General features: G+C 33.3%; 2 protein-coding genes across 3 annotated transcripts; one reads left to right on the top strand and one right to left on the bottom strand.

Annotated features, from left to right (window-relative positions):
* Positions 1–11,359: 11,359 nt before the first annotated feature.
* Positions 11,360–27,582, bottom strand: LOC132712993 (uncharacterized). 2 transcript variants are annotated; one of them, XM_060695429.1, is made up of 8 exons: positions 27,439–27,582; positions 24,074–24,344; positions 23,388–23,530; positions 22,576–22,701; positions 22,128–22,232; positions 19,106–19,238; positions 16,635–16,710; positions 11,360–12,917 (listed from the first exon to the last, which is right to left on the bottom strand). In XM_060695429.1, the coding sequence occupies exons 2-8, from the start codon at positions 24,334–24,336 to the stop codon at positions 12,102–12,104; spliced, it is 1,662 nt and encodes a 553-aa protein (XP_060551412.1). In that variant the 5' UTR covers positions 24,337–24,344; positions 27,439–27,582; the 3' UTR covers positions 11,360–12,101. The 2 variants fall into 2 exon arrangements, with proteins under 2 accessions (XP_060551412.1, XP_060551413.1); XM_060695430.1 differs by lacking the exon at positions 27,439–27,582 and adding an exon at positions 25,932–25,953.
* Positions 27,583–27,678: 96 nt separating this feature from the next.
* On the top strand, positions 27,679–52,694 carry LOC132712999 (uncharacterized protein DDB_G0287625-like). The gene is made up of 12 exons (XM_060695437.1): positions 27,679–27,845; positions 28,310–28,402; positions 29,992–30,044; positions 31,076–31,183; positions 33,590–33,617; positions 35,422–35,534; positions 36,668–36,800; positions 39,748–39,945; positions 40,341–40,385; positions 40,674–40,788; positions 41,700–41,825; positions 43,511–52,694. The coding sequence occupies exons 2-12, from the start codon at positions 28,342–28,344 to the stop codon at positions 44,919–44,921; spliced, it is 2,391 nt and encodes a 796-aa protein (XP_060551420.1). The 5' UTR covers positions 27,679–27,845; positions 28,310–28,341; the 3' UTR covers positions 44,922–52,694.
* Positions 52,695–61,858: the final 9,164 nt, after the last annotated feature.

Here is a 61,858-nt window from a genome sequence, read left to right as displayed (position 1 = left end):
AAAATAATGTGAAAGTGTCAAACATGAAAATATGGCAGATTTTAAATTACAATGTATAACTTTTGTATAAACCATTCTAATTATTCATAAAATTTGCATTATTTTTATAATAAATAAAAGTCATTCAATCACGATATGAATAGCCAAGTTATGTTATTTCTTGTAATTAAGAAATGATGTGAAAGTGTAAACATGAAAATATCCAATGACTCAAGTACAAATTGCTTGCGGGTCATGAAGAACACAATAATTTTGTTTTTCACAAAAATGCTCCACCTTCGTTTGTTGTCTATTTCTTAAACCTTTACAATCCGGAATTTGTCTAATATACTTGTTCTCTTTTGAATTTGGAGCAGTACGTTATTGAATATATAGGAATAGTCGAATTAATTTAAAGAGATCCTATTTATATTGCATAAACTTGCAAGACTGGCCAGGTTCTCCAACGCAGTAATCTCCCCTTATCAGTTCAGAGACAATATAATCTGCAAAGGGAGGTAATCACTGTGAGGAGTTTATCAATAAGACACGCTAAAAGTTGACGTGAAGTCTTAAAATGCAGAGAAAATATTCCTGTCTTTTGAATGGTTTACTCATTTTCTAGACTATCTTTCGTTGAAAGAAATGCATAAATTTGTTATTTGAACTTATGAAATAACCCAATAATTTTGTATTTCGTTGAAAGACATGCATAAATGTGTTCAGTGAAATTGTTAAATGAAATGGGATTTAGCTCAATACAGGATTGGAGCAGTACCTCTAGACGCGTGCAGAAATCATGGTCACAAAATAGACAAATATCGTTTTTTTTGCCGATTTTTACATTTTTCATTCATTATCATACATAAATCGGTGTGAAAAAATGAATTAGACCTATTAAAGTTCATTCCGTTTGGTAAAAAGGCAAGATTTAGCATTTTATGATTCAAGCGCCTTGTCCGGTATATACCGGAATACGGTATTTAGTGTGGTGCTCCAATCCTTTTTTCAGTCTCACTCAATGAAATGACCCAAAGACTTTCGCTCAAATTGAATTGGATTATTAGATGGTCAAATATTATTATCAGATACTGGTAAAATCGTGTTGATTTTCTTTTATATTTCTATAACAGCAAAGTGATTGGCATTTCTTTCAAAATCATGTCTTGTCATGCCATGAACGCTCTCGCGGGCGCTTCTTAATTTCAAATTAATAAAAATGTTAAGATCTACTAGAAGAAGTACAAAGGGTAGACTGGTGAACGGAAGCTTGCACCATGAACATTCTCAATCAAACCAAGCCAAGTTGAAGATTGAATTCCGCCAAAACCGGTGCTAGGGAGCCTTATGAGATGTTGCATTTTTCCATTATCATGCACAGACCACAATTTTTATGTAATTTTGTTGTTTGAAATGCTTCCGAGGGATCATCTTTTTTCCAGATTTTTGCATTTTGGGTAAAAAAAAGAAAAGTGTGAAAGCGTTTTGGGATTCCCTGTGATTCGAAACGTTCAAACCCACTGTATTTCCGGTCTACAATTTTCAAGAAAAGTAAAAAAAATTAAATCATTTCGAGCAATTTGCGTAAATTTTATCTGAGTGAGCAAGTTGTGTTAGTAACTTAATTAAATTAAATATGCCACTGTATGTTGATATTAAGAAATACATAGATAAATTAATGGCTACAGTCGGATGAAAAGTCAGCAAAAAAAATCTTTAGGAAAAAATGTCAAAATATTTCAAACAAAAGTAGTAATCTCTTGCGTCTCAAAACACAAGTATGTCTTTGACACTTCGGTTAAACCAGGGTCTTTCAAATATAATTTTGAAAGACCCTGGTTAAACCCAGAATTTTAAAGACTCTTAAAACCTGTAAGTGTTTGCAAAGCTTTATACAATGTTTTTATGAAACATGAAAGTGTAAAGAGTTTTATACGAAACGATATTTGAAATGTTTAACTTGATTGTTTTGGAGGACTGGAAAACTCGAAGAAACACTCGAGATGAAAATCTAAGTTGAAGTTTAATCTCTTGACGAAAACCCGAGTGTGTGTCAAAACTAGTATATAGTAATATCAAAAAAAGGTTGTTAAAATTGAATAAATAAATATTTAAGTTTCTCAATTGTGTTTAATATGTAACATATTTTTCTAGGACATTTTTATTCCTTGATAAATGACTCTTGTTTCTGTCGATGGTCCATCAACATAATTTAGTAAACACTCGAAGTGTAGACTTTTCGTTTCGTCATTTATTATGGTTCTTGTTCAAAAATTGAATGAGGTCAGACTTTCTGCTTATATGTACGTATTAATTAAACAATACTTTGGCAATACACTTGTAAGAGTATATGTGTATATTAAAGGAACCCCACTGAGGTCCACAAGCGTAAGAGGCCCATCATTCCCCAGAAATGCTTTTAATTTTTATTTTCACTAAAGCTTTTATTTTGAAGTCATACAATAGTTTTCAGGCGTATTTCCCGAACCATATTTTGCTTCCTTGCTTTTTAGCAATTAGTACAGCTAGAGTGATTTAGTATTTTGTATGGGAGTCAAAATACTACTCTGTTTACATTTTGCTACTTTTATTACTTTTAGTTTCAGTGCTACTTTCTTCAGGTCATAAATATCTAACATGTTTGCTTTTAAACCATCATTTAAGCAGTTTATTTTATGCTTTTCAGTGGATTACTGATTTATTCGTGAAAATTATATTTGATAATTTCACAGTGAAAATTATCAAAATGTAATTTCACACTTTCAATGACGAAACTATTTTCTTAAGATTTTCCCCATGTGGTACCTCAATTTTATTTTTGCTGACAATTCTGACAATGTCAGGCTGTTCAGAGAAAAGCAAAGCTGGAATTTATAAATAGCTTAAAAAGAAGAAAACTTACTTCTATTCATTCAAATTACCAATCACAAAATATCGTCTCTTTTTTTTTGTTTCATTTTTACAGTCTGAAAAATATATTCATTCCACATGCAAAACTGCTCTTGATGACATTTGGGCAAATATTAAAGTATCCTACGAGCAATAACTGCCGTATGCATGTATCAAGGAAATTTCGTTCTAACTTTTTTTTAAGCATAAGATAAAAAGAAAATTTGTTTGTTTGTTGTGTAAGATGTAATTTTACTTCATCTCGTGAACTTTAAAAACAGTATTCTCACTCATGGCTACGCCACTCGTGAGAATACTGTTTTAAATCCAACTCGATGAAATAAAATTTCATCTTACACACAAACAAACAAATATCCTATATATAATACGTACAGTGCAACCTTTTTACAAAAGAATTCCATTCCTTATTAACCATTTTGATTGAATGTACATTTAAAAACCTTTTAAAATTGGAAATGCACTAGAAATTTAAATTATGTTTATCCAATTTTTAACCTACAAAGGTCAAAGTTTTTATGACAAAAGAAACAACATACACCCTTTTAACAAAAGAAAAGGGTAAAACAGAACGAAATTTTATTTTAAGATTTCACATGGCTTTACCTTTCAATTTTTACAAATTTTAAAAATCTTTCAGTTAATACATTTATGTAATAAAAAAGCTATCGCCTTTCCCTCATCAAAAAACAGCAAAAAAAAAAACTGGGGAAAGTTATTTACATCTAAAAAATAAAAATGCCCGTTGAATTTTAAACGCGTCTGAAAAAAATTTATTCAAAAATAAAATAAAAAAACGGTTTTAGCTCAAACCCTTCAAATAATTACACTAAACCCTTTTTTTTAACAAGATTAAAGAAGACAAAATGTCAGACGAAAGTACAAAAATTAGTCATTTTTTGTGTTTGCATTTCGTGGCATAAGAAAACGCTTTGGTAGAAGGGACTTTTTTTATTTTAAAGGGAAAATGGGGCGGTTCAAGTATGTAAATTCAACGCCCCTGTAAATTGTAATGTAAGAGTTTAAAAAAGAATGAAATTGATTTTAAGCTATTTCGGCCCAAAAACCTTTGGTCCCCGGAAAATCGATCCCTTTTACCCAAATCGGGCCGATTTTTATTTTAAATTCAAGTAAATAAAAAAGTTTTGTCACATAAAAAAAGAACAGGTCTTAACGTGACACTCCCCTTTTTTGAAATTTGAATATTAAATTTTAAAGGGGTTTAAATTCTTTAGCTTTTTGAAACATTTATTTTTTCCTTTCTTTTTAAATTTTCACTACCGTCCGTTTTTTGAAAACTCCGAAAAAATAAAATGCACGGCCGTGCATATATTTTGACTGGACGCCATTTTCTTGCATAGCAGACTGGCGTTTTCGTGAGTTTTACCTATGCTGGAAATTTCATCTTGGCATGGGGTGGGGGGGGGGGGGCAGATGAGTCGCGTGCCAAACAACAACGTCATTTTAAAATAGCGCACTTTATGAATGAACCGCGTTAAAATGACGTCGTTTTTAGAAGGGAAATATGTGCTTAGGATGACGTCATTTCGCCGTTGCTATTAAAGTTGTAAGTTCATATTCTTTTGTAAGAAAATAGCTATGGAGGAAATGACTTTAATTTCCGATGAACATATATCATATTGAGGTTAAACCATTTTAAATATGAAATAATATGGCAAAATATGCAAGAAAAAATATCTGACATATGTTTGCGGTTCGGATCGTAATATCCGTCCCTCGGGAACCCGCCCATGGGCGGTAACTCGGCAAGCCTCGTTACCGCCTAATGGGCGGGTCCCCTCGGGACGGATATTCCGGTCCGAACCGCAACATATGACATATATTTAAGAAATAATATATCATAAACTGTGATTTTATTGCTTTATTAGAGTTCGGATGCGGGGAATTATATCACGAGGGCGTAGCCCGAGTGATATAATGATGCGCATCCGAACGACAAACAGTGAAGTTATCAAGCAATAAAATCACCGATTTTGGATATATTATTTCGATTCTAACACGACATCAACAAATAAATGCTGCCGTACACATAGGGACTAGGCACGTTGGGTGATAGTAAAACAAAAGTAAAAACTAAAAAAAAAAAAAAAAAAAAAAATTACCCCATATATAATATATAGACTATATATTTATATATGGGTAATTTTTTTTTTTTTTAGTTTTTTTACTTTTGTTTTATCACCCCAACGTGCCTAGTCCCTATGGCCGTACATGATAATTAGCTAAATTGCGCCTGATTTGTTTCCGTACTTATTGTCAGCGCGTCACATTTTTAGTGGTTACGTCACGTGTATAATAATTACGTCACATGTCTAAATATAGAACGTCAAACAGTGATTTTATGTATATGTTAGTGTTCATCCGTGCTGTTCTACGTATATGTTAGTGTTCATCCTTAGCTGTTCTACAAAAATTAGAAACATTCTCCTGTCGCTATCGCTCCCGTCGAAGTTTCTAATTTCTGTAGAACAGCACGGATGAACACTAACATATACATAACACACACTTTCGGTTCTTCTATGTTCAATAGGGAAAAATGCGGGTCGTGTTAGAATATTATTTTCATAGTTCTTTTTCACTTCAAACGATATTTATCACATACCCGTGCTGTTTATTCGACTCCGTAAATATGGTATTTCACGGCCGTGTAAATATTTGGCTGTGACTAAAAAAAGAATTGGAGCACCACACTAAATACCGTATTCCGGTATATACCGGACAAGGCACTTGAATGATAAAATGCTAAAATCTTGTCTTTTTACCCAACGGAATGAACTTTAACAGGTCTAATTCATCTTTTCACACCGAATCAAGTACGATAATCAAGGAAAAATGTAAAAATCGGCGAAAAAAACGATATTTGTCTATTTTGTGATCATGATTTCTGCAAGCGTCTAGAGGTACTGCTCCAATCCTGTATTGAGCTAAATCCTAAATATTTTGACGTGACGTCATTTGCGTTATATAAACACAGCGTTTCTAAGACGCGCAAAATATTAGCGTTACACTTTAGGCGCATCAATGAAAAAAGTTTTCTTTACTTCAAACAGTCTTTATTTTTGGTATATGATAAATATAATATATGATATTTTTTCTTTTACAATTTACAGTTCTTATTGTTGCGTCCCGTGCAAATATAAAAAAATATGCCTACTTTGAATAATGCTTGATAATCAGACACAAACAGACAGGATGCGATAATAAACAAATGCTTATTACTAAAGCACTTAAAATAAATAGGCATATGCAAGACTAATTTACTAGGTACCAATTATTTCGAGTCGTTCAGCTTTGATGCAACTCAGAAAAACGACGGACATCTGAGGACGCATTTTTGGACTCCACGGTAAATTAAATAACTTTTGCCGGTGTAACGTTGAAAACTGACCCCAATAAAATAATGACCCCCTGGTCAATATTTTATATAAAATAATGACCCCACCCGGTCATAATATTATGACCGGGGGTCATAATATTATGATTTCCATACACGTAGAAAAATGACCATCGAATAGAAAAGTGACCCCCATGTAGAATAATGACCCCCACTCCAACCCAAACTATAAAGCCCTTACTAGACTTTTTCAAAGAAACACTCTCAATATAATTATATCAGATGAGAAATATGATAATGTCAATTTTTCCGTGGGTGTGTCCACGCAACCGTGCAACAATTTGAGAAATTGTTTCAAACTACTATAGCTACTATAATCGAAGCCCTGCCTCAGTCTGCATTTTCTACAAATGACAACGGCCAGGGATATGTTATTCGACTGTAGTCATTGTTTGTTCTTATTAGCTCGGCTATACGAATTATACGGAGAGCTGTTCCACCCGCCTCGACGTCGGTTCAAGGTTCACAACTCTAGTTCCAATATTTTCAGATTTATTACCTCTTAACGACTTAGCTATCTCGTGGCCGTGACATAGTGTATCTCGTGGTCACAACTTTGTAACTCGTGGCCACGACATAGTATCTCGTGGCCACGACTTAGCTATCTCGTGGCCACGACTTAGTAACTCGTGGCCACGACATAGTATCTCGTGGTCACGACATAGTATCTCGTTGCCACGACTTTGTAACTCGTGGCCACGACATAGTATCTCGTGGCCACGACTTAGTTATCTCTAGACCACGACTTAGTAACTCGTGACGAGTTGAATAAAAATACACACATGTCACCTTTGTGCCACCATAGATAACAACTTTTTCTATCGGTGTATATAATGTGTCCCTTTCTTTAAGTTTACTTATTTTCTTAGGGCATTGATTGTGAAAACAACATTCGTGCGCACTTAACATAGAAATTAAAGTAACATGACTGTCTTGTATGGTGAAATATCATTATTTATGACGGACGTTAAATAACGGTGTTTCGTTTGGACAATCGTGATTTTTTTTATTTCATCCTAACCCGCGATGTACGATGGTACGCGGTATGGTATGCCATCGCGATTTCACCATCGTTCCATCTCGTTTTCACCATCGTACCATCGCGCCATCGTGTTTTCACCATCGTACCATCGCGTTTTCACCATCGTGCCATCGCGTTTTCACCATCGATCCATTCGCACTTACACCATCGTGCCATCGCGTTTTCACCATCGTACCAACACGATTTCACCATCGTACCATCGCGTTTTCACCATCGTACCATCGCACCATCGTGTTTTCATCATCGTGCCATCGCGTTTTCACTATCGTTCCATTGTGTTTTCACCATCGTACTATCGCGCCATCGCGATTTCACCATCGTACCATCGAGTATTCATCATCGTACCATCGTGTTTTCACCATCGTACCATCGCGTTTTCACCATCGTACCATCGTGCATCGGGGGTACAGACTAAATTAAAAGTCACAATTGTCCAAACGGAACACCGTATTAAATGATTTTAATAGTTCGAGATTCTTTTAAGTTTACAGAAGTACCATAGACGATTTTGTCGATGGAAAACTACAAATGACTTAAGCTGGTGTCTTTTTTTTTGTCGGTCATATTGTGTAATTGTTCAGCTTATAAGAACAGTATTTACATTTCGAACTTGCTTTTTAGTGCATTATTAATGTGAGTTTATTGACGAATCATTTTGAATAGTATGTAGTCATTTCCTCTTTTTTAACAATATTGATTCATTTTTTTCCGCTTGATGAAAATCACTGTTTGTCGCCCTCGTGAGATGTTTGCTTAATATGCATTGTGTTGCTAATAGTTCTAAGGTTAAGTGATAAAGAACTAATTTCTTTCAGTCAAAATACCTATTTACCTATAAAAAATGATGGCCTATATAGCTGAATGGCCTAAATGAAGAAAAAAGAAATTAAAAAGGTTGCTTTGCTCTGGGCTTTGAACTCATTCTTAACCGAAACTCTTCTCACTGAAAATGAACACTCTTTCAGAGAGAATTTTGCATTAAGCAATTATTAGTACTTTAAAATTCATTAAATTTTTTTGTTAGATATTCGCTTATTCTTAGCGGGACCTCTGAATTTTACTGTTGTTTTGTCAGCTGTTATCGCGGCAGTAGCAGCAGCAGTACCACAAGCAGCAACAACACGTATAAGCAAATGTAATATGATGTTGACTTTATATAATTATTATGTTAGGTGGGGGTCAATATTTAATAGATAATATAGGGGTCATTATTTTATATACAAGGGGGTCACTATTTTATAGAAGGGGGTCACTATTTTATATAAAATAATGACCGGGGGTCAATATTCTATGGGGGCCAATTTACAACGTTACACCGGCGTTCATATTATAGTTTACCTACATTTATATAGTTAACTAGATCTATGTATTGAAAGCTTGTAAGCGTAGCGTATCTTACTATTTTTACATATACTTTGTTCACTATATTGACAAATTTATTGTTGACTAATGATATTTGTTTATATACCAAAACTATTACTATGAGCTATAATGGCCTCGTCAATTGTGTATTGTGACGTTTGAATAAAACATATCTTCTTCTGTATTCTGGTCTTCATGAAAAAGTATTTTGTGAGTATTAAGTTTCTTAGAATTGCCTTAGCATTCTAGGTACTTAGCAACTATGAGGCTCTAGTGTCCTTATGTTTACGGAAGCCGATTTCTTGTTGCTAGGGGTTCGAATCCCAATAAGAACGTTGGTCTTTTTCTTGTGATTGAAGTTTTCCTGTTTGTTAATTTAAACGATGTATGTGTACTCTTTTCATACCAGAACCCCTCATACCAGAACCCCAAACATTCAATAAAGAACATTAGACTCTGGTAAGCCGAAAACAGGACGAGGGACCAGGACGAGGACCATGGGGTAAAATAGAATAACAAAATAAAATAACCTGAAAAACTTCGGCTTTAATCAATATGAAACAAGCTCATAAAAAATAACATTAAACAAAAGCCTCCCAAAATTATGAGTTAGTACTTCCTTCACAGATATATCAATTAATCATTCTGTACAACATCTTGTCTGTTTTTTTTAATTTTAACCCTAATCTGCAGAATTTCTTAAATAAACATTTCCAGTTCCCGATTTTGGAACCATCCATTATCAAGTTTGGGAATATCAAGATGAAAATTAAAAGTTTGTAGGCAACACAGTATGTCACCTGGCTCTGCGTAGACAGTAGGCTAGCTGGATGGCTTCCTCACATGGAAACATTTCAAGGTCCCTGGTGGAATTCGAATCCACAGTGGTGATATGAAAGTTAAAGTCAGCAGCCTTAACAACTGGGCCATGTAGAACCTGATCATTTGAGACTATGATATAACTCCATGTGGCTGGTCCGATTTTACATCACACCCACACAGTATAGGTCATATAGCAACGTTCTAGCTTTACTTGTGGATGAACACCTTAAGTGCCCTTACGTGGATAATTTCAGGCACAAACATGTATCTAAGAAGAACCACCAACGTTCCATAAGCTAGCTGGATAGCTTCCTCACATAAAGAATTCATAGTTCCTGGCAGTAATGGAACCCACAATGTTGAAATGCAAGTGATTTACAGACATTTTATTATAACTCCACAGATTAATAAACAAAAATATCTTAAACAAGAGGGCCATAATGGCCCTGAAATCGCTCACCCGTATATAGGCCCTTGGGGCGGGGCTAATTTTAACCCAGGTGCTTTCTTTTTTTACCAGCTTGGTAGACACTCATTAGAAGATGGTTTATGATAAATATCTAAGCTCTAGCTCTTTAAATTTTTTTAAAAGAAGATTTTTTAAGTTTTTTACTATAGACATATAAGGAAAATCAATGACCCCCCCCCCCCCCGGGGCAAAGCCAATTTTGACCCCAGAGCTTTCATTGGAACAAACTTGGTAGACACTCATCAGACAAATTTTCATGTCAAATATTTAAGCTCTAGCTCTTTCTGTTTTTTAAAGGAGATTTTGTAAGTTTTTACTATATACATATTAAGAAAAGCAATGACCCCCTGGGGCGGGGCCAATTTTGACCCCAGGGCTTTTATTTGAACAAACTTGATAGACACTCACTAAAAGATGTTTCACGCCAAATATGTAAGTTCTACCTCTTTGGGTTTTTTAAAAGAAGAAATTTTAAGTTTTTTCTTTCGGTTGCCATGGCAACCAGAGTTCTGCATGGAATAAAATTCTTTGAACAATTTTCAAGGTGACCACCAAAGGACTATTCCTGTGAAGTTTGGATGAAATTGGCTTAGCCATTTATGAGATGTTGTTTAAAGTAAAAGTTTACGGGCGATGGATCACAAAAGCTCAGGGTCATTAATTTACAGGGTGTATTGTCAATCTCAACAGTTTAATATTTTGGACTATTCATATTTCTTTATTGCCTTACATGTATTTCTGTTTTGAAATTTGAACATATAACATCATATTTATAACAATATATTAAACATATTTACAAATAGTTGCTGATTTGTTACATAGGTATTTACATTTCAATAACATTTTAGTCGTTCTAATAATACTGTAAAAGTCACATGGCAACTTTCTAGATTTACTATTGGATGATGACCTGGGGTGCCTCTATATTCATCACTGGCTTTTCAGGCATTAGTATATACATCAAGAATGACCAACTTCATGTAAGCAAGCTAGAAAGCTACCCCACATGAAAGAATCCTAAACACCCTGGTGGGGTTCAAACTTAAAGCAGTGTAGATCAATTTGTCATAAGTCAGCAAATCTTATCATTCAGCCACAGACAACTTTGATATTTTACACACTGTTACCTGATTTATAAATGAGCCGTGCCATGACAAAACCAACATAATGGGTTTGCGACCAGCATGGATCCAGACCAGCCTGCGCATCCGCGCAGTCTGATCAGGATCCATGCTGTTCGCTATCAGTTTCTCTACTTGTAATAGGGTAAGCATGGATCCTGATCAGACTGCGCTAATGCGCAAGCTGGTCTGGATCCATGCTTGTCGCAAAACGCACTATGTTGGTTTTGTCATGGCACGGCGTTCATCTATATATAAACATCACTCTATTTACATGTAATGTAACCTGCCTTTCTTTCTATTCCTATGTTAATTTTACTCATAAACGGAGGCAAAATCTTACATGAAAAGCTATACAATTATTTTTTCACATACTTTTCATTTGAAATGACACATAAAACTACATATTATTAAAATCTCGTAGTTTCCAACTGTACACTTTATCAAATGTGTTTTAGTCAAACATTTCAATACAGTCTGTTATTTTGTTGAACATAATATAGAAAATATATTTCTTTTTAACGTTCAATGCTATTTCAAAATATTTTGTACATAAATGAAAAAACATACGGTAGCAGTTACTTAAGACTCAGAAGTCATATTAATCACAGGTCCCAAACAGGTAACAATTTACAATGCTTAAATTTCTTAGTTTTCTAAAAATGCTGTTCATTTGTATAACTTAAAATTCACAATTTTTCATTTGTCAAGGCTCAGTTACACAAAAAAACAACTTGCTTTTATAACCTTCCCCAAAAAAAAAATCTGAACAGGCAGACAATGAACTGTAGTGAATGAAAGAAAATTTCAATTCAAGACATATGCAGCTGTAGATTATCCCGTTAACACTTAAGTTTCTAAAATACAAGTCATCTTGGTTTGGCATTCACAAATCTATAAAATGTTGCCTCTAAATCACATAGTGCTTCTGTAGGCAGATCGTTTTTATTGTCCCATCTATCCAACATCAATCCACGCATCTTGTCAATCATTTATGAAATCAAACCAGTCGACTAGTATTCCTACCGATAACTGAACAACATCGATATGAATATCGTCTCTACCTCGAGATTTCATAACTTCTATCAGTTTGTTGTACATTCCGTCAATCTGATGATTATTCATAAATATATCGTCATTCACGGCACTATTCATACAGGTCAGACGCACCAATTGCATTTTGGGAATTTCCGCACACGCCTTTGCCAGTTGGAGTTGACTTTCAAATTGCATAATATTACCCGAGATATCTAGCACTTTCAAATGTGCAAGATCTTTCGATAAAATCTCTGTAAATTCTCTAATACCGTCATCCGGAAGGTGGTTCTGCGAAAGGTTAAGCACGGTCATTTTCGGAAAATGTTTCATCGTTTTCAAAATACGCAGAGGAGCTATTCTATCACTTTCGTACATTGAGAAACTGCACAGTTTTGACATATTTAGTTCTCGCAGATGAGGCGCATGTTTTGATTTGGCTAAATTGTTGAGATCGGTCTCGTTAAGATCACAGCCGCGAACACTGAGGTAGTCTAATGGGTTTTGTAATGCGTCGAGCAACTCGCCTAGACAACCAATGAGAAAGTTAAAACTGATGTCCAGTCGATGTAAATGATGGAATGCTGAGAACATATTGCAAAGTCGTGACCGAGTAGCTGTGCGACTACGAGTTATTCCCTCCTGAAGGTAGAGATTACAGTCTTGGATATCCAAACTTTGAAGATTGGTGAATTTCATGATGTCCGGTGAGATGACGTGTAGAATTCCTTCTTCAAGCTGCCTCAATGACAATCCATCTAATAACTGAAATGATTTGATCAACAAGAGGGCCATGATGGCCCTGAGGTCGCTCACCTGTATATAGCCCCCCCCCCCCGGCCCAATTTTTACCCAAGGGCTTTTATTTGTTTATTTGAACAGACTTGGTAGACACCCATAAGAAGATGTTTCATGCAAAACATCTAAGTTCTAGCTCATTGGGTTTTTTAAAAGAAGATTTTTTAAGTTTTTACTATACACATATAGTTAAAAACAATGACACCCCTCGGGCAGGGCCAGTTTTGACCCCTGGGCTTTTATTTGAACAAACTTTGTAGATATTTACTTAAAGATGTTTCATGCTTAATATCTAAACTCTAGTTATTTGGGTTTTTTCAAAGAAGATTGTTAAGTTTTTGCTATGTATATAAGGAAAATCAATGACCCCGGGGCGGGGCCAGTTTTGACCCCAGGGCTTTTATTTGAACATACTTGGTAGACACCCATTAGAACTTGTCTCATGCTAAATATCTTAGCTCTTGCTCTTTGGGTTCTTTAAAAGAAGATTTTTTAAGTTTTTACTATATGCATATAAGGAAAATCAATGACCCCCTGGGGCGGGGCCAATTTTGACCCCAGGGCTTTTATTTGAAAAAACTTGGTAGACATTCACTAGAAGATGTTTCATGCCAAATATCTAAGCTCTAGCTCTTACGGTTCTTTAAAAAAAGATTTTTTAAGTTTTTACTATATGCATATAGGGAAAATCAATGACCCCCCGGGCGGGGCCAATTTTGACCCCAGGGCTTTTATTTGAACAAACTTGGTAGACATTCACTAGAAGATGTTTCATGCCAAATATCTATGCTCTAGCTCTTACTGTTCTTTAAAAGAAGATTTTTTAAGTTTTTACTTTATGCATATAGGGAAAATCAATGACCCCCTGGGGCGGGCCAATTTGGACCCCAAGGCTTTTATTTGAACGAACTTGGTAGACATTCACTAGAAGATGTTTCATGCCAAATATCTAAGCTCTAGCTCTTACTGTTCTTTAAAAGAAGATTTTTTAAGTTTTTACTATATGCATATAGGGAAAATCAATGACCCCCTGGGGCGGGGCCAATTTTGACCCCAGGGCTTTTATTTGAACAAACTTGGTAGACATTCACTAGAAGATGTTTTATGCCAAATATCTAAGCTCTAGCTCTTACGGTTCTTTAAAAGAAGATTTTTTAAGTTTTTACTATATGCATATAGGGAAAATCAATTACCCCCCAGGGCGGGGCCAATTTTGACCCAAGGGCTTTTATTTGAACAAACTTGGTAGACATTCACTAGAAGATGTTTCTTGCCAAATATCTTAGCTCTAGCTTTTTGGGTTCTTTAAAAGAAGATTTTTAAGTTTTTACTATATGCATATAGGGAAAATCAATGACCCCCAGGGGCGGGGCCAATTTTGACCCAAGGGCTTTTATTTGAACAAACTTGGTTGACATTCACTAGAAGATGTTTCATGCCAAATATCTATGCTCTAGCTCTTACTGTTCTTTAAAAGAAGACTTTTTAAGTTTTTACTATATGCATATAGGGAAAATCAATGACCCCCCGGGGCAGGGCCAATTTTGACCCCAGGGCTTTTATTTGAACATGCTTGGTAGACACTCACTAGAAGATGTTCCATGCCAAATATCTTAGCTCTAGCTCTTACAGTTCTTTAAAAGAAGATTTTTTAAGTTTTTACTATATGCATATAGGGAAAATCAATGACCCCTGGGGCGGGGCCAATTTTGACCCCAGGGCTTTTATTTGAACAAACTTGGTAGACACTCATTAGAAGATGTTTCATGCCAAATATCTAAGCTCTAGCTCTTAGGGTTGTTTAAAAGCAGATATTTAAAGATTTTTCTTTCGGTTGCCATGGCAACCAGAGTTCTGCATGGAATTAAATTCTTTGAACAATTTTTAAAGGTGACCACCAAAGGAACATTCCTGTGAAGTTTGGATGAAATTGGCTCAGTGGTTTATGAGGAGATGTCATTTAAAGCAAAAGTTTACGGACGGACGACGGACGGACGGACGGACGGACGCCGGACGAAAAGCGATCACAAAAGCTCACCCTGTCACTTTGTGACAGGTGAGCTAAAAACGCGTCAATTTTTTCAAACATCTAACATTCTTACTAAAATTCTGATATTTAATTTCTTGCATTTTATTTCTTTGTATTGTATATTTTTCCTGCAACATTAATATATCAAATTTTAACAAATTTTTTTTATAATGAAATGTTCCTCCAGATGCTTTCATCGGTGCTTTATGACAAATATCTAACCTCTTGACTGCGTAGTTTTAAAGAGCTAAAAATTTTAATTTATGTTTTAACTTTATTATACAGAACCCATTTTGTACACTAGGGTTTTGATTTATGTCATTTTTGTAGAGGTCCACTAATCAATACAACATGTTAAATACCAGGGCATTGTAATTTCACATAAAGACTTCCTGTATATGTCTACAATAACCAAATGAGCCAATATTGACAAAAGGGGATTCTTTTTTTTCTGATGTATAATAAAAATCAAACCAAGATGTTACAATACTATCTTTAACACTTTTCATGAGAATTTGGAAGTCTATAAGCAATATTTTCTTTCATTTCATGATGTTATAATGATTCATTAAAGGGAATAAATTTCTTTTAAAACAAGACCTGTAAGGACAGCATTCTCAGTGCTTTACAGTAAATCAAGAGCCTGAAAAATGTTGAACTTTCTAAGTTCAAAGGACCATAATTCTGTCAAAATCTTGTTAGAGTTATAGGCCTTAGAAAGTGACCTCCTTTTATGCTTTCAAATAAGTTTGCAAAGTTTAAACCCATTCCCTCCAGTAGTTTTAGAGAAAACCTCTTGCACACAAAAACTTAACCAAGGTGTGATGAAAACAGCTTGGTGGGTACCATAGCTCTCCCTATTCTTAGAATAGTCAAACTAAAAATGTAAGTGTGCCAAACTAAAAATGTAAGTGTGACCATGACCTTTAAGATAGGGATGTGGTTCTTGGACGTGACACATCATTTTGATGTGGTAGACATTTGTGTCAAGCCATTTCAAAATCCCTCAATGTATGACAAAGTTACAGTCCGGACAAAAATGAAGTGGGGGCGCATGGATGTCCAGCCAAAATGGAATAAGGGGCCATTTATTTTGTTATTTTCTATTGTTTAATAGAGGGAAAATGGCCCCTTACTCTATTCTTATGGAATGAACTCTATTGTTCTCTTTTGTTCTGTTTACAGTTAGATAGCCCCCTATCCCTATTCGGTACTGCAGACTGACAGACAGATGGAGAGATTTTAATATGCGCCCTGGGGGCATAAAAATGAACCAACTGGAATGAAAAAGGTACAAGAGCCATATTAAAGATAACCTGTCTTGTTTAGATTAGTTGATTAACTCTTAGCCTACTGGTGGCAACAGATTTTACCCATGTGACCAGTGCAGACCATGATCAGCCAGCACACCTGTGCCATCAATTTATGGTCTGTTCTGTTTGCTATTCAATCAGTACATATTCAAAAATTTTCCCTAAAAAAGAATGAATGGTTTCATCTAGATTTAAAGATGGACAAGTCCATTTAAGATATTTAGGGTGGAAAAAGTTAATGTCAATGCTTGACAACACAGGTGTGTCCATCATCCTTATCGATAGCTATTGATAAACCAATTTTGGTATCATGGTAAAATTGCACTTTCCCTATGACCTTACCTCTGTATCTTGACCTCTTAGAACAAGAAATGGCACGAGAGAATCTGTGAAACCATCCCCTTCCATCAACTCTGACCTACAGAAGATAAAATATAAGTTACCTAAATTATAACAAGAGGGCCATGATGGCCCTGAGGTCGCTCACCTGTATAAAGGCACCCGGAGCGGGGCCAGTTTAAACCCCAGGGCTTTTATTTGAACAAACTTGGAAGACACCCATTAGAAGATATTTCACGATGTTAAGTTTTTACTACACACATATAATGAAAAACAACAATCTACCCCCTCCTTCCATACCCCCCCCCCCCCTCTGGCAGGGCCAATTTTAACCCCAGGGCTTTTATTTGAACAAACTTGGTAGACACCCATAAGAAGATGTTTCATGCTAAACATCTAAGCTCTAGCTCATTGGGTTTTTTTTAAAAGAAGATTTTTTAAGTTTTTTCTATACACATATAGTTTAAACCAATGACACCCCTGGGGCGGGGCCAATTTGACCCAAGGGCTTTTATTTGAACAAACTTTGTAGACAATTACTAGAAGATGTTTCATGCTTAATATCTAAACTCTAGCTATTTGGGTTTTTTCAAAGAAGATTTTTAAGTTTTTGCTGTACAAATATAAGGAAAATCAATAACACCCGGGGCGGGGCCAATTTTGACTCCAGGGCTTTTATTTGAACAAACTTTGTAGACATTCACTAGAAGATGTTTCATGCTAAATATCTAAACTCCAGCTATTTGGGTTTTTTCAAAGAAGATTTTTTAACTTTTTGCTATACACATATAAGGAAAATCAAGGACCCCTGGGCCGGGCCAATTTTGACCCCAGGGCTTTTACTTGAACAAACTTTGTAGACACCAATTAGAAGATGTTTCATGCTAAATATCTTAGCTCTAGCTCTTTGAGTTCTTTAAAAGAAGATTTTTTAAGTTTTTACTATATGCATATAGAGAAAATCAATGACCCCCTGGGGCGGGGCCAATTTTTACCCCAGGGCTTTCATTTGAACAAACTTGGTAGACACTCATAAAGAGAAATTTCATGCTAAATATCTTAGCCCTAGCTCTTTGGGTTCTTTAAAAGAAGATATTTTTTAAGTTTTTACTATATGCATATAGGGAAAATCAAAAGACCCCCTGGGGCGGGGCCAATTTTGACCCAAGGGCTTTTATTTGAACAAACTTGGTAGACACTCACTAGAAGATGTTTCATGCTAAATATCTTAGCTCAAGCTCTTTGAGTTCTTTAAAAGAAGACTTTTTAAGTTTTTACTATATGCATATAGGGAAAATCAATGACCCCCTGGGGCGGGGCCAATTTTTACCCCAGGGCTTTTATTTGAACAAACTTGGTAGACACTCATTAGAACATGTTTCATGCTAAATATCTTAGCCCTAGCTCTTTGGGTTCTTTAAAAGAAGATATTTTAAGTTTTTACTATATGCATATAGGGAAAATCAAAGACCCCCTGGGGCGGGGCCAATTTTGACCCCAGGGCTTTTATTTGAACAAACTTGGTAGACACTCATTAGAAGATGTTTCATGCCAAATATCTAAGCTCTAGCTCTTAGGGTTTTTTAAAAGAAGATATTTAAAGTTTTTTCTTTCGGTTGCCATGGCAACCAGAGTTCTGCATGGAATTAAATTCTTTGAACAATTTTTAAAGGTGACCACCAAAGGAACATTCCTGTGAAGTTTGGATGAAATTGGCTTAGTGGTTTATGAGGAGATGTCATTTAAAGTAAAAGTTTACGGACAGACGGCCGGACGACGGACGGCCGGACGGACGCCGGACGAAAAGCGATCACAAAAGCTCACCCTGTCACTTTGTGACAGGTGAGCTAATAAAACCCATAAATATGCATTACATGCCTGAACAATTACGCAATGAAAAGTTATTGTGAAAATTACACCACGAAGGTTACTGTAATTCTGAGGTAAAGATAATATTACATTATATAAAATTGCTGAAAATGAAGCATTTGACCAAAATTATGTTAAGCTAAATTATGAAGACTCTAGGTTATAAAATGAAAACGTTTTACAGAAATTATTTGTCTACAAACTGACATGCAATAAATTTGCCGGTAAAGATGATTTCTGTGATTTTATATACAATGTTTTTTTTTGTTTGTTTTGGTTTGGTTTAACGTCACACCAAAACTTTAAATGTCAAATGGCAACTTTCCAGCTGTACTGGAGGTGGAAGACATAAGGTGCTCCTTCGTGCATTATTTCAGGCACCTGAGTAGAACCACCAATGTTTGGAAAGCCAGACAGATAGCTTCCTAATCTGAAACAATCCATAGTCCATGTTGGGATTCTAACTCAATAGCAGTCATGGTTAAGTGGTTTTAGAGTCAAGGATCTAATGATTCTAACCACTTGGCAACTGTCGTTTTTCGAAAACAAAATAAATTAACGTGACATAACTATCATAACATAGCATAACACTACCATATACATACTTGATGTGAATATTGGAGACTGTCACATATACTGGTGTTATAGAACGCAGACAGTTACATATCATGTAATCCATGAAGAACATGTTGTTGGATGTAAAATGACAATTGTCTATCTTCACTTCCAATCTTTGACCTAAAACAAGAACATTAATTTTATATCTGACTTTAATGATAATTCTTCATAAACCTTTCCATCATAAAGACAACATAGTTACTTTCACCAAAGTGGATTAACTTTTTTTGCATATCAGACTGGTGTTCCGTTAGATTTACACATATCGGAAATTACATCTGGCATTGGGTTGCCAGATGAAATATGTGCTATAATGGCATGCTTAGAATGACGTAACTTCACCATTATTAAAAAAGTTGTAATTTCATATGCTGTTGTAAGAAAATAGTTTCAGGTATAAGGATATATATTTCCATGGAAAATTGTTTTATTACGGTCAAAAATTTGAAATATGATGGAATATGGTAGAATATGCAAGGAAAAATATCTGACGTGTTTACGGTTCAAAACAGAATATCCATCCCTTTGGGATCCGCCCATGGGATGGATACATCTATCTGAACTGCAACATATGACAGATTTTATATGTCTTAAATTTTTGTTTCAAATCATAATCCTGACATAAGGCTACATATACATCGTTTTACGTAGCTGGTCTTTAAAGTGAAATGGTCTATCATGGGAGGTCTGTGATACCGTAGACAATTATGATTATAGTATTAAGAATCTTATGATTGTAAAAGAAACCATGAAATAATTGGTATATCAATGTTGTGTGTAAATGTGATCTGATATTTCTTATCAAATATAGCAGACAATAAATTGATCTGAAAATATAATTTTATTATGACAGGTATCAAAAATCATTTTCAGTCACTTGTCACAAGTAGCTTCTAAATCCAATGTGCCGGCAATACGGCAAGTTCTCTTAAAGTCTACTCATAATTATGAGTGGACAAGTGGAATTTTTGATCTCTGACACCATGTGATGTCACATTAAGCTTTGAAGAAAAACGTTTACATGAGGTATAATAAAATAAAGGGTCTATGGTCACAGGAAAATTCACAAAAGGGAATAATTCAGTGAAAATCAATATTAACAGGTCTTGGTCAGTAAAATTAAATCATGACACTTAAAATATGTACGAAAACTCAAGCAAATATCTTAGTTGCTAGGGAGACATTTAAAAATTGGTAATATTCTGTAAAATACTAGAGATATTACCTAATTATAATAGCCAACAAGATGTGTCATAGAAAGAAACATACCCAACAAAGATCATCCTTGATTACCGAATCTGTGTTAGATTCTGAATGTTGAACATTTGTGCCAAGTTATTTCAAAATTCATCAAAGTGTGATTAAGATATGGACACAAAAAAAGAAATATTCTAAATTTGACCTTGATCTCTTTTCTTTAAGATGCTTAGGTTAACGATGGTGTGCAAAAAAAAAAAAAAAAAAAAAAAAAAAATCAAAATACTTCAAGGAACAACAAAATTTTGATCCACACTCAAATAAAAACTAGAGGATGCTTTTGTAAAAAAGCGCATGTCTCCCCCACTGCTGAAGAATAACTGTGAATGGAAACAGGAATGGAAATGGAGATAAAAGAACAGAGTATATAAAACCAGACAACTGATATATCACTGATATATCAATAATAGTTAAATGTCCTCACTGATAAGAACTCTAGTTATCATCCGGAAATGAGAAAATGACCAATGGTCACTGTGACCTTAACCTTTGACCTACTGACCCCATAAACAAGAGGGATCATCTGCTCAATAAGACCAATCATCCTATGAAGTTTGAGGGTTGTAGGTCTAAAGGAACTCTAGTTATCATCCGGAAAGGAGAAATTAACCAACGGTCGCTGTTGTGACCTTGACCTTTGACCTACTGACCATTAAAACAATAGGGATCATTTGATTAATAAGACCAATCATCCTATGAAGTTTGAGGGTTGTAGGTCAAAAGGAACTCTAGTTATCATCCGGAAATGAGAAATTGACCAACGGTCACTGTGACCTTGACCTTTGACCTACTGACCCCAAAAACAATAGGATCATCTGCTCTATAAGACCAATCATCCTATGAAGTTTGAGGGCTGTAGGTCAAAAGGAACTCTAGTTATCATCCGGAAACGAGAATTGACCAACGGTCACTGTGACCTTGACCTTTGAACTACTGACCCCAAAAACAATAGGGATCATCTGCTCAATAAGACCAATCATCCTATGAAGTTTGAGGTCTGTAGGTCTAAAGGAACTCTAGTTATCATCCGGAAACGAGAAATTGACCAACGGTCAGTGTGACCTTGACCTTTGACCTACTGACCCCAAAAACAATAGGGATCATCAGCTCTATAAGACCAATCATCCTATGAAGTTTGAGGGCTGTAGGTCAAAAGGAACTCTAGTTATCATCCGGAAACGAGAAATTGACCAACGGTCAGTGTGACCTTGACCTTTGACCTACTGACCCCAAAAACAATAGGGATCATCAGCTGTATAAGACCATTCATCCTATGAAGTTTGAGAGCTGTAGGTCAAAAGGAACTCTAGTTATCGTCCGGAAACGAAGAATGGACGGACGTTCTCACAGGACAGTAATTATGTGGCTACTCTTTTGTTCTCTCTATTGTTCTTTTTAGCCACACAAAAGAAAATAGCCACATAAAAGCATTATGGAATGAATGACATCAAAGAGAAATAACAGTTACCTATTGTCCCTCTAGCCACATAATTACTGTCCTGTGAGTGCGGACGGACTGACGGACGGACGGACTGACGGACGGACAGGGCAAAAACAATATGTCTCCCCCCGAGGTGGGGGAGACATAAAAATTGACAATAAACAGATGTGCAAAATTTTCAGATACTAACTTCGAGTCTAGGCTACATTAAGCCAACCAACCCTAACACAAGGGTGAAAGGAAAGCCCTACTTTTCTCTGAATAGTCAAGCTGAAAATTTATGCAATTGATGCAATTAGAGGACTCCCTACCTCGAGGTAGCACAATTCTGTCCGATGTCACAATGACCTCATGCGTCAACCTCTCTGCCAGTATCTTTGGTATTATCTCTGAGGTTAGTTTCATTTTGTCTGCACCTATAAAAGATGAATACCTTTTTTAAACTAAATCTTGTTTTAAAAACACATCAACACAAAAAATAGCACATAAAGTTATTGTATTATTTTGTTTATATTGCAATAGCAAAGGATATTTAATTCTTTTCCATCTTCAGTGTTTATTAAGTTATTTGTTGTCCAATAGGATAATAGCAATTCAAATGAATTATTACACGTTTACTTCAGTAAATCAGTTGACTATTGATCAGTCCAAAAAATCAACTATTTATAAAAATAAAACATATATAGTATGAATTTCAAAATTAGTGTCTGCTTTGTATCTTTTAAATCTGCAAAAGAAAAGAAGATTGTGCGAACATACCCTTTGTATTACTGTTTATCCCTGCAACCCGTGCTATAGTTTTAGCCAGTACTTTTGGTTTCATCTGAGATTTCTTCAGTGACAGCAGTGGCCAGGTTTGTATGATAAGTTTTGTGAATATGCGACCTGAAATGTCCATAAAAAAGTTGTTAGCACGGTAACAAGAAATAAGAAACTGTAAGAAGTTTATCTCATGATAAGAGTAAATTTATAATTCATTTCACTGTGAAGACCTCGCTGCTTATTTTGCACCGATGAAGAAAAGTCACTTGCCATCCAAACAACAACAACAGGTATACATGTCAATATTTACTTGTAATTATATCAGATAAGTCTTGCATGTAAAACAATCTCATGTCAACATAATGCTGAATATGTCTAATCTAGAGTACATAATTACAATGTTCTAATAAATATATTTATTATATAATAAAAATGAAAAATTGAGAAATATTGATGAAATAAAATGCTTATTTTCATTTTCTGTATTTTCACTGTAAAATGAGTGAAAAATGTACTAGTTTTATGTATTTTAACTGATGTCTTGCCAGACCACTTTCTTCTAAATTCAGCCAATATACAAATCTTATTTAAATGTACATGTATATAAATAAACAGAAAATTCAAGTTTTTCTCTATAAAAATACAGGATTTATTTTCATCTTGTGGTATGAAAATAATCATATTTCACTTGTGGCGGTTAACTCGTGGCTACATGTACCACTACTCATGAAATATTTACTTTCATACCACTCGATGAAAATAAATCCTGTATTTAGAGAAAAAAATCTTGAATATCCTCTATAACTTACTGAGCATTATATCTGTAAAATCGAGACATTTTAGACGGCAGTGTTTGGTCCGGTTGGTTATCCCTTGAAACACGTAAAAGGATACCTCACATAAATCTTCTTCAAATGCTACTGTTTCCTCCTCTGTTAATATGTCTCTGAACCTAATATATAATTAATTATGAGATTTTTTGTATCAAATTTGTAGATCTGTATTCTATGTATATTGTAGTGTGTATAGGTGTACTCATGTGGAAATGTTTTAACTGAAACAATCTGTTTTTATTTGACAAAGCTTTTTTATTTGACAGAGTTTATTGAACTTGTTGAATAAAATGATATTTTGCTCACCAGAGGCTCCCATATTAAACCCTTTTAATTATAAATTCAGTTTTGAACCAACACTCATTCAATAACCCCTAGAACCAACCCTCTAGAAAATAAGGTGTTTTTTTTTTTCTAATGTTACTAGGCATAAAATGACTGTTTTTTGTGAAGATGAAATATATATCTCATATCTTATTCTATCATCTATGTAAGATAATATCTGAATTTTCACACCTGCTACATGCTTGTGTGAAGTATGAATATTGCAATTTTCTCACTTCTCAATAAAAAAATATATCAAACTCACTGAAAGACTGGCAGGACAAGTTTATTTCAGATATTTAGCATGGTTAAGGTTAAAATTCAACATTTCCGCTTACCTGAGAGTTTCAAAAGGCCAGTTAGCAATAATTGTAGAAATTGACCAGAACTGGTCATTGGTGATAGCAATCTTCAGAAGCCTGGGAACCAGATGTACAGGTAACATACACAGACCGTTATCCTCCAACAGATACGGGAACCAGTTCAATGTTATAGAAGAAAGCTCTGTCAAAGACTTGACTTGGAATGGTGATGGCGGTGGCTCCTCTATCTTGTTGAGGCGTAAGGTGTCATACCTTACCCTAGCCAGGGCTCTGAACATCTTCTTACCTGGAAGCATATAATAACAATTTGTCAATTATACTTTCAATGAAATTCATATTTGATTATTTGTCCACATTATGTATCACATTAACAAGAATGTTTTACAAAATACAGAGATGTAGATAACAGAGATAAGCAGCTGCTATATACTTCATTGAAATATCACTCTGACACGCCTTTCAAAAAGTGAAAAATTAGGCATTTTGAAGAAATTAAAAACTTAATGGATGCAGATTTGATCCTTTTATAGTATCCAACATTTAGAAGTTAAATTTTTTATCTTTTGCTGCATGTTAAAAATAATTGGTAACTTTCTATGCCTTTCACTTAAAAAAATATTTGCCTCTGCAAAATATAATATATATAAGTTTGTCTTTTTTAAACTGTTTGTGATAGGCAGGGGTTTTCTTTTTTATCAAAATACTTACAAGTTCAATTTAAGCATTACCTGTATATAAAAACATAGTATTAACTTAGTTATTTTGATGAACATTATACATATACTGGAAATGAAATCATAATATATTTCAAGAAATCATTATATAGGAAATTTCATCGTCATTGTTTAAAGTCACTGCACATCATCAAAAAGTTTGCATGACCTGCAAAACGCGTTCCTTCACAATCTTTCTGGATATTATTAATTAAGTCTGGTTTAGTTAATTTCTAATGATAATTAAACTCTGACAAATTAATTTTAATAATTATGACTTGTAAATAACTCAGAATTTATGTGTGTTACCAAATTTTTCAAAACTCTTTTGCAGTTTATATTATAATAATTTATTTTATGACACACTATTGCATGATTTATTCTATTTTTTCAAAGATCAGTTTCACACATATATAACACATATGCATGAAATCTGGCGTCTGAGTTGATGAACTATCTGAAAAATTGTAAAATTTCCAGTCAGCATATTTGTTTACTCAAACATTGGAAACAGAAGGTAGGTAACTGTAAGCGTAATAAAATCAATATTTATGTTGAAAAAATTGATGCAAACTCTTGTTGCAGTAAATAAATATTTTTTGTTCAAAGTTTAATACACCAATTGACAGTCTCTATATGAACTACGTAAATAACCGAGGTATCATATAAGTACCTAACCTCACACCTAACCTATTCTCAAACCTTTCATTCATGAGCTGTTATTTTTTTACTAGAAATTAGTATGATGTCCAGAACTTGTGTGCATGAAAGCTTAGTTTCTGACAGACATGTCTGCTACTGTCAAATGAAAACACTATGTGAAAACTTATGTGTGAATAAGGCTTTAAAAGGCTTGTATATCAGGTAATATGTTAAAAGCAGGTAGCTGCATCCTTCAGGGTACTTCATAGTCATGTGATATCATAGTCATATAACAATCACTTCTATGGCTAAACTAAACAGTAACATTTTTGAGATACTTAAGGGGTTGAGATTAGGTACTTTATTTTAAGAGGCCATGTCAGTTTTAAAAAAGAGGGTTATGCTTTTTCAAGATATAAATAGAACTTTTTTTAATTATTGAATTTCAGCCAAATTTTACAGAAATCTTACATAAAGATTAAAATGTACATATGTAAAGAATTCTTATAAAGATTTACTTTTATTTATTCTTAAAGACCTCTTGAATGCTTAGAGATTTAAGAACTGGTTTGTCCTTGATATATTGAGTGAAAAATAACAAGTTTTTTCCCCTACCTTCGAGTAAAATCCATGTGTCACAAATGCTCAAACAATTCAAATTTAGCCATTTTTAAGACTGCTAGTTTGGGGTGAGTTAATGTTCGATTTTAAAATTTATTACACCAATGAAAAGCTTGTGATCTTCGTCTCGGTATATATTTGAACACATTGTTTGACACTAAAGGTATTTAAATTTACGGTTAAACCTACCCTGTCAGCCCATTTAACATAGGTTTATACAGTGAGGTACACAACCGGTTATCTTTCATTGCAATTCTACTGATAAAAATAGCCTATTGTCTGCTAGTTCAGAAACTGTCAATCTGTGTATTGGTTAAATGGGTCTATGTTAAATTTTAGCCTATCGTCTGCTAGTTCGGAAACTGTCAATCTGTGTATTGGTTAAATGGGTCTATGTTAAATTTTTAAAGTAGTGTAGACGAATATTGTCAAAGGAAAAAATAAAATATTTCTTTCTTTTAGTTTTTACCAGACACTGATCAAGCATCATCACATAATGGTCTAAAAATATTATTACATTAACTTTAGCCAAAAGCAGTTGAAAATGAGACAGATATTGGACCTGGTCCTTGAAAAAAGAAACCCTTGTTTTGACATTGCCACTATTTTTTTTTGGGGTTTAAAGCGAGAGGAGAAATTTTTAACAAATATTTTAATGTTTGCTTAGTAGACAGATAGTGGTCCAATTTATGACAGTCACAATGTTACGCAAACATATTTTTGTATCGGTCTCAGGGCTGCAGATAACATGCGTATTTGCGTTATTACCCAATTAAAATGTCTAAAAACCCAATAGAAATAATAACTAAGGGTAAGAAAAAGTAAATGAATTCTTATTTATACAAACTACATTTGAACTGGTGCGTAATGACGAAAATTATTACATAACGCGTACATCAGGCAGATCATACTGTTTCAGACTGTTTTAACCTTTAAATTATATAAGGCAACTTGGAAATCTCCTAGGCCAATAAACCATAAAGCAAAGTAGTAAGTAGCTTTTTTATAACCGTACAAAACCTACAAATGTCTACAATGAAGGTCAAAAATTTTGGGTAAAATGCATGAACTTGTACTTTATAACCCAAATTGGTTAGAGGGGGTAGGGTAAAAAATACAGAAATAACTGAAAGAAAATAGAAAAAACCCAATAGATCACAAAATAAGGGGTAATTACCCAATATACACAAAATGTTATCTGTAGCCCTGGGTCTTCTGTATCTTCTCCATTGAATTGCTGAATGTTTGTTTAAGGAATAAAATTTAGCTCGCGAAAATATGTGACAAACAAGAAAAAATAAAATTGCGTACGTATTTTCACATTAAGACTTTTTCAAACAACCGCAGTTAAGTGCAATATATGCAAAAATAGACAATTCTTAAATATCTGATCTTTAAATTTACCTTTTTATGTCTGCAAATGTGAAATTTACTATCTTTATTTTTTTCCATCAAAATAAATTTCAAATCGAGATTTGGACGAAATTATTTTTGCTTTAATTTTTCTTGTAAGTGAAACTGGAAACAGACAGAGGTATTTATTAAACAAATTTGATTTCAAATGTGATATATATTCTTCATATTTTATAATGCACTGCAATTATCATTAATTTTTAAAAAAATTCGTTTAAAGAATTTTGTCACGCTCTGACTGCTATCGCGGGAAATGTTGACAGCGACGAAAAACCAACTTTCGTTTTTAAATTAACTGATTTTTTAACGTCATAGTGCCAAAATAATTTTAAAAAATGGCAGCCAACCAAATTCCAATTTAATGTTGCATAAAATTCTTAAGTTGGGCTACAAGTAAGGTATGTTTACTAAGTAAATTACTAAAAAAATATTACTGTAAAATTTTTATTTTATTTTTGGAATTGCCAAGTCATAACCAGTTAACCCCCATGGCCCATCTGAGTTCTGTGCCATTTGGTTTAATTGCATATAATTACAAATAGTAATACTAACGTTTAATATTATATTGATATTGTTATTATACCGTAGGGAAAATCATTATTAACATTTTCCTTTATCAGATAAGATTAAAACAAATGTTCATTGTTGATTTTCTGAAAATCTATATAGTACATGTACATGTCACATATATTGATTGTCATTTATCAACATTATCTTTTTGAAAAGGAGACTAATAATGTGATTGGAAAAAGTGTTTTAAGTTGGTGGAAAACTGAAGACAGAGAACTATTTTGTACATAAAATTTAAGTTAGCTCTTTTTTAAAATGACTTAAAAATATGGATAATCTATAACCGTTTTAGGACGATCATCAACTGGAACCTGCAGATCTAAAATGTCTACAGAGAGAAGAAAATGCTTAGTTACTCTTGGACTCTCAGAAGGTGCCACAGAAGGTATATCCACTAACATTTGCTCTTAGTCTTACTGCTAGTCATAATCATAATTGATTGTTAAGCAGTATGATGTAGATGTACACCAATAAACACTTTCAGAACTAGCAGACGACAGGCTATTCTTATCAGTAGTATTTCGAGTAAAGATAGCGGGTTGCGTATCTCACTGTATAAATCGTATGTAAAATGGTCTAACATATGGTAGGTTTAACAGTTAATTTCAATACTTTAAAGTCCAAAGATGTGTTGTATTTTATACTGTGATGAAGCTAAGATCCATAGCTTTCTATTGGTGTAATACATTTTAAAATCGGACATTAAATCACAACAAACTAGCGGTTTAAAAACAGCTTATTTTGTATTGTTTTAGCATAAGCGATATCGATTTTACTCGAAGATAAGGGAAGCAACTTTTATTTTTTTCACTCGCTACACCTCGGTTATTTACATAGATCATATTGAAAGTGTTTATGGGTGTATTGATATGAAATTAGACAGTCTATGAACAGGGAAGACAGATAAAATAAAAACTTTTGTTTATTTTACATTTTAATTAATGTGTCATTCAGTATTTCATGTACAGCTTCTGTTTTAACCTGGAACTCCTAATTTTTTTAAACACCTATTTTTCTTAAGCTGAAAAATTGTGATTGTTCTATAATCGGAATGCCCTGCCGATTATCCAGGCTTTGATGATTTTTTCTAGGGCAAGTGACTTTACAAAGTAACTCGCCCTTCATAAAATGTACTTGCCAGGTTCATTTTGACGGACAAAATTTGTTAAAATCAAAAACACAAGTCTTAAATTTTTCTATTTACCATTCTATATCTGTATAATCGGCTTTATGTAATTAAATTTTATTTACATGTATAATACTTTTAATTCTTTTAATGTAATCTTTGACACAGCCTGAATACTTATGTCATTCAAATTCTAACGCACTCTGCTAAAATATCGACCTAATGGCTTAGATTATAATTATTGATTATCATTGTTATTATTTGGTTAATTAAGACAACTTAAAGACAGTATGTCTATGCAACAGTCATTAAACTCTCTTGACCAATGATTAATAAATTGTTACTGCCGATTAATAAATTGTTACGGCTCCACAATTATCCCAAACCATGAATTCAGTCATCGATCATGCCCTTTTTGTCTTTATGGTTGATTTATAGCACAGTACAAGTCCATCCAACATAATTACAATTTACATATATATAGCATATGTCAAAATACAAATGTATATATGTATATACAAGTACAAATCAATAAATTCATATGCATATTAACTTTTAAAAAGTTGCTAAAACGTCATAATCTTGGGAGAAAATTTGCTGTTTTTTTGCTCTCCGCGCATAACGCAATCTTGAATTTATCGTTGGATATACAAAGTCACAGTGCAAAGTCTCATGAATTGCAAAACAAACAAATACTTCGTGCAAACCCATAGCTTCTCTACAAAATAATGCATGGAAAAGTAGTTTATAAACTGCAGTTCAGAGTAAAAATCAGTATTTTGACGCATCATCGTATCTCGCCGCCATAGATTTTTTTACAATAATACTCTATGATTTTATTTCTTTAGATGATATTAAAAAGGCATACAGGAAGATGGCTTTACTTTACCATCCTGACAAGGTGAGTAAATATTCTTATTTTTACGTTATTTCAAGTGTAAGATTCACAGACCTTTTCCTTATGTAAAGGAGTGGCCATGATCATTTATTTTGGAATTTACATATCGGGGATCAGAAATTTTTTTAGAGCCGCTTGTCCTGCAGGACGAGTAGCTTCAAATTTCTGCTCGTCCTGTATGATTATAAATGCTACTCGTCCTGCATTTTGGGCACATTTTTCAAAATGAATCTTCCTGAAGAAATAAAACCTTGCTGATGCAATCGACTGCTAGAAATTTCCTAATCAGTGTGTTTATACAAATTTAATGAACCAAAACTGGGAACAAAGCTTGTGGTTTAGGTTATGTATAAAATGTGCACTTTATAGAGCATTGTTTGGCATGTTCCAGTTACATCTGTATCCAATTTACAATGCATAAAGTGTGCAATTTATACATAACCTAAAACACAAGCTTTGTTTCTGGTTTTCCATTGTTTAAATTAAACAAACTTATAATGAGAATTCTACCTTCCTATTACATTTGCAAATTTTCGCTCATCCTGCCAGAGAAGTATTGTATGATTTTGTACTTGTCTTGCATCGATCTCTACTCACACATACAAGCAGACGAGTGGAATTTTCGATCCCTGTATATGTTCAATGTAGAATTTGTGATGATCAGTTATATTGTTCATAAGGTCTGTTGAGAAGTGTAAGAAACTAAAGATAACTAACCAAACCAAAAAAAAGGTGTGACTGTGTTTAGAAGAGTAAAATAAATCACGTCCCTGGGATCAAAAATTGCCCCCGCTCTAGTGGTCACTTTGTTTACATAGGCTTAAAGTTTTATATATCTTTCCCCTAGAGTCATAGTTTGCTGTATCCCGGGAGTCACAATTTATATAGACTTGAACAGTAAAATTATTTTCTCAGAAGCTACAATGCCTAGAGCTTAGATATTTTTGGCATGAAATCTAACCTCTGTGTTTAAAACAAGGGCTCAACATTTTATAACCTATGGTTTAATTAATCTAATTGATATGTTTGTATAGAATGGCAGTGAAGATGCTAAAGGAAAGTTTCAAGAGATTGGATATGCCTACAAATACCTTACAGAAGGTCCTAGTGCGTTTGAAACCACAAATCCACATGACGTCAGGGTATGTAATAATTAACTTCTGTTTCGTTTTAACTTACTGTCAACCATTTTGAATTGTTGGAAATTAAGAAATGTTTTTTAGATTGATTCTAACACTTGCTGCCGGTACAGACCGAAATATCTAGCTCGAGGGTAACTGTTTACGGCGGTAACGAGGCTCTGCCGAGTTTCCACTTAAACAGTTACCTGAGAGCTAGATATTCCCATCTGTACCTACAGCCGTAGTTTGATTCTTTTTCATGCATATTACATATCAATTATTTTCAGAACAGAAATTACGAAAACTGATATTCTCATTACGCACTTTTTCTTATAGTAGCGTATGAACTTACAACTTCATTCGTAACGGTTAAGTGACGTCATCCTAAAAACGCAATTCATTCATAAAAGGCGTGCGACAATGAGGTCATTTAAAGCATGCGACTTGTCTTACATGGGGAGTGTAAGACAGGGTTTTCTAGCACTGGTGTAAACGGTAGATAATCCTGTCAGACATGCAAGAATTCTTTTCCCATTATGTTAATACTCAAGAGTGGGTGAGCCCAGCCCTATACTACCTGTAACATGGAATAAACTCCGCAGATATTTAAAATAGAGGAAAATATGATTATACAAAACTATAAAAATAATTGTTTTAGTTTACAAACATCACTTGTCTTCCTTTCTTATAAACATCATCTGCTTGGTTTGTTCCTTTCGTCATCAAAGTCATGCAAAAACTTTAATGTAGGCCATTTTTCAAACTTTTTTAAAATTATCAACATGAAACTTGGAATAGTTTGTTAGCTTGATAAGAAAATAACAAGAAAAGGGTCATTATTTGGAAAGCTATATTTTTGGAGTTATTGCAATCAGTATTTTTTAAAAAAACATTTTTATATACCCAAAAGGGCATATTATGTTATACCCCCTGGCGTCCGTCTGTCTGTCAAACATTTGATTATTATGAGCTTCATTCCGTAGTTAAATAAAGAACAAAAACTCATAAAATTCAAATTAAGAGCTATTTTTTTGTTTTTATGAGCTTATTTTGCTTATGGACGTTGGTCCAGGTGGTGTTTATGAGCTGATTGCCTCATAAGTTTACATCAAAAGTTGGTCCGTACGTCCGTCCGTTAGCAGTTTGGTTTCCGGAGCATAACTTAAGTTCCATTTGGCCCACAATGTTCAAACTTCATAGGATGATTGTCCATATTGGGTAGAAGACCCCTATTGATTTTGGGGTCAAAGGTCAAGGTCACTATTACCTTAAAACTGAAAACAGTTTCCGGAGCATAACTTAAGTTCCATTCGACCCACAATGTTCAAACTTCATAGGATGATTGTCCAAATTGTATCGAAGACCCCTATTGATTTTGGGGTCACAAGGTCAAAGGTCAAGGTCACTATTACCTTAAAACTGAAAACAGTTTCCGGAGCATAACTTAAGTTCCATTCGACCCACAATGTTCAAACTTCATAGGATGATTGTCCATATTGGATCGAAGACCCCTATTGATTTTGGGGGTCACAAGGTCAAAGGTCAAGGTCACTATTACCGTGATACTGAAAACAGTTTCCGGAGCATAACTTAAGTTCCAATTGGCCCACAATGTTCAAACTTCATATGATGATTGTCCATATTGGGTAGAAGACCCCTATTGATTTTGGGGTCACAAGGTCAATGGTCAAGGTCACTATTGCCTTGATACTGAAAACAGTTTCCGGAGCATAACTTAAGTTCCATTTGGCCCACAATGTTCAAACTTCATAGGATGATTGTCCATATTGGGTAGAAGACCCCTATTGATTTTGGGGTCACAAGGTCAATGGTCAAAGTCACTTTTACTTTAATACTGAAAACAGTTTCTAGAGCATAATTAAAGTTCCAATTGGCCCACAATTTTCAAACTTCTTAGGATGATTGTCCATATAAGATAGAAGACCACTATTGATTTTGGGGTCACAAGGTCAAAGGTTAAGATCATTATTAATAACTTAAGTATTAATCAACCTACAGCTGTAAAATTTTATAGGATGAACAGCTAATTCCCATGTCTTACAAATTGCTTCATCCTTAATACAAAAAAACACTTTCGGGCATATAATGCTCCGCCTAGCGGTGCTCTTGTTATATATAAGTGTTGTACACTAATATGATCAATATTATTATGAATATAAATTTCTTATAAAGCAATGAAAATGAGATTGTCATTATATGATTTTTAATTATTTTGACCTTCAAGGTCATACTATACATGAGTCAAGGTCAATTTGAGTTTGATATACATGAAGTTAATCCATTACATTTCATTATTTTTCTTTGTGAAAACAAGGACTAAAAAAGTTACTGCATATAAAGTCCTAAATTATTGTGCTACTATGGCAGTTAATCTGTGTACATTGTTTCTGTTTATGTTGATTTCAGGAGGAACTTTTACGGCGCATGTTTGAAGGTAGGACATTTTAATGTGTGTTGTTTAATTTTTAGCTCGACTTTTCTATGAAAAGGGGAGCTATCCTACTCGCCCCGGCGTCGGCGTCGGCGTTAGCGTCGGCGTTGGCGTCACACCTTGGTTAAGTTTTTCGTACCACCCCACTTTATTTCAGAAGTATTACAAGTATGGCTTTGAAACTTACCATACTTGTTCACCATCATAACCTCCATCTACAGACAAGAGTACATAACTCTGTCAAGGTTTTTGACAGAATTATGGCCCTTTTTTGACTTAGAAAGTGTATTGAGCTTGGTTAAGTTTTTTGTACCACCTCACTTTATTTCAAAACCATTGGAGGTATTGCTTTGAAACTGACCATACTTGTTTACCATCACGACCTTCATCAACAGACAAGAGGACATAACTCTGTCAAGGTTTTTGACAGAATTATGCCCCTTTTTGACTTAGAAAATACATTGAATATGGGTAAAATCCACTTATTGCCTTAACCCTTTGAGATATTGCTTTTGAAACTTTTAATGCTATTTCACATCATTACCCCCATCTGTACGCAAGAGAAGGTAACTCTGTCAAGGATTTGTTTTAAAAATTAAGGCCTTTTATCGACTTAGAATCTTGGTTAAGTTTTTAGTACCAGTCCACTTTTTGACTGAACTGTTTGAGATATTAATTTGAAAGTTGGAATACTTGTTTACAATCATGATTCCCAAACATGTCCAGGAGAAGGTAATTCTGTCAAAGATTTTATTTGAATTATGGCCCTTAACTGTCAATGTTTTGTATTATAGGCAAGCACTAAAAAACTTAAAAAATCTAAAAAAATTCATTCCTATCCACTTGTTCACTTTACCATAAATTATGTCATATAAACATTGCTGTAATATTCAAGGGTATCAAACAACTAGTTCACTTTAAAAATACAGAAATTCTTGTATTGCCTTTTACTGCAAAAACTTTTTTTATTGGCAAGCAATAAAAAAGTCGAGCGCGCTGTCTTACGGACAGCTCTTGTTTATAATAGTCTTAACTCTTTTATTATAGAATAACAGCTTCGGAATGTAATTATGAACTTCAATGTCAAATAAAGTAAAATAGAAAATGTAAAATGCTCTATACCAACCTGATATAATAGTACCTTTCTGACTTAACAAAGTTTGAAAACAAGTAAACTTAAGAAAACTAAATTATAAGTATAAAAAATGTATAAATAATTTATTTTCATAGTCTATATTACACTTAACATGTGATAAGTGATATGTTTTTTGATTCTTTAATTTGAGACAGTTATTTTTTTAATTTTGCCCTGGTAACCACTTGTATTATAACGCATAGAGAGGCATCTGAAATTTTCCTTCAACAGTAATGCTGCCTAGTCACCATATAAAGGGGTTCATTTGAAACTCCTAAGACACATCAGTGCAAGGACCTCTTTGAAAATGCTTCCTTGTATGTGATTTTAAAATCTCTACCAGTAACTTGAAAGTAAATGAACACAATGTTTTAGTCCGCAGAGCCAAGAATCCGTTCCAAGAAGTAGTTGTCAGAGATTGTACATGTATTTACATTATAATTATATAGTAATCGAGTCTGGTCTAAAAATTCTAAAAAATTTTGGGTAATTGTTATCAGTAACTCAGCAGAGCCTCATTACCGCCATAAAAAGTTACCCTCGAGCTAGATAATTACGGTCTGCACCGGCTGCCAATGTAAGATTTTTATAATAAATCACTGAGTCCTAAAATTCAACATAAAAAAAGAAAAGAAAAAAGAGAACATTATGAATTGTTTGATTTTATTTCAGAGATGTTTTTTGCCCAGTTTCACGGTCCGTTTGCATTTTTCTGTGAAGACAGTGACGAGGATGATTACTACAGATACCATGATTCCAGTGACGATGATTATAATGCCTCATACGTAAGTTGTTTGAATGTTCTTGACTTTTCCAAGTGATTATTATTGTCACTGAATATACTGTATCAGCTGTTCTTGCATATCAGACTTGTGTTTCCATGAGTTTTACCCCTGCCGGAAATTACGTCAGTAACTGATGTCACATAATTGTATCAAATCTCAGTTAAATCACTCGCCTCATTGTAAAAGTAGTGATAACTGTTATCACTGACTTTGGCATAGCAACTTACAAGAAAATTAAAACTTTTTCACTTTCTACTTTCCAAGCACCCAGATGACCATGATCCTTCGAAGAACAGGGGGTATATTGTTTTGCTAATGTCGGTCTCTCTGTCTGACTGTCTATCCATCGGTAGACCACATGGTTTTGAAAAGTATTCATCACAAAGTTTTCATATTTCACATATTGATTGGTCATAACTAGTAGATGACCCCTATTGAATTTTGGGTCACTAGATCAAAGGTCAAGGTCACAGGGGCCTTGAATGGTAATATGATTTCCCCTTATTATCTTGGTTACTATTTATCAAACAGTCTTTATATTTCACATATTGATTGGTCATAACTAGTAGATGACCCCTATTGATTTTTGGGTCACCAGGTCAAAGGTCAAGGTCACAGGGTCTTTGAATGGTAGTATGATTTCAGCTCATTACCTTGAAAGATCATAATCACAAAGTCTTATAAAACTGGTTGCTAAGGAAATTAATTAAATGATCCCTAGCATTGAAAGTGACAGTATTTAGAAATAAATAAATAGCAGAGAAGGGTCGGAAGGTGATTATTGGCCTGAAAAGTGAATAAAAGTCTTAGGGCATTACTCATTTCTGGGCCGAAAATCACCTTCAGTCCCGTCTCTGATGTGTACATTGTATTAATCAACTTCTTTAATACACTTGAAAGATCTCATACCATCACCATTTTTCTGTACATGTAGTTTAAATTCCTGTCTTTTTACTGTACAGAGTCAATTCCCTTATTTGCATACAAGGCAAGTTTTGTTTTCTCGGATTAAAATTGTTGTAGGGTTAATTAAAAATTTTGACCCTTTACTCCATACAAACATGATTAATCTCCCTTCCTTTATTATACATTTCTCCACGTATACATTTTCTACTATCTATGAATATTTTTAGGGTACACATGATGCATATGGCCACACTAGAACATTCCAAAACACGTATGCATCACAAACACCTTTACACCAAAACTATCCTCAAGTAAGCAAGAAACAGATAAGGAAACGGGAGAAAAGGCAGAGACAAAAAGGTTTGGTTTTATTATTATAACCCCTTAAAGCGGGTTGTCAGCCTTTGTCAAAAGGGGTCAAATTTTACTATTTTTAGGAAAAATCTTTTATATAATGTCAGATGGAAAAGAATAAGGGTTTGGGAAAATGAAAATAGACGAGGGGTTTAAAAATACATAAAACAATAAGGAGATTTCTCTCTAATCACCTTTCCCCTAAAAAAAAAAAGGGGAAAATTGTTTTTTTTTTTTTTCAACTTCAGGGAATTTGAATTTTTGGGGAAAATTTGAAAAAAAACCTTTTTTGGGAAAAAACCGGGAATTTTTTTAAAGAAAAAAAAAGGGGCTTTTTAAAAAAAAAAAAGGGAAATGGTTAAAAAACTTTTCTTCAAAATTTTTTGGGTTTTTAAAAAATTTTTTTTATTAGATTCGGGCTTTTCTTTTTATTTTTTCTTTTTTCTCTTTAAAAGAGGTTCCTCCCTTTTGGATTTTTATTAAAAAGAATTATTTTTGAAAGCGTTTGGTAAATTTAAAAAAGCTTTTCTTGAATTTTTGGGTTTGTTTTGGGTAAAAAATTTTTTCTTTGGAGGCAAAAAAAGAAAAAATTTATTGGGGGTAAAGCAAGGGTTAAAAAAAATAAAGGTTTCAAAGAAAAAGTATAAAACCGGTTTTTTTTAATAATTTGGAGAAAAAGAAAAAACAAGGGAGGAAAGGGAAAAAAGGAAGCAAAATTTCTCACAATGATATAATTTAAAAATTTAAAATCCCCAGGCTATTTTTTGGTTGTTTAAGTAAATTTCATTTTTTTATACGAACACTTTTTAAAGCAAATTTTCCGGTTTAAAAAAAAATTTTTTTGGGAATTGTCCCCCCAAAATTTTTAAATTTTTAAAAAATTTATTTTAAAACCCCGAAAACACGGTTTTTTTTAAAGGAATTACCCTTATAAAAAATTTCTTTTTTTTTAAAAAAGTCCCAATTGTTAAAAAAAGAAAAGGAATTTTAAAAAGCTTGTAAAAAGGAAATCCAAAATTTTAAAATGGTTTTGGAAAAAATAGGTTTTCAAAACTTTTTGCATCGGCCGAAAAATTTGGGTGGAGGGGGGAAAAAATTAAAAAAAAAATTTAAATGCATCAAGGTGAAGACGGTTATTTTGGGGAAAATTGGGTTTTGGTCAAAAAATAAAAAGCAAATTTTGTTTTTTCCCGGGGGGGGGTCAAATTTCCGGCCCCTTTAATTTTTAAAAAAAAAGGGAAAAATTTAATTTTAATTTTTTGAAAGGAAACCCCTACCAATTTAAAATGTTTAAAAAGGAAAGTGGTTCTTTTTTTCGATTGATACTTATCCTTTTAAAAATAAAATTTTTAAAAATTTTTTTGGTTTTAAAAAACAAAAATTATTTAAAAGTTAAAATTTTAAAATAAAATTATTTTTTAAAAAAATTTAAATAATTTCTTTTTCTTATGAAAAATTTTTTAAGGGGGAAACCCAATTTTTGACGGAAAAAATTTATTTTTCCTTAATAAATTGCTTTTTAAAATTTTGTAAAAGGAGTTTGGAAAAAATTTTTTTTTTGTAAAACGGGGATTCCCCCTAATTAAAAAATTCCTTTGATTCAAAAAATTTTAATTTTTTTTATAGGGGCCAAAAAAGGAAAAAACCCCGGGAAAAAGGGAAAAAAAAAGGTTTTGTGTCCCAATGATTCTTAAAAAACGGTTTTTTTGGGGTAAAACAATATATCAAAATTTTTAAAAAAATTTGTTATTTTTTTAAATTTGGAGCTCCACTAAAGGGAAAAAAAACCCAAAAATAAAAAATTTAAAAATTCATGCTTGTTTGAAGTGACGGATTTTAATACGGAAAAAATCGAAAAAAGATAAAGAAAGTATACAAGTTTTAAAATGAAAATCAATTTTTTTCTTTGTTTAAACCGGGTTTTTTGAGTGAAAAGCTTTTGCAAAGCTTTCATTTTGGTGTCATTTTGCACAATTTAAAATGAGTATTCGGGGAAAAAAATTGAGGAATGTTTAAAATTTTTGGCCCCAAAATTTTTAAAAACTTCAAAACCTTTTTAAAATTTGGTACACAAGGGGGAAAAAAATTTTCCTTCCTTTCCTAAAAATTTTAAAGGGTTTTTTAAAATTTTTTTTAAACCCAAAAGCAAAGAGAAAAAGAAAACAGAACTGTTTGCAGAGTTTAATCACGAAAAAACCCAATTTGCAGGAAAAAAACTGATCGGGGAACTCTAGACCTAAATCCCCTTTTTTTTATGGTAAAGGTTGTCGGGATTTGTACCCCTGTTCTGGTAAGTTTCAGATTTTTTAAAAAACCTTTTTTGGTAAATTTGTTCAGATTTTAAACCCCTGTTCTACTTTTTGCCAGTAATAAGTTGTAAAACCCTATTCCCCTACCCTCTTAGTTGTCAGACGGGGATACCCCAGGGGTTCTTGCAAATGTCCGCAGTATACCATTCACCAGTTCTAATAAGTATTCTTAAAAGCAGATTTAAGTGTTTAATTCCTTAGTTCTGTTTAAGTTATCAGTTTTTAATTTCAATTTTGTTTTTTTTCCCAATTTTTGGCCCTTTTAAAGGAAAATCATGCCCTTATTTGGGTATCAAGGTGGGGTTTTGGCGGGGAAAAATTTTTTTTATCAAACATAGTATTATTGCCCCTCTAAAGGGGGGAATTGAAAATTTTTTTAAGGGAACTTTTTATTTTCCCTTTTTCCATTTTTAACTTATAAAAAGGTTTTAGATTTCAGTCTTTTATTGTCATATGTTTTTGAATCCCAGAGAAAAAAGGAAAGGGGTTGCTACACAGAAATTTTCCCTTTTTTTTTTCAAAACGTACTAGTTTTTTTCAGAAAATACGCTTCAAAATTAAACCCAAAATATTACTCAAACCCAATTTTATTTTTAAGGGGAAAAAAAATTAACCAGAAGATAAATATTGTAAAATGTTTTCAGGATCAAAGCCGCAAAAGTCAAATAAGAAGCAGAAAAAGAAGATAGAGTCAGAACAGAGAAAGAGAGAGAAAGAGATGGAAGAAATTGCTGCTGAACTTAAGAAGAAGCATGAAAGGGAAATGGAAAAGCAAAAAGAGAAAGAAAGACTCGCTGCACAGAAAAGAGAAGAAGGAAAAGAAAATGAGATAAATTTTAGTCGTAAGAAAAAGATATTTTGTATTGTATATGATATTGGAAGTTTAAATTATCTCATGCTCTGAATTTCATCTTCAAATGGTGAATTAGTTCAGGAGTAATGACTTCATAAAAATAATAAAAATCTTGTAGCCAACAGTAAGTAAATGTTTTGTATGATAGAAGAATGATGTATTGCTTTCAAATCAAGATCACTTGCATATATTCATTCAAACTTAGTGGTTTGAAAAAGAAAGATATTACAGATTTTTTGTTTAAAGTAGATGATCATTTCATATTTGTCATTTCATGGAATGTTACGATGTTATTTCACATAAAGTTACATTGTTATTTCAGGTAAAGTTACATTGTTATTTCATAGAATAATCAATATTACATTGTGGTTTCAACTGTTTCAGATTTTTTTGATACTGGAAAGAAGACAAGAAAGGCACGACAACGAGGTATATATATTCATTATTTTTAATTAAACTGTTAAAGGATATGTAATTAGTCTTTATTTATTTTTTAATACTGTCATTCTTTTGCAGAGTGCTCTTTTCTTTCTACCCTTGAATGGTTTGCCGACATAACTGGAATGGTTTGCCAACATAATTGTGAGACTCGAATTTTCAAACAATTCTCTAAAAATAAAATTTTTGCACAATGATTTATGTAGTACCATGAATTGTTGTGAATTTTCTTAATGGGTTCAGTATTGTTCTATAGTCAGTGTATTTTTCCACCAATAGAAAAGAAAAGACAAGAGTCTGGTATAGGGGCTACACAGAGGGACAACTCGGGTAGTTCTGTACAGTCAGAAAAACCAGACAAACCATTACATCGAGTGAATACAAACACAAACAGGTAAATCATTATTTGTTTTAAAGATCCTGTAACTCAATTCTTTTTAGCTCACCTGTCTCTAAGGCCCCCATGGTTACACGTTTAAACGGATTTGTCTCGATTTTCAGTCGTAAACGTTTATGATAATTTTTACTGTTTAATCGAAATGACCATATCGTCTTACAAAACATCTTAATCATTGCCTGTTCAAGTTGATAAGAAATGAATGCATATATCTTAATGATTACTTATAATGTGTATAAACATTTGCAGTACATATTTTACATATTCTTGGATGTTTGTAAATTGTTTTAGAAGTATAATTGTATACATATATAAAATTCCACTTAAGTGTTGTTACAACCTATGTTACCACATACAGGATCTTTAATGGTGATGATTTCATATGGAAGTGTACAGTCAAGTGATGAAAAAATAGCTCGCAATACGTCTGACATAATCATTAAAAAAATTGAAATTTTTAAGCAGAAATTTATTGACAAAATTGCATTCACTAATTTAAAATATGGTAAAATATGTTAAGTGTCTGATTGATATTTAATTGCTAAAGCATGCTTTGAATCCTTACTATTTTAATTGTTGATATTGCGTATAATTTACCTTGAAGGCATCCATAGCCAAGTGGTTAAGGTTGTTGACTTCAAACCACTTGCCCCTTGTTGGTCTGGGTTCGAATCCCAACAGGGACTTTAGATTTTTTCATGTGAGGAAGCTAACTAGCTAGCTTATGGAATGTTGGTGGTGTGCCTGAAATAATTCATGGAATGGGCACCTGAGGTCTTCCTCCACTAGTAAACCTGGAAAGTCGCCATATGACTATACTGCGTTGGTGCAATGTAAAACCGAACACACAAAAATTATTTTTCTGATAACTTGATACATGTTCCGTTTGTTTTATTTTTGTTATGCAGTACTTCCAGTAAGAAAGCTAAAGAGAAGACTGGAGTCAGCATAAATAAAACACAGGAGCGAAACAGAATGCCTACAAAATCAGCAAAGCCAGGAAACAGATTTGTTATCTTGGATGAAATAGATGAGTATGGATCACTACAGATCTTTTATATCACACCTTCTTACAAATAATGCTGCAGTTAGTTTATCCAATTGAAGATGCATTAAGAGTTTATTGAATTAAAAATGCAGTTAAAGTTTATCTTATTGATAATGCAGTAAAAGTTTATCCAATTAATGATACGGTAGGAGTTTATCCAATAGTGACACAATAAAAATTAAAGAGTTTATCCAATTAACTAGGCAGGAATAGTTTATCCAATTAATAATGCGGTAAAAGTTTAAGTAAGTGTTTATCCAATAATGATTAAATGTCACATCCAATAATGATTAAATATCACTATGACATTCATCAAAAGGAAATTTACATTTAATGAAATAATTTACTTTCAGCATTAATGTGTTATGAATTTGGCAAAAAGCAGACCTGTTTGTCTATTACATATACATATAAACATAATGTGTAAATTTGGATATGAGCATATAGCTAGTTTAAAACTCCTTATCTCGTAGACAAACTTTTTTAGTTAGGTTTTTTTTTTATACCCCCAAAAACAAAGTTTGGGGGTGGGGGTGGGGGGGGGTATATAGGAGTCACCCGGTGGTCGGTCGGATGGTTGGTCGGTCGGTCCAGACGTTTGTTGCATTTTCCTTCTACGGAGCATAACTTGAAGACTAATGGTTGGAATTCAATATAACTACATACAATGGTCAAGCACATTGAGAGGAAGTGCAGTGCACAAGAACCATAACTCTATCTTGACTAATTACAGAGTTATTGCGCTTTGTTACTTTTCCTTGTCCGGGGCATAACTTGAAAACTGCTGGTTGGAATTCAGAACAACATCATACAATTGTCAAACACAATAAGGCGAAGTGCAGTGCACAAGAACCATAACTCTATCTAAAGTAATTACAGAGTTATTGGCCTTAGTTACTTTTCCATTGCTTTCTTTTGTCCGGACCATAACTTGAAGACTAATGGTTGGAATTCAATATAACTACATACAATGGTCAAGCACATTGAGAGGAAGTGCAGTGCACAAGAACCATAACTCCATCTTGACTAATTACAGAGTTATTGCCCTTTGTTACTTTTCCTTGTCCAGAGCATAACTTGAAAACTACTGTTTGGAATTCAATACAACTTCATACAGTTGTCAAGGACATTAAAAGGAAGTGCAGTGCACAAGAGCCATAACTCCATTTTGACTAAATACAGAGTTACTGCCCTTTGAGACTTTTCTTTGTCCGGAGCATATCTTAAAACATACTGGTTGGAATTCAAAACAACTTCATACAATGGTCAAGCACAATAAGAGGAAGTGCAGTGCACAAGAACTATAACTCCATCTTCAGTATTTATAGAGTTATTGCCCTTTGTTCCTTTTCTTTGTCGTTCTGGACTAATTACAGAGTAATTCAATAAAACTTCATCAATGGCCAACCACATTTAAAGGAAATGCAACATACAAGAACCACAACTATCTTTAATTGCCCACAACCATAACTCTATATTTCAATTCTTTTACAAGGTATTCTGTTACTAGTAACATCCTCATTTCCGAAGCAGTCTTGTGGGGGTATTAATCACATTTAGTGATAGTTCTAGTTTCCACTGATGTTTATTAATTTCAAAATGTACAGCTTTAAATGTTATACTAAACAAACTAATTATTTATTATACTTGATGTTTATTTTATTTTTACAGTATAATACGGCCATTGTCCAGTACCTCTATTTCTTCTAATGATTCAGGGAATAATTCTCAAAAAAATGAAGATGGTAGATATAGTGGTAGATCTCAAACCAATGGAACATTTAAGAGTTTTTCATTCCGAAACACCAATATGAATCAGAATAATTCCAATTCTAATCTCTGCACTGATTTTTCAAACACTGAAACCATTCGTGAAAGAGATATGAAGGGCAATGAAGGATTTGCTAGACCAGGAAATAGAATAAATCAAAATGGTCAAAACGTGCAGGATAACTTCATGGGAAGAAATGTACGGCAACCATTTAGTAGGAGCAGTTCATATGATCCGAGTGGATTTAATGCGTTTGAGGGAGAGAAAGAGAGGCAGTTTGTACAGGACTGGAGTGTAGGCGTTGATGACGATGAAGATGACACCGGTGATAATTGGTCAAATTACGGCCAGTCGCAGTTCACAAATGATCAAACTGGAGCACCATATGGTTATGGTACAAACCCTGTACCTGGCAAGTTTGGGAACGGCTATAATGGTTGGAATGAAGCAAGAGGAGGTTCTCATCAGCCTCGAGGTCATCAGAAGAAAAAAGAATTTGTTCCAAGAACAAGGGGTAACCATGGTAGGCCTGATAGTGGATCATATTTTCATGGTCCACAAAATGGCGTTCCTCCGTACGGTCGAGGTTATGCTCCATTTACTAGAGGTGGCGAGGGAATGTTTCATCACCAACCACCTCATTTCAGGGGAGGTTATCATGGTATGCCTCCGTTTAGAGGTAGAAATGGTGGATATTCGGGGCCAAGGTATGGGCCACCTGTTGGTATGCCAGGTAATTATTACAGACATCCATTTGATAGCCCAATGCACAATGGTTTCTTTTATGGCAGGGAAGGAAATTTCAACAGTGACATGAATAGAAACACAAACTGGCGAGGAAATAATAGAAAACAATTTAATCCCACAAAGTCTTTCAATAGCAATTTTACACAAAAGCTTGACTCAACAAAGAAGGAACGTAATCAAAATGAATTGCCGTCAAATACTGTGAAATCTAATAACACTCCGTCTGCTTCTGGTTCAAGAGAGTCATCTCCACAATTCATGAGCTGGCAGAATATTAAAGATTCTGATAAGAATGGTCAATTAACTGAGAACATGTTATCAAATTTTGGAAACAATCGAGCAAGCTCAAGTGGTTCACTTGATTCTCTTGATGATATTGTGAACTATGAAGCTAATCGAGCATCAGACAATCAGAATGTGTTGAATGGAACGTCTGCTGCGTCAGCTAGCAGGTCATTTCCAGATGTTGGTGTTGATATGGGCATGAGTGAATTCTTGTCGAAAGATAGTCTCGGAGTTCCATCCGGAATGTTCACTGATAATATAAAGAATTATTACAGATAGAATATTGTTTACAATTCATGCCTGACATTAGTGTTTCATAATGAAAATGCATGATAATTATACAAATGTAATTAATTCCATTCCTTTGTCATTGATCAAATCTATTGTTGAGGTTTATTTTTGTGGTTTATTCTTTTGTATGCTTTATTTTATTTATTTTTTGGACATGAAAAACTTGGTAGCTGATGCTAAGCACAATTGAACGGATTGAATGTAGGAGTATTTAGATGAGTTCTCAAATAAAATAAAATTGTTAATGTCAAATTGGTGCCATATTTACCATAGAGCTGTCATTGATAGAAACAATCCTGATGTATTGTCGCTGTTTTTCTGTATATTGATAATACATTTTTGAAAAAATCAGTAAGTTTGACTAATTATTTCAATGTCTAGAAATTATGAAAATTAACCCAAAACATATGCAGAAACAGATGGCCATGTCTAACACTATGCAATCTTTACTTAATGGCAAGGGCAAGGCTAAATTAATTGTCTGTTTTGCCCAGGTCGTCCTATAGGATGTACGGACAAGTGGAAATTTTCAAGAATTTACTATATAAAATTTCATACCGACAAGTTAAGAAATGCTTCAGATAAAAATGGACTAGTAAGTCAAAATTAGATTTTGCCGGACCTGAATGGACATATTTCAAAGCAGTGATAATAAAAAATGGTCAGGAAAAAGTTATACATTGGGCATTTATAAACAAGATAAATCATAAATATATGAACAGATTATGTACTTTACTAAAATCATTTAAACAGGTATGAAAATGAAATACAGACAAATTATTATGGGTATATAGGTGTATTGTCAATATTTGTCATCGGATATCGATGTATCTTTCATATGCTAAGCATTGAACCAATGACAGCTCTAGTTTACTGTATGTTTTCATTTGATAAGTATATGTTTTATGTGATAAAAGTGACCATAATCAGAATTTGGTGCAAATGTACAACAACATTTTAACTGCTTTTACATCCTTATAGGTGTATGTTAAATGTTTTGTTTTTTTTTTGTTTTGTTTTTTTTCTTTCAAAAACTTGTTTGCTTTATTTCAACTTTTTATTTTATCAAATGTTTTCATTTTGTAAATGATGTGATAAAAGGGACCATAATCAGATTTGGTGCAACGGTGCAACTGTACAACAGCGTTTTTGCTCCCTATACATCCTTATAAAAATATATGTTAAATATTATTTTTTAAAAAACTTATTTCCTTTATTTCAACTCTGCACAAGGAACAGTCCTCACATTTTGATGTATTAATTGAATATATAAATACCATTTTTATAAATAAATGATAAAGACTAGTTTTTTTTATTGATTTTTGATAATTATGTAGTACTTTGTATTTTTATAAAAAAAAAAGTTGCCATCAATTGTTGCCATAAAGTAATAGCATTTTCCACATGAATTACTATTGATAATTGCAGCAGATTATGTTAATTTATGGCTTCAAGTGCGAGTGGTTTAAGTCTCAAATTAGTAACCCTTCACTGCTGTAGGTTCAAAGTGCGGCCACCATAGACTGCATAGAAATCTTTATAGGAAGCTATCCACTGAGCTTGTGAAAGGTCTGTAGTTCTACTCAAGTGCCAGCTTGTGCCTTAAATGATACTTGAAAGAGACAATTGTGATTTTCCTACACCAAATATAAAGCTAGGAAGCCACAAATTACTTTGTTAGAAATAAGTGTATGAATATTTGGGAATGTATGAAACTCAAGAATGTTCAATATTTTTATTTTACGCAGGAAAACTTACAATTTTTTGTGGGTGTTTCAACTTTTGAAATTTTATAAAACATATTGATTACCATCGTGACTTTGAAATTAAGTATTTTTATTATGTGTTATAGCGAAATACATTTCCAAGGGGCAGATAATCCTGAAAGCTTATATATGCTTAATTATTTCCCTTTTTGGACTGAGTATTTGCCTTTTTCGCAAAAAACTGTTGAAGGTATTCTCTTCAAACTTTAAAATACTTGTTGATTATCAAAATAAGGTAAGTCTGCTAAGCATGTTTGAAGAATGATGCCGCTTTTCATGTGTTGCCTTGTTTTTTTCAACTATCCAACATGGAGAAAAATTGAGCGTGCTGACTGCTGGCAGGTCTTGTTTAATGTGTTTAGCATATAGCATATAAATGATGAAAAATGATGCAAATATGTAGGAAGTAAATAGCAATTAAATGAAACATAATGTGACAGTTTAGTTATGTTTGTAAATAATTATACTTGCATAGATCCTATTCATAGGAACACTTTAGGTAAATAATTAACTAATAATTACATACTTTACAGTGGACGGTGAAATTCTATTTTGATAATTTCACCGTGAAATTATAAAAATATAATCTTTAGAGTAGCTGGACTGTATCTGAATTTGGATGGAAAAAAAATTAAATCTTAAATGATGAAAAATGATGCAAATATGTAGGAAGTAAATAGCAATTAAATGAAACATAATGTGACAGTTTAGTTATGTTTGTAAATAATTATACTTGCATAGATCCTATTCATAGGAACACTTTAGGTAAATAATTAACTAATAATTACATACTTTACAGTGGACGGTGAAATTCTATTTTGATAATTTCACCGTGAAATTATAAAAATATAATCTTTAGAGTAGCTGGACTGTATCTGAATTTGGATGGAAAAAAAATTAAATCTTAAATGATGAAAAATGATGCAAATATGTAGGAAGTAAATAGCAATTAAATGAAACATAATGTGACAGTTTAGTTATGTTTGTAAATAATTATACTTGCATAGATCCTATTCATAGGAACACTTTAGGTAAATAATTAACTAATAATTACATACTTTACAGTGGACGGTGAAATTCTATTTTGATAATTTCACCGTGAAATTATAAAAATATAATCTTTAGAGTAGCTGGACTGTATCTGAATTTGGATGGAAAAAAAATTAAATCTTAAATGATGAAAAATGATGCAAATATGTAGGAAGTAAATAGCAATTTAATGAAACATAATGTGACAGTTTAGTTATGTTTGTAAATGATTATACTTGCATAGATCCTATTCATAGGAACACTTTAGGTAAATAGTAATTAACTAATAATTACATACTTTACAGTTGAGAGTGAAATTCTATTTTGATAATTTCACCATGAAATTATAAAAATATAATCTTTAGAGTAGCTGGACTGTATCTGAATTTGGATGGAAAAAAATTAAATCTTAAATAAGCCGAAATATTGTCAGAAATACACTCTGTCGTGAGTAAACTGTGCTGGATTACAAGAAGTATATAAATACCTGCACAGATCATTTTAGAAATGTAACAAAATTAATAAAATTTTACAGAATTTATGATTTTTGAAAAATGTGATGTCATGATTTGATGATGTCATATATGAGAGCACATAAGGTTACACGGAAATTATTCTGTAAAAATGACTTAAACCTGTTAAAAGGCATACAATAAATAGAAACTGTGTTTGTTTTGTATGAAAATGTGTTTGTTTTGTATGAAAAGGTGTTTGTTTTGTATTATACTGTTATGATCAAATTATATTTCACTTGTGAACACCAGATTTTATATTATCATGAGTGGCATGCCATTCATGTAAATATTACATCTAGTGTTCACTCAATGAAATATATTTTAATCTTACATGCAAAACAAACAAAAATAATGTCCTCTATTTGCATAATTTAGGTACACTTTTATCTGTGTTGACTTCAAGCTACATGTAGTCTTACATTGAAATACTAAATATTAAAAAAACTGTTCATAATTTAAAGCTTAGAAGCTTTGTTTAAACAAAATAAATCTAAAATTTGTTTGTATGTTTGTAATTTGTGTGTCTGTTTGGTGGAGCAAGAAAGAATTTAGGCTATTAAGACATTACATCTGTGATGTTTTGTTGTAGATTGCAATCATATTAAGGATCTCCCTCTGTCTTTCACCATATTTTGTCTGGTCTTTCTCATTTCATCATAGTTTGTCTGGCCTCGAGGTTATAAAACTTTTTTCTGAGTGTCTTTTTTTTCAAATCTCAGATTTTTCATTGGTCAATGTTCATTTTGTGGGGATTTTCTGACCAATCAAATAACTGAGATCTGAGTTTGAGCTTAGAGAATTTTTTTATAACCTCCAACGCTGGGCTTTCTTGCTTACTGTTAGAAAAGTAGTTATAGTATTATAATTTATACAAGATTGATTCTGTTCTACTGGATCAGTTTCAAATACACCATGTGGGAACACTTTCTGGGTGCAGAACTTTTTTAGCTCACCTGTCACAAAGTGACAGGGTGAGCTTTTGTGATCGCTTTTCGTCCGGCGTCCGTCCGTCATCCGTCCGTCAGTTGTCTGTCTGTCGTCCGTAAACTTTTGCTTCAAATGACATCTCCTCATAAACCACTAAGCCAATTTCATCCAAACTTCACAGGAATGTTCCTTTGGTGGTCACCTTTAAAAATTGTTCAAAGAATTTAATTCCATGCAGAACTCTGGTTGCAATGGCAACCGAAAGAAAAAACTTTAAATATCTTCTTTTAAAGAACCCAAAGAGCTAGAGCTTAGATATTTGGCATGAAACATCTTCTAATGAGTGTCTACCAAGTTTGTTCAAATAAAAGCCATTGGGTCAAAATTGGCCCCGCCCAAGGGGGTCATTGATTTTCCCTATATGCATATAGTAAAAACTTAAAAAATCTTCTTTTAAAGAACCCAAAGAGCTAGAGCTAAGATATTTAGCATGAAACATCTTCTAGTGAGTGTCTACCAAGTTTGTTCAAATAAAAGCCCTGGAGTCAAAATTGGCCCCGCCCCAGGGGTCATTGATTTTCCCTATATGCATATAGTAAAATTTTAAAAATCTTCTTTTAAAGAACCCAAAAAGCTAGAGCTAAGATATTTAGCATGAAACATGTTTTAATGGATGTCAACCAAGTTTGTTCAAATAAGAGCCCTGGGGTCAAAATTGGCCCTGCCCCGGGGGTCATTGATTTTCCTTATATGTGTATAGCAAAAACTTAAAAAATCTTCTTTGAAAAAACCCAAATAGCTAGAGTTTAGATACTAAGCATGAAACATCTTCTAGTGAGTGTCTACCAAGTTTGTTCAAATAAAAGCCCTGGGGTCAAAATTGGCCCCGCCCCAGGGGTCATTGATTTTCCTTATATGTGTATAACAAAAACTTAAAAAATCTTCTTTGAAAAAACTCAAATGGCTAGAGTTTAGATATTAAGCACGAAGCATCTTCTAGTGAGTGTTCAAATAAAAGCCCTGGGGTCAAAATTGGCCCCGCCCCAGGGGACATTGATTTTCCTTATATGAGCCGCGTCACGACAAAACCAACATAATGGGTTTGCGACCAGCATGGATCCAGACCAGCCTGTGCATTCGCGCAGTCTGATCAGGATCCATGCTGTGCGCTTACAGACCCTATAACAAGTAAAGAAACTGCTAGCGAACAGCATGGATCGTGATCAGACTGCGTGGATGCGCAGGCTTATCTGGATAAATGCTGGTCGCAAACCCACTATGTTGGTTTTGTCATGACGCGGCTCATATGTGCCCTGGGGGTCATTGATTTTGTTATAAGTGTATAGCAAAAACTTAAAAAATCTTCTTTTAAAGAACCCAAAGAGCTAGAGTTTAGATATTAAGCATGAAACATCTTCTAGTGAGTGTCTACAAAGTTTGTTCAAATAAAAGTCCTGGGGTCAAAATTGGCCCCACCCGGGGATCATTGATTTTCCTTATATGTATATAGCAAAAACTTAAAAATCTTTTTTCGAAAAATCCGAATAGCTAGAGTTCAGATATTAAGCATGAAACATTTTCTAGTAAGTGTCTACAAAGATTGTTCAAATAAAAGCCCTTGGGTCCAAACTGGCCCTGCCCCAGGTGTGTCATTGTTTTTAACTATATGTTTAAAGAAAAAACTTGACCAGCTAGACCTTAGATGTTTAGCATGAAACATCTTCTAATGGGTGTCTACCAAGTTTGTTCAAATAAAAGCCCTGGGGTTTAAACTGGCCCTGCTACGGGGGCCTATATACAGGTGAGCGACTTCAGGGCCATCATGGCCCTCTTGTTTTAGATATTAGATAATTCTATGGAATTAATAAATGATTTTGCATTATTTTAAGATAATTCTATGGATTAAAAAATTGTTACATTTTTCAATACAATTACTATAAATTGTTGACAAATTTCAAGTAATATTTTGATGTAATGTCACTCAGATTTTCACCATTTACTTGTTATTTATTTGTATGTTAATCCTTTATTACCTTACAGTAATTTTGTATATGTGGAAAAAGAGGTAGTGGTTAAGGAAAATTTGTTCTGTTAAATAGAATCCTTGCATCACTAAATATCTTAAAGGGACTTGACCATCTGTCAATCTGGGCAAAAATTCTTATCATATTCAGAGGAAATTTCAAAATTTAAACTGACTGAATAGTGACATTATGGATATGCCGGTTGATCTTAGTCTGCACTGGTTGCTAGGGTATAATCTCATTATACCAGCATGCTTATTGAGTTAACATTGCCATTTATTTTTGTGTGCAATCTATGTCTGTTTATTTTGTTTATTTAGATTAATTATAAGTGCCATAGATATTTTTTGATGATTAAAATTGGGCGCAAAATATAAGTCATGCTTCACATTTGCTGTACAATTCTTTTATTTGATGTTTTCATTTGTTTTTTTTATTACTTATTTGTTCACCTTTTGTTTATTTTTGCTCTTTTTTATTTGATTGTTTATTTTTGTTCTGTTCTGTAAATTCTATGATAATTTTATGTGTTTTACATGGACTTGTACTATTAATTTTGTCTACTACTTTGTTATAATTATTTCAGTGCATGGAATCACATGACCTGAAATTGTTGAACTAAAAAAGAAAGTAAGTAATCTTTACCATGATATATAAACACTTTCATCTATTTTATTGTGAACATTTATAACTGCTCATTGTGAATGCCATGAATACCAGTATTAAAATGACAACAACAAAAAATAATGAAAAGAAAATTCCTGAGAATATAAAGTTTTAATTTTTTTCATAGATCTACTAGAAATATAATGCCAAAGACAAGAAATATACCCAAAAATAAAATTGAAAATCAAATTTTTGTGCTATTCCTAGCCCGATTTGAATGGACATTTACACAATTGGAATAATTATTTTTAAACACAGAGTGAGCAATTGATTTGAAATTGTGCTCACAATGTTATTGGTCATGTCCCAGATCAAATGGAACATTAATCTCGAAAAATTATTTCCAGTCCAGTCATGTCAAAAAACTTAAGTTGAGTCCCTTTAAGTCAAGTTTTGTAGCATAACTTCAAATGGTACATACATGTTGTTGAAAGGTACATGACTTTACAACATTAACTGCTGATGCCATCACCCGCTAGCTTTTTGGTGCTCAAGCTTTTTATGACATTCCAAAGGCATGTTTAACATTGAAATAGAAGATTTCGCATGGAAGAGTTAAAAATGCAAACTTAGTAAAAATTTTGCTTAAAAAATTTATGTGTGCAAAAGTAATATTTTGTAAATTATTTTAGGTTGTGCCATTCTTCACACTGATGATTTATTGCATTGTAAAACAAGATTAGTTTTTTGAAACTGATTATAGGAAAATTACAACATACTTCATTGATTATATTGATCTAAAGCAATTAAACACAAGGTTGTAGTATTTATGTTAACTGATAAAGAAATTAGTTCTTTAGTTTTTATGTTTAAATAAAAAGTACGGAGCTATTATCTTTGTTTTTATTTTGTCTTCCACAGAATTTTGTTTGCACATATGACAAACCGACATGTTGAATTATGTTTATATGTCTTTGACTTTTAGTTGACCTTGAACATGAAGGTCAAATTATTGAAAATTGCTTAAATGGTCATAACATTGTGATTTACTTACAGATTTGATTCATACTTTCACAAAAGAACACATGACAAAACTAATATGGTGAATTGTTCTAATTTGACCTTGACCTTTAATTGACCTTGACCATTAAGGTCAAATTATTAAAATTTGCTTATTTCCTTTATTCTTATTCCTTTTGATGTATTTAAATTTAAAAATAAGAAACAGCCAAGCATGGCCCCCACTCTGTGATGCCTCTTGGCAACAAAAAGTGGACAAATAACCATCCTCAGGTTAAAAAGGTACCATGTCAGTTGTCATTTGTCCTGTCATTTAACTTGTTATTTAATTAAATCTCAAAAATTGAGGTTGATTGAAAGCTACAATTATCAAATTTAAACATCTGGTTACAATCTTGTAAATAAATTTGACAACCTGTGAAAATGAATGTAACCTACAATTTTGCAGGCTATTATCTTTAGATTTTGATCATGGCGATGATACAGGGTTTTTAGAATATCACTGGAAAAGGCTTTTCCGACCATTTTAGGAAAAGGCCTTCGGCATAAATTGGGAAAAATTATGTAACATTTTGGGAAATTTGAGAAATTTTAAAAAGTTCATAAAAAACTTTATACATTACTTGAGTTTTAAACATGTGATCATATAACCTGTCACTTTTTTTTATAAGAATCAACTGAAAACAGTTCAATTTTTTCTAAGAAAAGATCAGTTTGATTTGTTTGGCTGCTGTTTGGATTTTTTTCTTGGAATTGGAAAAAGAAAGAGACCATTTTGGACTGGAGATGGGGCCTTATGATAGGGTGAAAATGCCCTGATTGAATATTGGATGACTTATTATATATAATTATATATACAGTATGCAGTCCAGTGACCAACCTTAGATTTTATAAGCTTTGGCTGTCAAATTTGAACTTTAAGTCTTGCAAATTTTATATCGTATATAATTTAGATGTAGTGAAAAAAAAAAACAGTGATAAACTTTTGAAAATTTTTGATTCGATATTCAGAATTAGTTAATTATGCATATAATAATTAACTAAACCTTTTGCAAAATCAAAATTTTACCAAAGATTAACAAGGAAAATTACCCAGGGACCCTTTTTTCATTGTAGGATTATAAATTTAATATAAACAAGTTTTGTGATATTTTTTAAGTGAGTGATTGCTGGTCACAATGACCTGCACCTTTGACCTACTGACCTCTAAATAATTTGCCATGGCCAACCTTCCTACCAAATGATATGATAGTAAGTCAAAATTTTCTTAAGTTATTTAAGAAATAATATATCCCAAACAGTGATTTTATCGCTCAATAACATCACTGTTTGGAGTTCGGATGCGACAAATTATATCACCTAAGGGCCACGGATTTATATATCCATGACCAGGGCGTAGCCTAAGTGATATAATGATGCGCATCCGAACGACAAACAGTGATGTTATCAAGCGATAAAATTACCGATTTGGATATATTATTTCGATTCTAACACGACATCAACAAATAAATGCTGCCATACCTGATATTAAGCAAAATTGCGCCTGATTTGTTTCCGTACTTATTTTCAGCGCGTCAGATTTTTTTGTGTGATTACGTCACATGTATAATGATTACGTCACATATCTAAATATAGAACGTCAACTGTGACTTTATTGCATAATAACACACACTTTCGGTTCTTCTATATTCAATAGGGAAAAATGCGAGTCGTGTTAGAATTATCTGACAAGTCTTTTTTGTGAAGGTCACTGACCATTAATAAATTGTTTCCTTGACCCCTGACCGTTGACTTTTTTTTCTATTTTAATTTTTTTTATCAATATGGATAATGTACAGGACATAAATACATAAATAATCTATCCATCAAATCTGAAAATTATGCCATACACAATCTTGAATTGTTACAGATTTTAGCATCTTGTTCCGTTTGAAATAACAGAGTTTAGCTGTGTATTCCGGATTGTGAACACGGACTTTATCAATGCTTTGAACGCAAAAAAAAACTTTTTTTCAAGCAAGCAACATGAAGACTTTAAACAGTGTAACGGTTTGTTTTAATAATGATTAGTTTGTAATTAATGAACAAAGAAGTTATTTGTGTTAGTAACTGGCAGCAAGTCGTTTGGATCAGAAGTTATTCAGCAAAAGTGCGTGTGTATTCGGGTATGTATTATTTCGGATAAAATCCCGGAAACCGATAACATTATGTTTAATTTTCTGCCTTAATAATATTCAGTTTATTTTGTATTGCAACCGCAGAACAAAAGTCACTTTATGAGATGTTGAACATTTTTATGTCCCCTCCAAATAAAAAGTCTGATAAAATATGGGAGCAAATCAAAATTATGTTAGTGTTGAGTCCAAATTACAGTAGACCTGTCAAAGAGACCTCGAGATAAATTTGGACAGGTGTTGTAACAGTTTGACAAAAAATTGGTCAAATATTTCATGAAAAATAATTTTTTTTTGACAGACAGACAGATATCTTTATTCACTCATGCAAGCATGTTTGTACATTATATCTATATACTAGCCTGGAACCCCGTTGTATCGATCTATTAACCTATATAAATCACAACTGCAGTAAAAAAACATTAAATTTCCCTGAATCTTTATTTTGTATCATTTATTTTGATTCTTTTGTCAAAAATATTACATGGCAAACACCACTGATATATAGTTTTAGCTTTGAAATAAACGGTTATTTACAGACATAACAGGTTGAAGAATTAGGTCACGCCATTATATCGATGCATTGTGAGAATCGCTCAGTTAATCTAAGTTTTGGAAGGCTAACGCATCTTTATGCTATATTTTTCAGTCAATTAGAATCAAAGATGTCTGTTTTAAAATGTCAGCATAAATTTAGGAACTTTCAAAAGTCAGTAAATGTGTTTTTAATAAGAACACATTATTTATAAGTCCATATATTATCTACAAAGTCTGACGGTACTGGAAACCTGTCATGACACTTTTGTAAATGTTAGCAATCAGTAGCTTCTGCATTTTGCAAAAAAATCGAAAGATTTGTAAATAGATCGATACAATGAATAGCACGATACAATGGGGTTCCACTATACATACAATTGACCTTTTCGAAAACCTTAGGCTAAAGCTACAGTCTCACTTACATCCCGGCAGAGCCCCGGTAGACGTCCGGGGTGATCCGGGAATGACCGGGAACAACCGGGGTACATCCGTAACTCTGCCGGCAACGTCCTGGATGATCCGGGATGATCTGGGAACATCCGGCATTCGACCCCGGATGGAATAAAATATTTAATATCACCGGGGTGGTCCGGGATGATCTGGGAAGGTATAGCTTTGCCGGCTTCATCCTTAACTCTACCGGGGTTATACCGGGAAAGCACCGTAGCTCTGCCCGGCAAAAACCGGGATGATCCGGGGTATGATATAGCGGTAGAGCTACGGTTAGAGCCCCGGTATATTCGGGCAGAGCCCCCGGTAACTACAGGCAGAGCCCCGGAGGATAAAGGTAGAGCTACGGTTGATCCCGTAGAGCCCCGGCAAAGCCCGGATCATTTCAAAAGAATAAGGACAATTTGCGATGATTGAACTTGCTTGTATTAAAAAGCCTTCCCATTTCCCTTCTATCCAGTATGGCATAAGGTTTTTCAGAAAATCATCATTAATACTATTCTGGAACAATAGATATTATATTAAATAAAAATTATGTATCAATGTTATCATTTTCGGGCGTTTTCAATCCACCGGGGTTCTACCGGGGCTCTGCCTGGATCGTCCTGGGCTCTGCCTGGATCGACCGGGGCTCTGCCGTGGTCAACCGGGGCTCTTCCGGCGTCATCCGGGAACAACCGAGGAAGCACCGGCATGAACCGTAGCTTCACCTGGGCTATGCCTGGATGATCCGGAGCACATCCTGGATGGATAGTAGGGAACTACCGTAGTGCTGCCGGGGTAAGTGTGACCGCAACAATAATTTCATCCCGGATCGTCCCGAATCATCCCGGTAACTTACCGGGATGGTCCTGGGCTCTGCCGGGAGTAAGTGAGACCGAGGCTTAAACACCGTTTTCCGGTACGTTACAGATTTAGCTCTGGGGAATTACACCAAATGAAGTACATAAGAAAGTTACATGATATTTCTATTTTTCTTTCATCATTTTACTGTTAAGGTGTAAAAAAAAATTGATGTATTTGAAAATTATCAATATTCCTTTAATATCTATTGCAATTTTTTTCAAAAAATAAATTGTTTTTAATGAAAATCAATAAAATTAAAACAGACGTAGTGGAATCTTCCATAATGAATAAGGTTATTTTCTGCGTAAACTTGTGTATTTTCATTATTTTTTGTATGGAATTATTCATACAATGATATCTTATTACTTTCTTATAAAGAAATAACTGTTTTATTTCAAATTAATTTAAAAAAGGCCGAAAACATCGAGTTCTCTATTACTTTCCATTAGGTGAATTCCCCAGAGCTATGTACAGAAAGTACCGGAAACAGTGTTTAGCTAGGTTTTCGAATTCGTGAATATGAGGATTTTCTAAAATAATGAGTATAATACATTAGTTTTCCAGCAGTAAACATACTTGTATCATAGTTTGGGGACCTTTCTGTTGAAAATGTGTCAGAGTTAAATCATATACTTATACAGCTTGTTAGTTCTGGCTTCCATATATGTCGCTTTTATTTTGACGTTGTGCGACAGTAAAGTTATGGGTCAACCCTATTTGCAAAGGCTACCAGAATTTTGGCAGTTCGTGTGCCGTACATAAAACCTATTAAAATCACTCTTTTTAATCAAATTTGGGTCAAATAAAAATATCATTTGATAAACAAATCAATTTTGAATCAATTCATGTTTTGTTTTTGAATGAAACTTCAATGACATTGTGTACCCAACTATTTGTTAGGGAAATATGTAGAGAATGTTTACCAATATGGAGTCTGCTTTCAAATGATATCTCGTGGGACTTCAAGTTTTGGGAATTCAAGTATCTATTTTTATTAACGGACCATACACTATTTTTAGTAAGTGTACGATTTTAAATAAAAACAAACAAATTATTCATGAATCATCACTCAAAACAATATAAATCCAACATGTTTTTGGTACTATGTCTGTTATTGAATAAATACACAGTTATTCATAATTGCAAAAGCCATGTTTTCAATTAAAAATAGCATGTGGGTCACATGTCACCAAATGACATGCAAAGGTATCTGAACATAAATTCTCGCTAGTCACGTGATAATTAGGGCAGCAATGGCGGCGAATTTTATGAAATGTCAGCGTTTTTTTCCTCTACTTTGGGAATGGTGCCGGTACCAGACTGATTGGGAAAAAATGCGTTATTTTGACTAAAATTGGGAATTTTTTTAATGCATTTTTTCAGCTACAAATGAGATTAGACATCATTAATAAAGATGGCTAACAGCTTCTGCTGTCCAGATAGAACTATTGAGTGGTGATTTATATGAATATTTTGGATTTAAATGATTTTAGAAAAATCACTTGGCCTTGTGGGCATTTTGAACAGCCATTTTGGGAATTTAACATTGGAAATTGGGAATTTTAATGTCTATTTTCTATTGGGAATGGTACCGTTTTAGGGTAGTGAGTTATATAAAGAAAAAAAACACTGAATGTGAACCCACTGATAAACTTTGAGGCATTTATATTTCATCAATCTAACGTTCTGTGTTCAAAAATATAGACTGAAGTGTCCCAAATATATCTAACTACCTGTGTTTAAATAGCTTTTGTCCAGATCACGCAAATTTATTGAATTACAGCATGACATAAATATGTCACGGTTCTGGTTGACTTTCGATACGGGATTGGCTTCAGCGAACAGGTCTAGCAGTACTATAAAACCTGTTCGCTGAAGTCTCTTAGCTTGTTAGAACTGCAGTACGGTATTCCAATTGTCCCAGGTTCAATTTCCAATCAGGCTGCACAATTTTCTCAACCTATGACATTTAGTACAAAGTACAAGGGAAGATTGATAAAAGATATGAAAGAGGCAAAAAGTGTTTTGTATTTCATACCTTTTATATATAAATTGAATCTCATTGTTATTAACCAATAATTATAATATTTATTTTATCCAAAATGAAATGCATATGCATACAGTGTTCGAAATTAGCAGTAGTCCTATAGCCCCAGACTACTCAATTTCACCTCGGTCTACCAACTTTTCACAGTAACAAGCCCGACCAGGCTACTGTATTTTCAGAGGGAATATAAACAACTGTTTTGAACAAATGAATTGTGCTAGTGAAATGTCTTTTGGGCTAGTAATTATTTCAATCTGGTAGTCCGACCAGCCTTAAGTGGATTCAAATCCTAATTTCTTACGACTGTGCATACATTGATGTTTTATTTCAATTAATAACTGTTGTGTTTTATAAATTTATTTGATATGATTATTATACTGCTAATATAAAAAGAAATCAATGAACTAAAATGAAATAGCAAAAAGTAAGGCCACATTAACCATTTTTGGGGCAGCATGAACCATATTTTTGGCCGGATTGACCATTTTTGGTGCCAGATTCACCAACCAAATATAGCTATATTAAAGGTTTCATTGACCAATTTTGGGGCAGCAATTTGGGACAAGATTAACCTTAGGACTCGAGGTTGACTGTAATTCATGTAAGTGATATAATATTATGCAAAAGGATAAAAAATCTTGATATTTTGACCCAGATCCTGAGAACGAGAGATTGAATTTGCAATAATTGTCTTGCTGTTTTACAAATAAAACAAAAAAATCAGAAAACAGCTCCTGTCAATAAAATTTCAACTTGGATTGTAGGCATAACTTAAACTACATTGGTAACTGTCCCCATATATCCCTGTTTATGAGATTATCAGGGTTTCTTGTTCTTTCTGGGGGCATGATAAAAACTGATGGAACGGATGCTTGTGGCTTGCATTGATAATTCTGAAAGCATAAGTACATGTATAAACTTTGCAGTCCTAATTTTTCTGCCTCAATATTAAAAATGCAGCAAAAGAAGATGAAAAAAAGCCTTTATTCTTGAAAATATCAGAAGTACACAGTAAATTCAGAAAAAAACTTGCTAATATCTACTTTGCTTTTAATCATAATATAGTTTTTTTTTTTTAGCCTTGAATATTTCCTATGATAATGCAGGTGGCACTTATAATTTAATTAAAGTGATGTGTACATGTAGCATAAAGTCATTACATAGTGACCAGCCGTAAATAGCAAACAATCAAATTCCCTTATAAATTTTGAGAGAGAACTTACTCATCCCAGAAGTTGAATGTCGGTTTTTACAAATAAAAAATAATTGTAGTTTATGCTGTCTACAGTTGTGATGTTTTCTTTGTCCATAATGTCTTAAAGGGGTATTTATCTGTGTATAAGGCAAAAAATGACTTTAAAGCAATATTATTATGTAAAGCTTCTCTATGCCAGTTCAATATTCTTAACCCTTTGGTATTATATATACCTGGTAATATGAGAAAACAGGATGTCGTTAGTGTATGATAGCCGATAATTTTTGCATAATTAACAGTAACTGCATAAAAGTATTTGCTAATTTTCTTTACATCTTTCAATATTTGAATAATAAACATACATACATCATCACTTTTAAAACCCTTACATCTCGCCAAAGTTTGTCTGCCAATAAAATCGCTCTATATTTTGTTTAAATTTTTGAGTTGCAGTAATTTTTTTTTTGATTTTGAGAATAAACATGGCTTTGTCCATGTAGGCGACAGGTAAACTGGTAAAACAATCTTGCCCATTAAAAATTCACTATTATTTCAAGTTAATTTGATAAAAATTAGTTCTAACATTTTTTCTAACAAAAATCAAATTTTGTTTAACTTCCATCGATAACTGTATTTTGATACTTCTTCTAATTAATGCCTATCTGTAAAAACCAGTTTGATTACATGGCTAAAAAAAGCTTTCTCGGGAAATTGGAAAAGGAAATGTGTACGGGGTTATCAGATCTACATGCATGGAAGATATAAGTAGATCTGAGCTTTAGTCAGATTGAAAGTGGCCATGTGCCCTATCACCCGGAACGATATAAGCCCCTTTCCCAATCCAAATAACATCGTTTTTTTCTCACTTTAAAAAAAAAATCCCATTTGCAGTCAAGAAATATCAAACTGTTTCAAATTCTGAGCAAATTTGAATTGTTTTGACCTGTATCTTGGAAGAAATAAAAGGTTATTGATCATTATGACACACACACACAATAAAACTTATAAGTCATGCATCAATTAGTTTTTAAACTTTTTAAAAATTTTCAATTTTTTCAAAATGTTTTATAATTTTTCTTAATTAAATAAATTAGCTGGAAAAGGTCCTATATAAGTGAGTCTGGATCCCGCCCAAACATTTCATCAAGTGGCACCATTACTGATTAGTTTTAGGAATTAAGCTAACTAGAGATTTGTTAAAGCAAGCTTATTAATGTAGCTTTCATCACTCGCAATCAAGCTAAAATCAATATGTTTATTTACTAAATATGTACTAATAATAATGAAACAAATCAGACTCGATCTCAGTCCATATATTTTAACATGTTTTACTTCCCTTGGGCAAATCTTACGTAAATAGATCTGAATTTCATTCAAGATTAAAGTTAACTGTATTTCTGAGTTGAATTTATTTTTCTATTTACATTTAAACGTGAAATATAACACATTCTATTTTATCACCCAAGTGCAATGTGAATCATAGTCTAAAATTAGAGATTTTCATGATTTAGTCTATTTGCTGTCCTGAAATAAAAGCTTTTGTATGTTTATATTAGCCCCTTGTAATGTATTGAAAAAATGTTACAGACTACACTGTAAAGAAATTTTAAACCTGTCATTGAACCATACGGGAATATTTTACGAGGACCGGGGTGTATTTTATGAGGACAGGGTTTATTTTATGAGGACACCAGATTGTGTACATGTACATGAAAGAACTGTAAATAATAGCTAGCTAAAGACTAAAACCCCCATAATTTATTTCAAATGTACAGTACAATTCTTTTCC

The sequence above is a fragment of the Ruditapes philippinarum genome, unplaced genomic scaffold, assembly GCF_026571515.1.
Source record: "Ruditapes philippinarum isolate M1 unplaced genomic scaffold, ASM2657151v2 ctg3235_1_1_1_1, whole genome shotgun sequence".
Lineage (NCBI taxonomy): Eukaryota > Metazoa > Mollusca > Bivalvia > Venerida > Veneridae > Ruditapes > Ruditapes philippinarum.
This window is presented reverse-complemented; position numbering and strand designations above follow the sequence as displayed.

Coding starts and splice junctions, on each gene's coding strand:
- LOC132712993 (XM_060695429.1), bottom strand. CDS start 24,336: ATGTTCAGAGCCCTGGCTAGGGTAAGGTATGACACCTTACGCCTCAAC. Junction 19,239..22,127: donor CAGAATTGTGCTACCTCGAG/GTAGGGAGTCCT, acceptor TTCTTGTTTTAG/GTCAAAGATTGGAAGTGAAG. Junction 12,918..16,634: donor TAAGAGGTCAAGATACAGAG/GTAAGGTCATAG, acceptor AAATCATTTCAG/TTATTAGATGGATTGTCATT.
- LOC132712999 (XM_060695437.1), top strand. CDS start 28,342: ATGTCTACAGAGAGAAGAAAATGCTTAGTTACTCTTGGACTCTCAGAA. Junction 33,618..35,421: donor TTTACGGCGCATGTTTGAAG/GTAGGACATTTT, acceptor ATTTTATTTCAG/AGATGTTTTTTGCCCAGTTT. Junction 35,535..36,667: donor ATGATTATAATGCCTCATAC/GTAAGTTGTTTG, acceptor GAATATTTTTAG/GGTACACATGATGCATATGG.